Genomic DNA, 72,089 nt, shown 5'->3' with positions numbered 1-72,089 from the left:
ATGAGAAAGTCATATTAGGTGCAACGAATGTGAGCCTTGCGAGATGTGTGAATGTGAATCCAGCAACGTTGTTACCAGATGGTGAGAATGTGGAAGTGAGAGATGAAGCAGATTATGATAGTTTGTATGTGCTTGAGTATTGTACAAAACCACGACCAGACATAAAAGATGTACCTTTGGCAGAAAATGATTATGTAATGTTTGTTGATGGGTCATGTTTGAGAACAGAAGAAGGGGTGTTGAGTGCAGCATATGCAGTGTGCACGGTTTCAGCAGTGATGGAAGCATCCTATCTAAAAGGAGTAAAATCTGCCCAAGTAGCAGAATTAGTGGCTTTGACTCGAGCATGCAAAATTGGGAAAGGTGTGAGAGTGACTGTGATAACTGACAGCCAGTATGGCTTCGGAGTTGTCCATGATTTTGGCCAGTTGTGGCTACAAAGAGGTTTCCTAACCTCAAGTGGAACTCCTATAAAGAATGCTGAAGTGGTTGGAAAGTTGATTGAGGCGATACAGCTGCCTAAACAATTGGCTGTGGTGAAATGTGCTGCCCATAACCAAGGGGAGGATTATGTTACTGTCGGCAATAGATATGCCAATGACATGGCACAATATTGTGCCAGAAATCAGTATTCAGTCAATCGGGCAAAGGAGAAAGAAATGACTTCCTATTCCTTAATGTTTACTAACGTTGTAGGGACATGGGAAGAAGTGAGACAATTGCAGGAGGAAGCAGGAGATGAGGAAACAAGGCAGTGGGTAAAAGCAGGATGTGCCCCAAGGGAAAAGGATCATGTGTGGGTCTATCGAGATGGAAGACCAGTCATGCCTGATAGCATGTTGTCTACCATGGCACGGATGTATCATGGCCAGGGACACATAGGGAGAGATGCTATGATCAGGTCGTTTAAACAGACCTGGTACAATCCGAAATTCAGAATTATATCAGAAAGTCTATGTCAGAGATGTCTAATGTGTCAGCAGTACAATCCTGGGAGAAAGACAGTGGTGAGCTTGGGAACTATAGGCCGAGAAGGAGGGCCTTTTACCAGAATGCAGATAGATTTTATTGAGATGGCAACATGTAACAGATTAAGGTACGTTCTGGTCATAGTCTGCCTATTCTCCAGATGGGTAGAAGCATACCTGACAAGGAGAAATGATGGATTGACAGTAGCAAAGCTGCTTTTGAGAGAATTCATCCCCAGGTTCGGGTTCCCAGTGACCCTTGAATCAGACAGAGGAGGGCATTTCTATAATGAGATTGTGAAATTGGTCAGTGAAGCATTGAATGTACAACAGAAACTGCACTGTGCCTACCGACCAGAGGCTTCTGGTGTGGTTGAGCAAATGAATGGTACAATCAAAAACAGAATTGGGAAAATGTGTTTAGCCACAGGAATGAAATGGCCTGATGTCTTGCCTCTAGTTTTGATGACCATACGTGCAACCCCAGATAGAACTACAGGGTTAAATCCACATCAAATAATCATGGGACGTGCGATGAGGCATGCTTACATACCAGTCAACAAACTGATGACGATTTCTGATGACATGGTGTTGGAGTACTGCAAAGGCCTGGCTGACGCAGTTCATTCTGTGTTTCATCGGGTTGGAGCGGATGCCTCCACCCTTGAAAAGAAGCCAGCCCATGATCTAAGCTCAGGAGATTGGGTGAGGATAAAGGTCCATAGAAGAAGAAACTGTTTGGTTCCCAGGTGGGGAAAACCAAGACAAGTCATTCTGACCACGACAACAGCTGTGAAGTGTGCTGGACTGAAAAACTGGATCCATGCCAGCCATACCTTGAGAATACCGAATGCAGTGGATTGCAAGGAGAAAGAGTACTATGACGAATCAGAGTCAAGTACTGAATCAGACCATGAAGAACCAAAAACACGAAAAAATCCTGAAAGGGGGGAAAACGAACCAAAACAGATTCTAGTCCCCAGAAGTGTCTCTCTGAGAAGAAGACTGCAGATTTCTGACAGCTCAGATTCTGAAGACGAGCAGAGAAAGAAAGGTCCTAGAAAAGAACCTAAAAAGAAGGAAGGAAAAGACAAAGAAGAAGCAGTAAAAGAAAGTCAAAGAAAACAAATCCCAGATAAAAAATTGAGAGAAATTCCACCTGAATTAATAGATTTGAATGAAGAAGGGACAGTTACAGAGAGAGAGGGACAGATTGCGGAAGACCCCCGAGGAGGTGTAGGGAACTGCAACATCCAGCTAGGTGAAGGGACAAGTAGTCAGCAGGAAGATTGCGTGTCGGAGACCCGAGGAGGGAAAGAAGTAGGGACACCAGAACAAGTGGTGGATAAAGAGACTGGTGAAAAGGAAAAGCAAGTTGGGACAGAATCAGAAGAGAGTGAGAACGAAATACCTGAAGGTCGAGTTCTGAGAAAGAGAGCTTGGAGAGAAGAAAAGAATGAAAAGAATGTCAAAGAAAGAAAATTGAGAAGAACTGTAAAACCAGAAGTTTGGCCGAACAAAATAAAGAGACTAAGAAATCGATTGTCTCGAGTGAAATCACCAAGAGCTGAACATGTGAATGAAGTCACAAGTCAGGAAAAATCAAAAGAGGAACAAACAGTTGTAACCAAAGGGTCCGGAAGAACAAGAAAACCTAACCAGAAGTATAAGTCGCCGGAATGGACGTATGTGGCCCTGCCTGAAGAATCCCAAGAGGCAGACAGTCAAGGTAATCCAGAGGAGGCTTTACTAAAAGTGGTTAAAGAAGAAGGAGAATCTGGAATCCTGAGAGTTCTCTTGTCCGACATTGGAGAAGAAGAAGCGGAGATTCAGGAAATTCTGTATCCTGATTGGGAGATGGAGGCAAAGGACGATGAGATGCCAAACTGAATAAACAAAGAAGCTGTTGATGCGGAAAACGATAATAAAAGAGAAGAAGTAGAAAACTAGTGGAACCAAGTAGGAGCTTAGAAGCTTTGGGTTAGAAACTGGTCACAAAGTAGAAGAGGCTAAGTCAAAAGACACGGTCTATTTTAGTAAAAATGGCTAACACAGATGGTAGTAAAAGTAGATGTACATTCATGAAAAGATTGTGTAAAACATGTTGCTGTTGTACAGGATTATTAATGCTTTTATGGAGCATCGTAGCTCTTGTAATATCATTTAAAGTCACAATAGATACAATAGAAGGAAATGGTCAAAACAAAACTAACATAGGTAACATTTCAAAGGTAGTACCGACTGTGGAAACAAACATTCATTTGCATAAAGATAGGTCTATTAACGATTTCTCTAATAATGTATTTTCAAAATTATTGTATGAATATGTAAAGACTATGGATGTAAGGGACTGCTACGTCTGCATGCAGTTACCTGCTTCTGTGGCAGAGGGAATGACTTATCATCACCTTCCAGCTACCTATGGAATAACATGTAGTGTGATAGCTAGCTTATTTTATGAGATAGGGAAATTAGAGTATTATTTTTCAGATGTAGATAACATTTTTGCATTAGTGCCTGCTAATAATAAGCTAAATAAGGTGAGATCTGCTAAAGATTTAGGTGAATTTTTCCTAGAGACTAGTGAATTAACATTAGAAGCTGTGTTTAAATATCATTTGACATGCAGTTTGCAGAAGGAAGAAAAGACATTTTTGAATATGGTTGAGGAAAGAAGGCATAAGATGCACAAAAAGGCATCAGAAGGAAAGGTTGAGAAAACGGCTTGGGACATAGAAATGGAGAAACATCTGACAAAAGGAGAGTCAACACCAACAATAGCTTTAGATAGGCATCAGAAAGGAAAATTTTGTATAAGAAGGAATCAAACTGCATATGATAATCTTTTTGTAGGTAATAGTGAGTGCCATGATACATATCGAATCATGGGTGGATGGGGATTCAAAGTTGGAAGAGATCCAGTATTTCCTGGAATATATTTTATCTGTGGGAACAGGGCATATTATCGTTTGCCAGACCACTAGTATGGCACATGTTATGTAGGCCTGGTATTTCCAAAAATCTTTCACATGGACAGAGAAGAGGGTGTAAATAGTTTAAATAGTCATTTAGTGCGTAGAAAGAGAGAATCTTGGGCAGAAATTGTGGGTGACATCTTTTGTGCATTGATACCAGCAGTGGGAATAACTCTGAATGCAAATAAAATTAGAAGATTATCTACAGTAGTGGATCGCTTGTCAACAAGCACTGCTCATGGATTTTTATTAGTTAATACTGAAATGGTTGCCATACGTGCTATGGTAATGCAAAATCGACTTGCCCTTGACATTCTTTTGGCAAAAGAGGGTGGAGTCTGTGGAATGCTGAAAGTTCAACATTGTTGCACTTACATTCCAGACGAAAGTAAAGATCTAAAGGTTTACATTAAAAATATTACTGAATTGCACGATGAACTTGTACCACTGGAGGTTGAAGATGTATGGACAAGAATGGGAAAGAAAATAGCTGCTATTAAACATTTCCTAGTTAAAATAGGTAGTACTGTTATAAGGTAAAATTCTGTTTCCATTAACATGTGTGATAGTTGCAGTATTAGTGATAAGATTAGGGTGTATGTGTTGCAGGAAAAAGAAAACAAACAATAAAATAAAAAGAGATAAACTTAAGAGAAAAGGAAAAGATCCAGAAAAGGATTTTGAAGAGATAGCCTTAGATGAGTGGAAAGACAGTATGTATAAGAAAGCAAAAAGAGATGAATATGAAGAAACTGAATTTTGAGCTATGAGTAAGAAGTCATTTCGAATTTCCGTAAAAGGGTACTAAATTTGGGTGTTTTGTGGTGATAAAATCACCAAAGGGGGGATTGCTGGAGTGAGGTTTTCCCTAAGATTCGTATACCTCCTCCATTTTATCATTTTGAATTAAAATGAATAACTGATTAATATTAATAGTATTAATGGTTTGCTGTGTTTGGTTAATCAACATTACTAATTAGAAAATATACGTGGGAATCGCATTTGCATGGCCTGATTGATACGTAAACTAATTTTCGTACACATACTAATATCAGATATTTAGAATTTGCATGTTATATGTTGCTTTTGTGATGTGATTTGTGAATCGTGCTTTAAATTGTGAGTATAAACCACAATGCGTGTTGCTTTTGCTAGATAAATACACACACATAAGGGGTTTAGTAAGGGAATAACATTTTAATAGTCATTTCCATATATTAATTACGTTTTGTGTCTCTTTGCTTAAGTTGACCTTTCTGGAGTGGCCACAAAATGGCTGTCATCCCTATTTTGACGGACAGACGAGATACAGAAGTCACTGAGTGAAGTGCGCCTGCGCTAAAAGATGAGCAACAATAACCTCGTCCTGACCCCAGGCAGACTGTAATCGTGAAGGTCGCACCGGGAGGAGTGCCAATCCTCAAACAATGAACTTCCTTAAACTAAGAACTGTTATAATTGAGGACACCATGGACACAAACCCGCATGGGAATCAACATGCCCTGAATGGACTAGAAACTGTTGCAATTTATTAATAAATTGAGAACTACATCTAATGAAACATTGAACGTATGAGAATCAGGAAGAATGATCCTGGTTCCACCAATCGGATTTGTTCTAATACATGTATTGTAACATTTTGTTGTTGATTTTACTATAAAAGAAGTAGACTAGAGAGGGTCGGTAGGTTCACTTTTACCAGATTTCCTGACGTTATGCTGACGGAGAGGACGGTGACACTGCTGGACAGCTGCTTGCCAGAGACTCTGATGGACTGATCAGATGCCCAATTAATTTACGAACTGATTGATCGATTTATGGGCATAGAGACGAAAGATCTGAATTTGACATAGAGGACGCCATTTAGCCAGATTAGGTAAATATGCAAACCAAAATATTGAATGCTTTATGATTTTCTTATGATTTAATTAGATAAACATTTCAATACATTTAAGAACTGTGTCGAGTTATTATTTGAAGTGTTTTGATGTATATTGTTTAGAAGAATTAAGTGTCGCTTTTCCCAGCAACTAAGCTGATCCATGGCCTATAGTATGGGAGAAACTGCTAGGTTAGAAAGTATTGAGACCCTGGTGAGGGTAGGATGAGTAGGTGAATTTGTTGTTACTCTTTAGGTGATCGGTGCAATCTTCCTCTCATAATTTCCAGCGCATGGAATAAGAGAAAAGAATTTCCTCTCTCTCTCGAGGACCATTGATCTAAAAAGTAGAATGAATGATTGGTGTTATGAGCCCCACCAGTGAATGAGTGAATGAATGTGGTTGTTGAAGAAGATCTGTGGTCTGTGACGTAGCAAGGGGATTTTTGGTATTCAGCGCTGGAGCAGTTGCACCAATGATATTGTGCTGCATAACTAAATACTTACAAGGTCCCAAAGGCGAGACATATTGGCTATGCCAATGCTTGTTCTGTCTGTCTTGCTCCTCCTCCCTTGCTGAATGAAAACCGTGACTCCAAGAAACAGCTGGTACTCTCTCTTTACTCTCTCTTTCTGAGTGACATAACGAGGGACAGTCCGGTTTGAATATCTGAAGGAAAACGAAGTGTCTGATATTTGTAAAAGGAATGTTCTGTACTGAAATCATGTAATTTTATGATGGCTTCTTTTTGGTTCTTGCGCTATTGCAAGGTTTCCTCACAGGAAGGAAATGAATTGACCGCAATTGTTTTGGGGTATTTTGGAGAAGCGTGGTTGTTTATCTGAGGTATTAATGAGACACCAGGATTTCCTTGTAAGCAGCTCTCATAGGGAGTTTGACCCCATTGGAGTAGATACATTTCCGCTTACCACTCAAGACACTTTGCACCTGGTGTTCAGCACAGACGTTTTGCCACAATATCAACACAGTTGCATTACATGGCAAACAGTTACTCGAAGTATTTAGACTGTCGTAACTCCAATAACAATGCTTTAAGGGTGGAGACGTGAGTCGACCCTGTATTTGTCATGAGTGACCAGTATTATTGGTAATGTCAGTGCAAACCACACAAACGGCTTTTGTTGCCAGATATGGCCATGATTGTAAAGTATGAGTAGCTGACAACCCTAATATATATAGATACGTGGAGTGATTTGGGGCTTCACCTGATAGCAAGGTGTTAAAGTGAAATATTATGTGTTAACATGATATTTTACCAGTAAGCAAGCATTGTGGGTAGCTGTTAATTTCATTCTGCTGTAGTGATTTTTTTTTTCAAGACATTGTTTTTCATCATATCCTCTTGGGCATGAAAACCCCTTGTTAACTGGTCACTTATGTATCACCAGCACCCCCCTCGCAGCTGCAAACAGTCAACTGCAACCCGCCAGCAAATGCCACTTCCGCGCAGCCTGCCTGGGCAGGTCCGCAATGAAAGCACTCAGGCAAGCCCGTATAAGGCTAATAGAGAATCGTCTGACAAATACCACCCATGTCGCAAATATTGTACGAAAACCTAAGCAGAGTTTATACTAAAACAAAGTGAACACCACTTTCCAAAGGATAGATAAGGAAAATCAACAGACTGCCACACTCCGCCTCGCCTTCGATGCTTCCCCCTCTCCTTGAGAAATCCCTTCCTTCTGAGCGACCCAGCGCTTCCCGCCGCCATCGCCACTCAACACCACATTCCACAATCTAGACTACACTGTGAGGCCTCCTCACCTGGGCAATAGCGAGACGACCAGCAACTTGGCTGCGACCCACTAGGCGCCCGAGGCGAGAGGACAATAGGGCTTTGGGGGGGGGGGGGCGGCTGAACAGCGGGAGGCTTGCCCCCCCCACCCCGGGGGTTTTGGACCGGGGGGCAACCGGAGCCCAGTGGGCTGGGTGGGCTCTTTTGGGCTAGCTTTGGGCTGGCTGGGCTGGGGTTGGGCTGTTTTTGGGCTGGGGATATTTATGACCGGCTATCTCATGTCACGAGCCACCATTTTGGTGGTCGTGACACGACAGCCAGTTGCAGGGACACACTGGGTCTGGTTGCTTTGTTGTTAGTGGTTTTTGGGTGCCTTATGGCTAGTAGCATTGTTGGGCCTGTCTTCTGGGATCGCTTTGCGGTTTGCGGGATAGCGGCGAGACATTGGTGGCAGCGGGAGGCTGCAAAGGTCGCGGCTGCTCAGGATATGGCGTGCTTGGAGGATCCACGGGTGCTGGAGGCCATCCGCCTCCTGGAAGATGCGGGCTGCACCGACCTTCTGTGGCCCAATGCCAAGGTGAGGCCACAGAGACATGCAGCGAGCGGCGTCGCAGCAGCGGTACTCGCCTGCGAGCCGCCACGCACGGGGAAGAGAGTTGCGGCGGGGGCGCGGCCACATGGTGCCGGCGGCAGTGTCTTTGAAGCGTCGGCGCGGGGGGAGGCGGGGCGGGGTCCTGAGGCCTCCTTAGAAGTTTAGGGACGGCGTGGGGGGGGCCACACGGAGAGGGGACCAGCAAGAGGCACAGCAGGTGCGGGGCGGCGCACAGGAGATGAAGCGGGGCAGAGGGCGGGGCGCGGCCACAAGGCGGGGCAGGGCGATGCGGGGTACACTCCGGCACCAGGTAGCGATGGGGGGTCCTCGCCGCTGCTAATTGACAGCTCTGAGGAAGGGGACAGGGGAGGGAGCAGGAGGGGCTTGTGGGGGGTTGGATGGTCCACGCAGAGCTTTTGAGAGCACGGGGGTTCAGGCCACGGACACCGGGGGTGGGGGAGGGGCCAGGTGGGCGGGAGGCGGGGGTTTGCACGATGGTAGCAGGGGGTGGGAGATGCCGGGGGGGCAGGGGGCAGCTGGTTTGGTTTTACAGCGCTGGGGGTCCATGATGGTGCTAGGTGAGGCGGATGGGCGCGGGGGTGCAGGAGGGCCCGCGCAGGTGGTAGCCAGTTGGGGAGGCCTGGGGGGAGTCGTCGGGAACGTCGGGTGTGGGGGGGGTGTAGGGGAGCCGGGGGGCTTGGGAGGGCGGCACGATCCGCCGTGAACTGGAATCTCTGGTGTGGAGTGACGGGGAGGAGGGGACAGGTGGCTGGGGGGCAGGGGGATGGGGCCCTCGGGATGGTGGTGGGGATTTCGGGGCCTTTCACCGTACACCTTTGCACCGTGGGGGCCATTCATCCAGTACCGGGAGGGGGGATCCCGGGGGACTCTGGGGGATGGGGCAGAGCGGGGTCATTTTTAACCCCGGCATGTTGGACTCCACCTATTTCTTTCAGCAGGAAAGTGTGACGAGGTGCTCGGGAGAGCAGCATGCGGCTCCAATCCACCGAGGGGATGGGCCAGCTCTGCCTTATGTGGGCGGCCGCGCGCCCACGAGAGACCCAGCAGTGGCGTCAAACGGGAGGCGGGGCAGTAAGTCCCCGCCAGCCCCACCCCGACGGGTCGATGCGGCCACCGGGGGACAGGGGCAGAGGTCCCTCAGTTCAGATTGGGACCCAGAAGAGCAGCACACTAAGCGGAGGAGGGAGAGTAGGGATTTAGGTGAGCTGCTACGCACATGTAGGGAACAGGCTGGGCTGAGCAGGCTGGAGCCCGCGGAGGGCGGCCTATGGCAGAAACACAGGGGGGGGTTGGACACCGAGGAGGGTGGGGTGCACCTAGACTGCGATGAGGAGAGCGTGGAGGAAGGGAAAATGCTGGAGCAAAGGTGGGGGAGGGTCAGGTTGGGGGGGATAGGAGTAATGCTCTTACTAGTTTCTTGCAGGATGCGCACCAGATGCCCAAGGTGGAGAGAGTAGTGCCCCCCCTGTTCCACTGGTTAGGCGGTGGGATCCGGTGCGGACGCTGACCTTGACGCCAGGTAAGGCACGGAACGGAGCAGGGAGCGAGTCGGGCGTGGGATCCTCGGGTCGGCACGGATGCGGCGGGGGAGGGGATGGGGACTGCGTTTGAATAAAGGAACGTATGTGTGGGACACAGGGGTGGGGCCGGATGAGGCGGGGTCAGGAGGGGACGGGTTCTCGGGCACAGACATAGCTGGGGGGACTCGCAAGGACGGCAAAGAGGGGAAGGAGAGTCATGACATTCCGGTGCGCAAACTGCCGTATATAGGCATTACGAAACCCTTGGGGGCGCACTTGTCGTTGGCTACCAAGGAGAAGATATGGAAAGGGGAGTACGTGGATATCCTGAAGCTCCTGCACCGTGAGCTGACGGCGAAGGAAGGGTCTAAGGAGGAGGAGCAGGAGTTAGCCAAGCGACCGAGAGTGCCATTGAATATAGAGAATTGGTCGGCGGGTTTCTTGATTTTCAACAGTGTATACTGCGAAAAGTACCCGGATAGGTCAGTCGCCCTTTTTAATACATGGACGTGGTCTGGAGGGCACAGGTCATGTATGGGGGTTACTCGTGGTCGCACTATGACGAGAAGTTTAGGGCGCGTTTGGCTTGGGACACGGAGGCGAAATGGGGGGAAATCAATTCGGATTTGTACCAACAGACAATGGGAGGGGCGAAGTTTGGCAAGACGATTTACACGGCCAGCGGGCTGCCGCTCGCACCCCGCCCCTTTACCACCCGCCCCACCCATGGGGGGGGGGGGGCAGGGAGAGAATACCATTGGTGCCCCGGTGGGAACGTGTTGGACTACACCAAGGACCTTTGTGCTTGACAATATTGCAAATTTCGGTACGAATGCTCCAAATGCGGGAAGCGTCACCCGGTGGTGCAATGCTGGGGAACAGGAGGCAATCAAGGTCAGCAGTCCGCATCAATGGGGCAACATTCAGGGGGCAGGGGAGGTAGGGGGGGATAGGGGACTCTGTGCAAGGGCGCTTACGCCAGTTAAACAGGCACGGTGGAACCCCTCTTGGTGTCTTATCCACAGACCGAAGACGTGGGGCTGCTATGGCAGGGTTTTCGGGAGGGTTTCCGGCTGGGGTAGGAGGGTCCGAGAATCGCCAGGTGGGCCGAAAATCTGAAATCAGCCAATACACATAAGACGGTGGTGCGAGAAAAACTGGGCAGGGAGGTACGGGTGGGGCGGATGGCAGGCCCTTTTCGTGAGACCCCTATTCGGGACCTGATAATCTCGCCCATAGAAGTGGTGCCGAAGAAGGATCCGGGCCAGTTTCGCCTGATTCAGCATCTGTCATGGCCGGAGGGGGCATTGGTCAATGATTACATAGCGGCGGAACTGTCGTCGGTATCTTACTCCTCAGTGGATGTGGCGTGGCGGTTGGTGGCGACGGTGGGGACGGGCGCCCTTATGGCGAAATGTGACATCAAGTCGGCGTTCCGGTTATTACCGGTGCACCAGGAGGACTACCAACTGTTGGGTATACAGTTTGACGGCGCCATATTTGTGGACAAGGCGTTGCCCATGGGGTGTTCGATCTTGTGCGCGTTGTTTGAGCGCTTAAGTACTTTTTTGCAGTGGGCGTTTACGTGGCGCACAGGCAAAGAGACGGTGACGCACTACCTGGATGACTTTTTCCTGGTGGGACTGCCCGGTTCGGCGGACTGCCAGCAACAGCTGGACAGTTTTACAGAGCTCATGGGCTACCTGGGTGTGCCCCTGGTGCCAGAGAAGACACAAGGTCCCAGCAAGGTGCTGTCATTTCTGAGCATAGAGCTAGACTCGGTGGCCATGGAGGCCCGCTTGCCGGGAGACAAAAAGGTGCACATGCTGGGATTGGTGGACAACATGCTGGTGAAACGGAAAGTGACGGTGCGGGAGGTACAGGTTCTTTTGGGACATTTGAATTTTGCATGCCGGGTGTTGCGGGCGGGACGTACCTTTTGCAGACGGCTGGGTCGGGCCCTGTCCGGTTTGACACTACCACACCATCATATGCGTTTGTCGGCAGGAACGAAGGAGGACCTGCGCATGTGGCGGGCCTTCTTGGAGCGCTTTAATGGTATCCCGATGGCTCCCCCGGAAGATTGGGAATGGGACGTGACCATCTCCTCGGACGCAGCGGGAGTGGGCGGTTTTGGTTTGTACTGGCAGGGGGGGTGCGCGGAGGTCTGGCCGCCACATTGGCAGGACGGTTGGAGGAGCATCGCTTTCTTGGAACTGTTCCTGTTGGTGGTAGCAGTGACGGTGTGGGCGTGGGAGTTAGCACACAAAAGGGTGATTTTCAAAGTGGACAACATGTCAGTAGTCCATGTCGTCAATAGGCAGTCAGCTAGGGACCCACAGGTGCTCAAGTTGTTGAGGGTGTTTGTGCTGCGATGTTTGGAACATGACATCTTGTTTCAAGCCCGGCATGTGCCAGGGGTGGACAATGACATTGCGGATGCTTTGTCTCGTTCACAGTGGCAGAGGTTCCATGGGCTAGTCACGGAGGTGGACGAATGCAAGACGCCAGTGCCAGCGGGACTGTGGTTGATAGGAGAGAAAGGGTCGTACAACTGGTAAGAGGGTCAGTGGCCATTTCCACGTGGAAGGCGTACGAGCAGGCATGGTGGGAATTTTTGGACAGTGGGGCGGGGCGACATGACGATCGAGGGGTGAGGAGTGAGCAGGTAGTGCAGTTTATCCTGGTGATGATGGACAAGGGGATGTCGAAAGCGACGATCGCAGGCAAGTTGTCAGCCATAGCATTTATGGGGAAATTGTGGTGGGGCTATGCGCCGTCGGTGGGGGAATTGGGCGCACGTCTATTAGAAGGTTGGGTGCGAGGAAGGGGTGCCAAGGCCCGTCAGCGTCATCCCATCACAGCGAGTATTCTTGTCGTCTTGAGACAGCTCTTGCCGAGCGTTTGCCGCAACCGGGAAGAGACCACGTTGTTTTCCACCCTCATGTCATGGATGTATTTTGGGGCCTTTCGGGTGTCCGAGGTGGTGGGGCAGAGGGGAAAACCAGGGATCCGATGGGGGAGGTGGAATTGCGGTCCAGGGAGGTGGCAGTTCTGTTGCAGCGCTCGAAGACCGTTCAACGGAGGGCAGGGAAATGGGTTGTCATGGGACCCTTGGCGGATTGGGCGGTGTGCCCAGCGGGGTGGGGGAGATTTTGGCGTCCAGGGTGACGGCGGCAGCGGGGGAGGTCTTTCGCCGGGTCAACGGGGAAGGGTGACAGCAGCTCAGCTGCTTTGGGTTCTGCGGCACGCCCTGCATGTCATGGGTGAGGACCCCAGATTTTTTGGGGTGCATTCTTTTTGCATAGGTGCGGCAACGGATGCAGCCAGAAAAGGGTGGGGGAGGGAGGAACTTATGCGCTTGGGGAGGTGGAAATCGGACTGCTACAAGACATACGTCAGGTTGCGGGGTGTCGGATTGGAGGAGGAGGCATGAAGTGCTGTTCCCTTGTATGATATGTGTGTCTTTTCAGGTGCGGTGGCGGGGCCGGACGTGGCCGGTTTGTCCATCCTCATCTTAGGACACTCTTTTGTGAAGCGAGCGGAGCGTTCTGAATGGGACAAGAACAGGAACCTTAATTTAGAGTTGTATCCTAGGCTTTTTCGTTGTCACTGGCAGGGAAAGGAGGGCATGAGGTGGCATGAGCTATTTCCGGTTTTGAACAAGGTGGTCAGGGGAGGAGTTTGTCCAGATGTTGCAGTCATACACTTAGGAGAAAACGATCTGGTGCACTGCAAGGGCCTGGCATTGTTGAAGCAAATGAAGCGGGACTTGCTAGAGATGCGGAAACAGTGGTCAGGTTGCCATATCATATGGTCTGAGTTTATCCCTAGGAGAATTTGGAGAGGGGCTGAGTGGCCGGCGGCCATAGATAGCGCGCGCAGGAAGATCAATAGGGACATGAGGATTTTCTGCACTAGGGAAGGGATAGGTAGGATGGAACACCCGGAGCTGCACTATGCAGCGATGTATTTCTTTAGAGAGGATGGGGTTAATCTGTCTCGATATGGCATGGAATTATACATCATACAGCTGAAGGAGGCTTTGGACAGGGCCATAGGTGTGTGCAGATATCAGGAGGCCTAAGGGGGGGGTCGAAAGCCAGCAGTTCCGACTTTCAAGTGGCATTTTTTCCTAGGTCATTGGGGATATGAGGTATGGTTACAGTGTGATAGAACATAAGAAGTTACCTAGTTAGGTAGGTGTAGAAAAGTTAGGAATTGTAAGTTTGTGTTATGATCGTTGCGGGGGGAAACATGTTTAGGGGAGGGGGTGGGGGTAAGATAGGAAGGCTATATTTAGTGAGGATTAGTTTTGTACGGCACAGGCCAAGGGTTGTTGTTTGTAAGGTGCACATGTTTCCAATAAAGCGGCCTTTTTCACACCAACAAGCTAGTCTGTGGTCTGTGCTGCCCCCCTGTTTGGCCCAATAGGACTTTGGGGGGGGGGCAGCCGACCAGCGGGAGGCTTGACCCCCCCCTGGGGGGTTTTGGTCCGGGGGGCAGCTGGTTGGGCTCTTTTGGGCTAGCTTTGGGCTGGCTGGGCTGGGGTTGGGCTGTTTTTGGGCTGGGGATATTTATAACCGGACATCTCATGTCACGAGCCACCATTTTGGTGGTCGTGACCCGACAGCCGGTTGCAGGGACACACTGGGGCTGGTTGCTTTGTCCCGCCCTCCCTCCCTAGGGGTTTTTTGTTTTTTCGATGGTTCCCTCTCTTCTGGTTGTCCCTGTTTTAGCCTATTCAGTTTGCGGTTGGGTGGTTTTCTTGGGAGCAGGTGCATCGGGGGGGGACAAAATTTGTAAGGGGTTGTTGCTGGAACAGGTGCTGGTGTGGTGCGCTATGCTTCTGGGGGGCGTTTTTTCCTAGGTCATTGGGGATATAATGAGGTATGGTTACAGTGTGATAGAACATAAGAAGTTACCTAGTTAGGTAGGAGTAGAAAAGTTAGGAATTGTAAGTTTGTGTTATAAATTTGTTGCAGGGGGGAAATATGTTTAGGGGAGTCGGTGGGGGTTAAGATAGGAAGGCTATATTTAGTGAGGATTAGTTTTGTACGGCACAGGCCAAGGGTTGTTGTTTGTAAGGTGCACCTGTTTCCAATAAAGCGGCCTTTTCCACACCAACAAGCTAGTCTGTGGTCTGTGCTGCCCCCCTGTTTGGCCCAAAGAGGGCCGTGCTCTTATATCCCTTTCCATGGAGGGGTGGCCTGCGCACCTAGCTGACGCACTAATAGCTTGCCCCACCTCCTCATATTTCCTGGAGGCCCCTCCCACTCCCCTTGACCAGATGTGCACTGGCCCAGCCTCTTTCTCGCCTCTACCCCGAAATGCTACTAAAGGCAGGGGGGGGGGCCTCTAATTTTTGCAAGACATTGTTTTGCATCATATCCTCTTGGGCATGAAAACCCCTTGTTAACTGGTCACTTATGTATCAGTTCGGAGGCGACGTAACATCGGAATCGTTTTTGAAAAATATTTTGGCTATATGTTATTTTTTTTCAAAGTGAGATGCGGCCAAGGATTGTTGTTAGCTGGAACTAAGAATTATCAGTTCAATAATATTTTTTTCAAATCTTGTATTTTCAGTCATATGACCACCGAAGGCCCTGCTTTTATATTAAAAACAGAGCTTTGGACAATACCATTCCCCGCTGAAAGGCAATATTTCTCTCATGTGTTCCCATACCTGGTGTGTCACGCAGTTTGGTGCTTACTTTCCCTCCATATTAAAGAACAGTAGATGTTTCAGCACCCAGGCTAATGTGCTGCATTGCTAAATACATATAAGGTCCCAAAGGCGAAACCGATGCATTGCAAATGCAAATGCTTGGTTTAATGTTTATTGCTGTTTCTTCTGTCGAGCCTGTGAGGCGCGGAAGAACACCTTTTTATCTAGGTGTCAATAAATACCTCTTACAATCATAGAAGGCATGGGACCCTGGCGGCTGCTTTCTCATCTTGGAGGTCCACTTTCCATATTTTAGTCCTATGGTCCTTGGCTACCTTTCATTCTTTCATGCCACAGAGAACAGACCCTTTTACGTCTGAGACCTGCAGCGAGTGTAGATTTACACCCCAGCCCCTCCTCACTACCCTGCCAAAAGAACCATGCAACAAAAAATACGGGCCCCGTCTGTTTCTTCTTTATTCTGAAATGCCAATAGGACAGTTTCAGTTGAGCCATATTCAATTCTGAATGCGTTGGCTAAACATTAACGTGACTTTCTCAAATCCCAATCCTTCACATAACCTTGCACCCATTATTCCCTCTTCCACTAACAAAGCCATCCTGCAACAATGGCAAATGGTGAGTGGGGCTGGGCGTGCGTTGCCAGTGCCAGAAAGATCTGCAACTCGATCTCCAGGAGAATGCATGTAATCTTTTGAAATAGCAAAGAGGGGTTGACCTCCAGCGCGCTGGAATGCGATCTGATCCGCAGTTCTGGCAGGAGTTGATGTGGCTCAGATTGAAAGTCCTAAATTCATCCACATCAACGCCATGATTTATAAAGACAAGAAGCATTCAACTCCACATAATTCAACGCCACACAATTATATATCACACAGTTCCACAACACACAAATGCACACCAAATAATTCCACTACACAAACCATTTCAACATCTCATAATTCGGCACCACACAATTCAAATCTACATCATTCCACTTCATACCACATAATAACAATGAATCAAATTTAACTCCACAAATTTCCACTCCGCTCAATGCCACATAATTTCCACTTCACATAAAACCACTCAATGCAACATAATTCCATTACACTCCACGCAACACATTTCAAATCAAGATAACTCCGCTGCACATATTTACACTCCAAACTACATAATTACCCTTCATGCCGCATAGTTACAATCCATACACAGTCACTCAGCTCTAAAACACATATTTACACTCAACAAAATTCAACTCTGCAGCTTGACCCAAATTTACACTCCACATAATTTCACACCATGCAAAACAATTCCAGACAATGCCACAGCACACAATTCAACACCACACAATTCCATATCACAAAACATAATTAAACTCCACTCCATACCACATAATTAAACTCCACATAAATCTACTCCATGCCACATAAACTCCACATAAATGCACTCCACACCATGGCACATAATTCCACTCTACATATTTTCACTCAGTGCATCACAATTCCACACAACTTCACACAATTCCATTCCACCCCAGAAATTTTCACTCCACAACACACAAATCCACTGCACACCATAAAAATCCAATCCACACCAAATAATTAGGCACCACACCACGTTGTTCCACACAATAAATGCCACTCCACAACACACAATACCACTACACATAAGTCCAATAAACTTAATACCACATAATTACGATCCACATAATTCCATTGCACACACTTATCCAGCATTTCTTATATTAGTTCACTTCAGGTCTTTCAGCACAGTTTCTTTACCGTAACTTTCCAAAAATCCAAACCGCAAACACACGCTCTCCTCCTCTTCTTTCTGTGTCTTCTGTGTACACAAGCGCAGCCTCTTTATGCGTCTATAACCTTCTCTCAACCTTCATTCTCTCTTTCTCACACTCTTTCTACTACTATATCTAGAGGTTATTCACCACTTTATATACAAACTACGTATCATTCTCAATCTTACTTTCTATTTTATACAGCTCTCATCCTTATCTATTCACCACGTCACATATTTCCAATACACAAATACACTACACACCACATAATTCCACCCCACACAATTTCACAACTAAAAATTCCAATTCAAACCACATAATTCTACACAAACAACATACATCCACTCCACTACATACAAAAAACATAAGTAAAAAACAATATCATTTATAACGCAAATAGCTCAATTGTTCCCAAATGCCAGACCGATTGTATTGCAAATGCTTGTTTATTTTCTCAAGTCTGTGAAACACCTGGATTATTTGACATCTTGTTCCTTTATTCAGGAGGATCTACCTATCCTGAGTTGCCATTCACCACAGCCTGAGTTTATTGTACACCGTTGAGTTCTGGGGTGCTTTCATTTCGACAGCCAGAAATAGGAAATGGCCTGCTGCAGTCGAGGGTTATTCCACAGCTCCAAGCTGCCTTCCCTGTCATCCGGGTGGGTACATAGGAAGTAGCCCGAATGCAGCACGGACTCAAAGTTGCTCTTTCCGCTTTCTATACGGTGCCAGAAGAGGATGCGTTTTCCGGAATCGTCATCCACTTTGTCCGGAGCTTCTTCACGCGGCTGACGAGGAGGGTGGAGAGCAAGAGAGAGGGAGATAGAAAGAGACTTAACTGCACAGAATTTGTATGCCTAAGACAAATTTTTCGCAAGAAAAAGTCGCATTTTAACCTTATTACCCAACCCCCATTGTACTCGCGTACCCTTAACTCCCATCCCCACCATCCCTGTACGAAGGAGCATAATGTATGTGAATGAGATATAGAGGGTCCATGTTGATGAATGCTCAGGAGTTTCTATCACTGGGCAGCTAAGTATCCATAATTGGAGTAAATTTAAATAGTGATGCCACGATTGTTTCTTTGTGTGAAAAATATAGTCATTGCTAGCTTTGAGGACATTATTGATCGGCTGTTGTTATGGTCACGAGGTCTTATTGAAGGTTTTGAGCTTCTTTTATGCCAGTATTTGATGTATACACTCTGATGGCGTTAGGTGTTTTTTTGCAGAAAACGTCAATTTTCAATGATATGCATGTTTAAGTATATATTTTTATATTCTATATTGTGTAATGTGGTGCTGTGACAGTGCCTTTACTCTTTTGAAATTCATTTCATTCTAAATTATGCCGCAGTCACTATTGACACTCTCTTTAATTTCTCTTTAACTTTAGATAATTCAGAGAATGTCATTGTTTTTCTAGAGATGTACGGCTTGAAGATCAGCATGAGAATGCAGACAACTACCTCAGCAAAATTGTGCCAGGGCAGCAGTGTGCAGTTCTGGGCATCCTTCACCTTATATTTTGGAGAATGAAGGGGGCCTTGGAAAGCTAAAAGCTGGACCTGTGTCCCCTTAGTGATTGCAGACAGGGCACTGGGGCAGCTATCCGCAGTCTGAAGAAGGCCTAGGGAGCTGAGATCTTCCTCCACATCAACTGTAACACAGAGAAAGTGACCTACTTTATCACTTCGCCTTCTGGCCTATGATATGTAAACATGCCAACCAGAAAGGTTAAAATCCGATGAAGGAGAATACAAAAGTATAATAAGCCGCCACAGCTCAACTAGCAAAAACCTGGACACTGTCTTGAAATGGGACATAATGAGAATGACCTCAAATGGATCATACTATAAAAGCTTCATCTCACTCCTGATCCAAGCTCCACCAGCGAGAGAGGATTCACCAGAGAATAACAATGGATTTTCAAACTCAGATCACATCTTACTGGGTTGAAAGATGACATTCCATGGATTGAGTAAACATCCTTCTGAAGTAGGTCCACTTCTATACACACCTGAAATGAGCTGATCCCGCTTTAAATGTGTAAATCTTCTTCACTTGACTACAATGATGTGACATTTTCCACACATTACTTAAAATTATGATTTTAAAATCCAAGCATACATACAGCATTTACATTTATCTGAAAAGACAAGAGGTTGACCAATCATTTCATTCCAGTTCTTCAAACAATATATCTTTTTTTAGAAATATCCATTTGGATAATATGTATAGTATAGCATAATAGTATAGTACTCCGATGACCACAAAACCTGGTTTGTTCACTGCGAACACTATGCAAAAAATAAAAATAAATGTAAGTCGTAATGCACACCTCACCCTCCGCAGGACATCTCTGTCTGGAGGGTTTAAACCCAAGATTGCCTCATCGATTCTAGAACCGCTCCACATTTCTTCAGGACTGAGGTACCATTAGCTCCTGACACCTCGCGAGTTAAACATCAACCCTCACCCTTCGTCCAATGAGCTGACACTATCCACATGTTCACGATAGCATTTGAGCGCCACATTGTCAAACTCCAAGAGTCATATTGTCAACATATTCCACATGGGCGACATCTCTCTTGAATGTAAAAGGGTCAGCGTAAATGAGGTCCCTGCCTTGTATCTGTGGCTAATCACAATTTACAGTCCTTTTGATAAATTGGCGATACATGACATGGGATTAAGGAGGTACATATGGACATGAGCTCATGAGCTGCAGCGTGACTACATATAGAAACGTTGAAGATACTGTGATGATCAAAGAGAAACATAGGTTGAAGCATTAAAAAACATAGAAATACCAGACAGCGTGGAGATGTTCATGTTCACACCCTGTGGTCTCTGGACAGCTCATGCTGCTGTGTTTTACGCGGTGGCTGGTGGTGCCATGGGCCATGATGAGCCGGGCTTCCATCAGACAGTTTCTGAGTGTAATAAGGCGAGTTTAAAGGGCTCACGTGAGATCTAGACGGCAGTTGTTGTCTCTGATTTGAATGAGATTATCGAGCCACAGGAGAGGACTGTGCAGTTTGAAGGACCTGAACGTTGTGGAGGCCCATGGTGGTTTAGGCGCTGGTAGTAGGTGGAGGTTTGCATGGCATAAGGTGTGGGATGCGGTGCGGTGAGTAACCAGTTGTCCTGCTAAGTCTGACAGTGTTGTGCTCGGCCTCCCCAGTGCTCATGAGTCACATAGCTGAGGATTGCAGTACTTTGTGTCCTGAGGCTAAAGGTAGCTGATCACCCGCACCCAGGCCCGGCTCAAATACCAAGGCAAAGCGCAGGCAGGGGCAGCCGACCACAAGAGACGGGAATGGTGAGGACAGGAACAAGTGCGGGCAGCAGTGCCTGACAACCTTGCAAAGTATCACTCCGATCAAGGACTCCTACACCCATTAGATCACCCTCTATAATGCTCAGCCAATGAGAGGAAGACACGTGGACCTGGAGGATTGGTAGAGCTTCCGTCAGAGCTCAGGGGACGACTGTACATCAGCATGAGCCATGGAAATTAGTTGTGGCAGAAGTTGTCTGACACCCTCACTTTTGACACACACACAATACAACATTTAACACTGTACAAGCAAGTCGAGGGCACTATGGAAGGAACTCTGAATGCACAATGTATGTGCAACTGTATGGCACACCTACTGTCAGACACAACAGGAGGGTAGCAGAGCAGACTGCTGAGGTCCTCTTCCTTTCTCCCTCTGAGCTGGTGGAAATCTGCCCCATATGGCCCAGCACTCCCTGGGGCCAATCAGTGCTGGATAGCTGCAAGGAAATCCTATATTTGCTACTGAAGGAAGGGAATAACCTTAGGGGAAAGAAAAAAAAGCTGAGCACTGCCGGCATATAAATGGGGTACAAGTCAAATGAGGAGTTAAGAGGCCAGATGTACAAAGCCATTTTGCAACTGCAAACCCTGCTATTTGCAAAATCACAGGGCTTGCGACTGCAAAAAGGCGTTTTTCTATTTACTCAACTAATTTTGCAAGTTGGAAAAGCCTTGCAGACACACAAAATGGGTTTGTTATTCACTCTGAATTGCAATTAGCAGAGGGCGTGAAGGGGTGGCCCCCCCTATCTGCAAGTCACAATGGAATGTATCAATGGCTTGTGATTGCAAATGGAGTCACAAATAATTGATGAGTTACTGACATCTCAAAGGAGCTGGTGTCTCCTTGTATCACCTTTCTCTTTGTGAATGCTGTTGGCAGACTTGGGAGAAGAAGGTAGTACTCAAGGGAGCCCCAGTTCCTTTCAGGAACAAGAGCTGCCTTGAAGAATCCTGATGCATTTTCGCTCCTAGAATATTGTGTCCCTGCTTCCAAACTCTATTGTTCCCGCTGCTGGTGAACTGCTAAATTATATGGTGTATATCACAATTTTTTGTTTTTATGGATACATTGGTGACAATATGATATCACTTTACTGCAGGCTTAAGAGGGTGGAGCCTTTAATTTACCGCACAGAATAATAATGCTTCTCTCCACTCTTGCTCTGCACTAGAAATAGAACCCCCTCCACCATCACTCACCTCCAAAGTCAACGAGGGTGGGGTCCCGCATGCCAGGTAGAGGTTTGTCCCTGGCAAATTCAGAGCAACTGGAATCCTGTTCACCCTACCCAGGACCTGAATTGCTCTGAGGACTTGTGGCCTCAGTGAGGTGGAGGCTTCTGAAAACCCCTCAATCCTGGAGAATGACTCTGAGTCAAGTACAAGGTTCTTCAGCTCAGAGAGTGACTCTGAATCCCCAAGAATGTCCTCCAGGACAGAGCTTAACATGTCATCATCTAGAAACTCCTTCAGGATGGAGGATTCGAAGGTGCGGAGAAACTTATCTCGACGGTCTCCAACAAATGCGTACACGTGGATGTCGAGGGTATCTGTGAAAAAAGAGATTAACACAGAGAGTCACTACTCCGGCTCTTGGAGTCTATAGGATAGCATACAGGAACCCTCTTTTGGGGTGTGGATCTGGCAGGTGGAAGTTAGGGGGAAACAAATTGCCTGTGGGGTAATATGAGTGTGGGACTTTCAGACAAGCCTCTAATTGGGCCATTATACTGTGACGTTAAACTCTGGAGAACACCGTGCTCTTGGTACCCCTGGGTCTACTGAGAGACCATTTCCATCCCAAGGGAGGTGAAATTCCCTATCCTCCTGAAGGATGCTATCCCACACCCTCTCACGAGCAGTGGTGGAAGGAAGAGGCATTCATGCCCTGCATTAGCATGTCTCAGACATTATTTCCCAGTACGTGTATCACATTTAAAATGTTCCGTCATGCAATATGACCCTAATGGTGACAAAAATGATGTTTTAAGAAATATTATGCTTTTCTCTCTTTTCCTTTATCTGTGTGTGCTGCAAATACCTGACATCATGTCAGTCTTGGCCGGTGGAGAGTAAGAATTTCTGGACTAGTCTTCTAGGTGCCTAACTATTGAGACAAAGGTATTTGCGTTTGGAACGGTTTGCAATGCACATTTTAACCTGGTCTTATTTTCAGCACCTTGAAATCTGACACTTATTTTCTGGTGTACATTTCAGGGGGCATCGACCCAAACAATAATGCAAGTACCCACGTAGACCCCCTAGGAACCCAATAGGATCCTTTGCTCCTGAAGAAGCTCCCTGCACATTCAGGCAGCAAAACGTATCGACCCAACTTTAAAGCAAAATCCACACCTACCACGTTTTTAACATATGTTAGCCTACACATTATTAAAGTAGTATAGTGTTTCCTGGACACTTTCTTAAGTGTTTACTTTATTCCTGATCTTTAATGAAGGCTCCCTCAGAAACATTCATTGAGTGCACTGCCCACACACAGCTGGCAGGCTCCCAGTACAGACAGGAGGCCCACCTTACCCAGCATAGAAACACACACCACCGGCACGACCAGCTGGGACCATTCGAACGAGTTCCAACTTAATAGTATATCAGGCCCCAGTAAAACGGGAATACACCAATGACGAGAAGCTGTGGCAAAGTAGAACGGATCTGTGCACCCACCGGTCACTCCAGGATGCAGCAGTTACCCTTACCACCTACCTGAACCATGTATTTTGCGAGCACACAACTGCTATGATCTGGGTGACTGAAATGGGAAAACATTTTTCTCCCTTCTGCCAGCAGTGAGAGATACTTGAACTTCTGATAACTCACTTAGAAGCATACGGGATATATAGCTTTCATTTGTCTTTAGGGCCACATATGTTCTGATACTTTAGGGAGAGGGTGCATTAGTTCTCTGTTCCTCGCACTCCTTTGAATATAGAGAATTCTTACTACCCCAGGACTCGACAAGCGGCATCCCAAAATGACTTTTTACTTATGATGAAAAACAGTGAAACTGGGAACTTAAATATGGCATTGGTGGTCCTGCCCCAAAACAAAACTATATTTTCATCCGCAGCAGTAACAGTCAGCTTAGATCTCTTGTGCTGGACGGTTGTATCCACCGCGGGGCGGGTCTTCTGCACCAAGGTGGCATCACTAAGCCAGACATCAGTCTGCCTGGCAGAGCCATCTCTATTGAGCCCTGACATTTACTCTTTTAGTGACCCTTATCAGAAAGAGATTCAAACATTCTGAACCTTTCTGACACTTGTGTACGTGGGCAGGAAGCTAGCAGTGTTTGCTCAATCTTCCCCTGTACCAAGTGAACTCTCAAACCCTCCATCTTATCCAAGACCTACAGTAAGAACACATTCGAGGGGCCCCATGACAGACAGTGGCTAGGGGCCAATAAATGGTGGTTGAGGGTGTTTGCCACCGCTATCCTGGTGTCTGTTCTGGTTCTGGTATGTATCTGCAAACTGGGCAAAATCCACCCTTTCCGAGCTTGACCCGGCCGAGCAGTCAAGATGTCTCAGGGAAGTAGTGGGGATGGGGGGGAGAGAAGAGACTCAGAACTCAAACATTCCTACAATAGGTGCATTATTGTAATTGAAAGCTCAGTGTTTGTCTTTTAAAAAAGAGGTAAGTATCGTAAACGCAACAAAACTTACTATGGTACATACAGAGGGGCAGATTTACAAGTCACTTTTGCGTCACTTCTACATGTTAAAAGGGATGCAAAGTGGCGCAAGCGGCTTGAAAATCAGCCCCAGAATACTTAAATATACAGGGATGCCATCGAGTCTCAGGGTTCTCTACAGAAAGAAAACATTTTAAGAAATAACAAACAAAGTTCAAGTGCGGGCTTGCTGTGTGCAGCAGGACAGCTTCCTGGCATTCTGTGACCCACAGATCAATCTATGCCAAATAACTTTTCTGTTCTGGTGAAGGGATAGCAATGTCCGATAAAGAGCTCCACCAAACTCTGTTTTTACAGCCTGTTTCTCTCAGGCATGTGGAATAACCAAATATGGTGCACACTTAGAATTACCAAAGGTGGCTGTGCTGATCGACAATGCTAGGGTGAGCTGCCTCACTCACCAGGGCTCCTTCAGGCAACCCTGCCTCCTAAAGTTGGCCATCAATCACAGCAGTAACCAGCGGAATGGCTGAATGATATGTAAAAGGCAATAAAGTTAAAAAAAAAACCATCAGTCACAGCCGCAACTTCCCAAGGAGACCTACAGGATTTCCTTTTTCGGACCAGGGCACTAGTGTGATCGCTGAAGTCAGTATTAGATATCTGCGTCTTTTTCAATGGCTTTCTCTACATCAGGCAGCCTTAACTTTGCAGTTGACACTGGTAAGTTAGACACAATGGCCCAGATTTAGTAAGACTTTGCATAGGGTTTGCATTACTTTTGCAAAGAAAACCTGATACAAAGTGTGAAGTCCGACACAAATTTGGATTTACATTGGGTAGTATTCGAAAGTAACGCAAAGTTGCACAGTGCACAGCTTCAAAACACTAAATATCATTTGGGCCTTCCATGGGTGGTACATGGGTGTTCTCATGCAACCACCCATTGTTAAAGTTTGCAGGAATCGCTGTTAGCCTGAGCTAAAGCCATTTTGTTTTGTGGCAGCCATTTTAGTTAGCTATGTGCTTTCTCCCTCTTCACTGTTGACTGCCCTTGTAATCTGCTTGTGTCATCAACTACAGTTAACTCCTCCAGTACTGAGCCAGAGCCTTGCACATGCTCAGAAAGACCTATAGCTGCCAATACCCCTGTCCTAGGATGTAACTGCCAGGCTATTCTTACTGATGTAAGCAGTTTAGTCTCTCCTCCCACTCTGTTGACTAAGCGATTCTTATGTATCCATCTATGTACTTATGTGCACACTTGTACTGCCTCTTTTTGAGTCTTCCTGCATACTCAGCGGTAAATGGGGTAAAATAAGGCCCCTGTTTTTTGTGACCCTGAGACTGTCTCATAAAGTGGCCTGAGGGTACTGTGTGACGCAGTCTCCCTCATGTGAGGTTAATAAACTTGTTATTTTGATATTAGCTTCCGTGCCAATCTCTTCTTTGTTGGTTTAAAGGACCAGGTGTATCAGTGAACCCCTAGAAAGGTTTTTATTTCTTCAAATGGCGCCCGGACGTGGGGCTCATCGGAGAAGCGGCTATCCAAGGGAGTCGTCTTGATGGGAGACAGGAATTTACTCAGGACAGGACAGAAATCTACTGAGGAGGTACCCTGCGCACAGAGATTGTTTGTCTTTGCAGCCCAGTATATTTCTGGTCTCCCTGATTTGATCCTCCAAGTGTTTGCCGATCCCGAATGAGAACTTTTTGGCGTGAGTATTCTAAAAACGAGCGTTAGGTCTTGCAGAACTTGGCAGAGGTAGGCTGGAGATATGTGCTTGGTAAGGTTTGTTTGCTTGGTTGGCCAACATCTTGGACTTGTTTGGAAATATATGAATTGCAATTTGTGTAGGCAGCTAATGAGGAGATTTTTCTCAAAATTGTGAAAACTTGAAAGGCACACATTAAGTTAAGTGCCACTTGGTGTATAATATTGTATTTGCTACAATATTCTTGGCATGCCTGTTTCAAGCGCACTTCGTAGAATGTGATGCTTTCTTGGAGGTACCATTGTGAATCTTGAAAGTACTCAGCCTACTCCCCTCAGAGGGGATGCCTAAATAGGTTTAGGTATAGTAAAAAGATATTTTCTTCCTTGGTGACTAGCACACCATGGAACCAAATATATCTACAAAGAATCCGGATATGTACACTTAGTAACATTCATAAGTGGTGATATGCAGAGCACTTTTGAGTGTTCTGCCAGCCAAACTAGTAATTTGGTGTATTTTTGAAAAAGGTCTGAGGTTTGCGCATGTTTTTTTGAATATGGCAGTCGTTTGGCTGTCTATTTTCTCTTGGTGTAATCTCTGTACTTTTTTTTGAGAGCTCTCTTTTTGTAAATATAATTTACAATTAGTATTTACAAGGTTTGGTTAAGTACAGTCTGTGGGCTGTCTTTTGTTTCTGTCCTAAGTGTTGATTTGTGGGTTAATTGTGTGTTTGAATGTCTATGTGGTTTGTGGTTTGACACCGGTGGTACTTGTGTGAGTAAGTAGCGATTGCGCTCTTTGTGTAAGAATGGCTAGCCTTAAGCGCGCTGTGTTGTGTGTTATGAATGTGTGGCCCCCTTGTTGAAAAAGTCTGGAATGAGCTAAATTTGGTTGTTTTTGTTGTTGTTGTCATTCTGTTATGCAAATGTAATTTACAGAATAAAATTCAGGGAATTAATTATATAACACATGCTAAATAGCTGCACGCTACCATTAGAAGTAAAACTAGTAACAGAGTATGGATGTATTAACCTTTCATTATTATATCGCTACAGTGGGTAAGCACAAAATTAGAATTAAAACCCAATAGAGGGAAAAGGCCTCACAGAAAAACAAAAAAACAAATTTGTGTGCTTTGAAAATAACTAGGAATAAAACATAGAATGTTACAGCATTCTCCTTCGATACATTGCATTAGATATTAAAAGGCATTCACGCCATCTGAGTAAATTGGTTGTTGCTGAAATAATCACGACATTAAAAGACTATAGGTTTTGATCTGGCTTGAAATGCCTGACTTTGAAATAGACTGAACTCTGCTAAAATTTCCTGCACTAAAAAGGGAGCCCTTCTTTTTGCAGCTGTTCCAATCTGTCTCACTGGGAGGGAGCGTTCTGTCACAACAAACAGAGATTAAACTTTTACAGGACATTACAATATAGCAAAGGGTTTTTTTTTCCTGAGAAAGGCGTCGAAATTGATGCCTACTGGTCAGACAACAGCTGAGTAAATAGCACATGGCTATTCCTGCTCAGCAGCCGCAATGAAATATGCTGGGTCAACTAGATCTTAAGATTAGTGCAAACATGGTTTAAAAGCATGCATTTAAAACTGGTGATTTTAAAAGTCAGAAAAGACAGTTTTATTATTTTGGATAAAATAGAAAGGATTAAAATTATAGGACTTTCCTTCTTGTTGCCTTTTTAATAATCATTTCTGTGGATCTGATAGTAAAATAATTAATGGCCTTTAAAAAGTGGCGCAGGCAATTTCATGTTTCTGTAAACTTTCTGTGCTTAAGAGTTAAATACATAAATGCATTTAAAGGCGAAAGGAAAGAAAAAGGGGGTTGCTTTTCATATGTGAAAATATCAAAAGGGTTGGTGATCATTATTAAGAAAAATATTCACCATATGAGAAAAAAAATGTTTTATTAAAAATATTTGCACTAAAATCATTTCTTTATAATGTCTAAATAATCATACTGTGAACTCCTAGCATCAAAGTCGAATTTAAGCAGCGCTTTCCCGCAATGGAGGGGGACTAAAATGTGAAAATGTCACTTTACCCAGGCGTACAAAACACATTTCTGATCCCCCATTCCTAGGATATCTAGAGGACACTCTGGGGATCCCTAATATGCCAAAACATTGTAAGTTATCCATTTCTAAGTGCCCCTACCATCAAAGTCGAATTTGGGCTAAATTTACTGTTTAAAAGCAGTTCTGCCACTTAGGGCAGTGTTCAAACTGATTTCAGGCTTCAGTAATGCACACATGCAAGTATGGAACAAGCAGCTGACCTCTAAACTGCTAAGAATGCACACCACACACTGCACACAAATAAAACTAAGTATAAAAAAAATTGCAGAAGTTAGATCCTACCTTTAAAATTATTAGACGGAACAGGACTGTCTTTCAGCTGTGAGTCTCCAGAGTTGCTTTGCATTGTAAAGTCCGCATGGCATAGCCCTTCTCAGACAGGGGACAACAGGTTTAAGGGTGAAAGGCTAAAGTCTGTTTTTAGAACTAATCAACCCTATTGAACGTGCAATTTCCACGTAGGGAGCCACTGTGACAGTATGTGATTTTTACATTACGCTATGGAAGTTTGTAATGCTGAAGAGAAGTTTAATCAACTGATTTCTTTGTATTACTTACATTTCCCGATTCTCACACTGTAGGGTAAAGCACTATAAGTAATGTTTTAGGTAACATTAGCTAAAGGAAATATTGCATATTTTGTTAGGAGCACATGGGGATATCACTGTTTTCTTGAGATATAATACAAGTATAGGAAATGTGCAGGTGGGGTTATCCTATTGAATAACATTATTAAGGGATAGCAGCATTTGTAGATCATATGCAGAGAATAGCTCTGCCAAGTATATAGCACTAATGCTTTTAGTTTAAAGATTACTGTGCAAGATCTAAGATAAGGAGGAAATGGGATTTAGTTTGCATTAATTCGCCCTCATGTTACACTAGTACAATTGCTAAAGGAATTGGTAGTTGGTTATTAATGTTTTCTAGCTAGCTCAATGTGCTTTTTACCTCCTACAAGTTTTTCTTGCCCAGTTGCCACAAATAGGGGTAGATAGTGTCGACAGAAGGTAAACCTGTTTCAGGGTTTCCTGCTGTCGAAATAGGGGAAGTAGGTTAGCTCCTCTGCAAATTAAGGGTAGGCAAATTTATGTTTTCTCTCTCTTTTTCTCACTCTCTTTTGAGCCTGTTTAAATTGTCATGGAAATAGCCATGAGACATTTTAATTGGCTATTCAGTAATACTGTTTTAAAAAGTGTTAGCATTAATAAAATAAAAAATATGCCATGTTACTGCCCAACCTGTATGAAAGAATGAGTAGAACAGATTGATGTTCCCTTATTTGACCTTTAAGGGGAACTAGATGTGGGTAGTTTTTTTCTAAAAATCTTAGGTGACAACACCATTATTGTTTATGTTATTCTCATGCTACATACAGTTATGCATTACTAGTCTCTTATTAGTTAGTTTGTTTAATTCAGCTGACAGCCCTTATTAGAGCTGGCAAATAGTTTTATTTCGCCCATGTGATCCTTAGCAAACGAAAAGAAAATATTGTTTTATAGGAGTTTGTTTGTCACAACATGTTCAGCTGGAGAAATTTATGTACCCACTATGTTGAAGTTTTTTTTAGTTATTTATGTAATAAGAATCCCTGTTAAATTAGTAGTTTTAGATTTTCCTGCTGCACCTATAACATGCGAGCATGACCCTAAGCGTACAATGTAGGTGTCTTTATGAAAGAGAAATCATTTTAGAAGTGCCTGCAGTCCTGTACAAGTAATGTAAAGTCTATGAGTAAAAGTGTAGAACATTTCCCTTTCTTGAGGTTTTGTCAGATGAATAGTATAGGAATACACAAATGTAAGGATTTAGAGTATGTCTGTATTGTTTTTCTCTTTTCCTCAGAATTTAGTAAATGAACACAGACTTCCTTAGCTGCTTCAAATAGTGTAATAGGTTCAGGGTTTTTCTATTCTCAGATAGATGAAGTGGTTCTTGGGTGCTTTGCTAATATAAGGGGCATCCCAAGACTAGAAAGTATTCTGAGACTATCCTCTCTGTTGATAGATTACTTATGTGCCTTGTCTAAAGACCTTTTGTTCTGTCCACCAATAGATATTTGCTGCCCTACAACCACTGCCAGAGGGGCCCGGACATCAGATCCAGCCTGGGGAGTCAGCACCAGTCCAGTTTGAAGCCAAGGTGAAGGTAACCAGCACAGGCATTGCTGGCAACTAGGACCTCAGTGAAGGTAGAAGGCCGGAAGCACTGGGATGTGAAGTGTGTACCCCTGCCACTGTCTTGGGCGAAAGACGGGGGTCACAAATCAGAATGGAAGAGTGATCCTTTGTGTATCCAGTTTTTGATGCCCAGCTGAGAGTCACAGACCGACCATGACGTCAAGGAGGCTTTTTCTGAATCCTGGCGGTAAACTAAAATGATAGTTTACAACTTTGTTTGTTGATCAAAAGATGCCTGGGCATACTGGGTACAAACTGTGGCCCCAACAAAAGAGCAGTGCGCCAGTGGAGCAACACAGGAGTTAGGGAAGGACTTGAGTTTAGGGTACAGGTGCTGTGTCTCTGGTGCCTGTTAGATTAAAGTGAAGAAAACTGGTGCACTGCCTGAAACACTGGACAGGATCGCTGAGGGTATTTGCCCCGGAAGGTGATTGCCCTATCCTGAAAAAAGAAAACGTTTCCCTTGAAACTGGGCCGTGATTCCTGAGTTGAGAGTTGTGCAGCTCCACCGTGGGGACAAGAGCCTGTCTGTGAGGCTCAAACGGACACAGGGAGAAGACTCCCCTCTGGCTGGTTGTAGAGCGGCTTCAATTTCCCAAGGACTTCTTTTTGTTAGTAATGTACCCTTTTGGTCATCCCATTTTTGAGGAGGAGCAGCCCTTTGCGGCTCCTTGTCCTAGTTCCCATGGCCCCGTTTGGTCCTCCTAGTCCCCTGCGGCCTGGATAGTTTTTGTAATGATCCTTGTATTTTCTTTAATATTTGCATTAGTAATGATTATTCTGCAACACAAATATGCATCTGAACAGTTGACAAATGTTACTTTGCCCTTTCCTTGAGTATATTAATTGATAATCTAGCCCCCATAAAAACAACACTGAAAAAGTCTATTGAAAATGTTTTTTATTAGATATGTGATCTCCTGATATCTGAATATTAATTATGACCCAATGCTCTGTTCCCTTTGTGTTTCTGTCTATACCTTATATATACCCCTTAAAATGAAATGTTCAGGTCTTTAAACATGGCTACAAGGTCTGCCTTTGTGAGAGCCATGGTGGTCGCTTCGTCCGTGCATAGGACTGGATGCCTGTCCGAGACCGAGAAGAAACCAGAGACCTTAGTGGTTGTTCTGGTTGTCCCCTTCTTAGGCGGCATACGGGCCGACCTTAGGGGGCCCCCCCTTGGTTGCGATCACGGTGGTCCCGGGAACCGTGTAGTAGGGAGTGGGGCCGGGGTGGCCAAGGTGCGGCGCACGTGGTTGTGATTGTGAGGCCCGGAGCATAAATCCGGGGGTGAGGGTCCCCTAGGAATGAGAGAAGAGGCACGTGTGGGGCGAATAGTCGCAGGTGAGGGTGGTGCCAGACACTCAGGGAACAGCAGGTCTATCCCAGAGGCCGCGGGTGCTATGCATGTAAGATCATCGACTAACCTCACTGTTTATAGGTCTCGTCAGGGGCGGGCAGTTGCTGTTAGAATCTCCTCATCGAGGCATAATCTGGAGCTCCTCCATGGATGAAAAACTGAGCCAGCATGCGGCAGAATGGTGCATGAAGCGCAGGAAGTCCTAAGCCGGGGAAAGACCCTGAGGCTTGCTCCGCCCTCAGGCCTATCGCCTTGCTCAACCTCGATGTGAAACTATACTCCTCCATCTTAGCTAGACGGTTGAGCGATCTTATGCACGACCTTATACACCCGGACCAATCAGGTTTTATCAAGGGACGCCAAACACACAACAACACCCGTCGCATTGTACATCTAATCGAGAAGGCCAATAGACGTCAGATTCCCGCGGTCCTTGTCGGGTTGGACGCGGAGAAAGCTTTTGATAGGGTGGACTGGGAGTTCCTGTTCCATACCCTAGCGGCTTTAGGTTTTGCACCCAAATATCTCACTATGATACGGGCTAACTACCTTCAACCCCACTCTAAGGTGATGGTCAACGGTGCGCAATCGCCCTCATTCTTCCATTCCAGAGGTACCAGACAGGGGTGCCTCCTCTCCCCCCTACTTTTCGCCCTTAGTATCGAACCCCTTGCAGCAGCAATTAGAGCAAACCCTACAATCCAAGGGATCCCCTTCACGGGAGAACAACATAAAATTTCCCTATTCGCTGATGATGGCCTGTTATCCCTCGCAGATCCAGCGGCATCACTCCCACCCTTACAATCGGAATTAGCCTGTTTTGAAACAGTAGCAGGCTTCAAAGTAAATTTAGGTAAGTCATTTATTCTCAACCTCACGCTCCTGCCAGTAGAAATGCATGGTCTCCAACCTCTCACCCCCCTCCAGTGGACCACCTCCTCTATTCAGTAGTTGGGCGTCCAGATTACACCAAAAGTGGGAGGACTTTATTCTGCTAACTTCCCCCCTATGCTAGCGCGTATCTAAGTAGAGCTCGATAAATGGAAACCACTTTTCCTAGCTTGCCATAAAAATTACTCTTCTCCTTAAGCTTCTTTACCTATTTCAAGCCTTACCCATTTAACTGAGAGAGACTTCTTTCGGCGTGTCAAAGCTATGATCTTGAATTTCATATGGCAAGGAAGGCGGGCGCGCTTCTCTTTTACGATACTTCGTCGCTCCAGAGGGGAGGGTGGAGTCGGACTTCCAGATATACACTTATATTATAAGGCTGCCCAATTACGTGTACTGACGGAATGGTCAAAAGACGAATCAGATAAACACTGGCTACATATGGATCAAAGTGTGACAGGACAGACCATATGGGATCTGATCTGGCGCCCCAAACATGATGACCTAAGAACACCTATATTAGCACTCCTACACGCACAACACTTAAGGTATGGGACTCTGTGTCGAGTGACAAGAGATGGACCTTCTTTCCCTCCCCCTTCACACCATTGCACTTTAATCCTGCATTTCCCCCAGGCCTACAGACAGGATCCTTCGATGCTTGGCGAGAGGGGGGATGCCTAGCCCTAACGCACCTTTTCCATAACTTTGACCCCCTTACCTTTGACCGCTGCAAAAGGGAATACAACCTACAGAACACAGAAAGATACCACTACAACCAGTTACTACACTGGGCCCTCACACCACAAGTCCGGGAGGCAGCTACCTGTCCCCTGACAAAATTTGAATCCTTTCTCACTAAGGCAAACTCCATGAAAGGCACGATATCCTTTATATACAAGTTTCTCCTCACCACTACACTCTCTCCACGGCCACACTATATGTTAATGTGGGAGGGTATCCTACAACAAGCCATCACAGATGAGGAATGATCCCATTTATGGTCTGACATCACGGAGTTCAACCACTCCGCCGATCTCAGGGAGGCACACCTTTAGACCATGATGGACTGGTACCTTCATCCCTCCAAACTCCGACAGATTTTTACCGGTTCTTCTGATAGATGCTGGTCTTCTGGGGGACTTCCGGCATATCTGGTGGGATTGCCCACACATATGACCTTTCTGGGAAGAAATCCTGGCCCAAACCAAGGGCATGCTGGGATACCATATCCCAACCAATATGGCGGAGGTCCTTTTGGGACTTTGTGAACCATCCTTAGAACACCAGACCCGGGCGGACAAAAAGATCATGTGGCTCTGTAAAGGGGCAGCGAAGATTACATTAGCAGAGGCCTGAAAAAGGAGAGAAGCTCCGGCAATTTCCCTCTGGCACTCTAGGTTATGGAAGCTCCTTAGCCTGGAGCGAATGTCTGACATTTTCAGGGATAATTTTAAAAACTTTGAATTTAAATGGGGCCCCCTGGTCACCTTTCTTTCCCACGGTCTTCCATCCGCTGTCTGTCCTTCCTCCATTAGGGCGCTCCACCTCTTCCAGATATGAAGTGCAAGCTGTCCAGCAATCTGCAGTGTGCGTTTTTTCTTTTTTTTTATGTGCCGTCACCATGTTACCGGTGGGGGGTGGAAAAGGGTTGGTTACTTATTTTCTGTTCATTGCTCCACATTTAGGAGCCATTTTGATTACACTGTAGTACTTTCTATAGGAACCCAGAGAGAGCAACCACAAAGAACAATGGGAAATATCTAGCATTACTTGCCGCACTGTGCAGAACGCGGGGACTTACCCTAAGCCCTGTTATTTTAGAATCTGTACCCCTTAAATGTGCATTCCACTATGTTTGGGCTGGGGACTAGCCCTGGCGGTATGTATGATTCTTCACAGTGTCAACTTTTGTAAACATTCTTTAACATCCCACATGTGAAGAACGCAATGGTAATGTTATACGATGTACTCTGTCAAAAACCTCAATAAAAATATGTTTGATAAAAAAATGAAATGTTCAAATGTAAATGCCCACCTAGCAATGGATCAGAATATTAATGAATTTATGAAAATAAATGTGCAAAATATTTTCTATGTTCCTTCTAGATCATAGGGATGTCTTTAGCTCACGATAAAAGGACCGTTTGTTAAAGTTTGCAGGAATCGCTATTTGCCTGAGCTAAAGCCATTTTGTTTTGTGGCAGCCATCTTAGTTAGCCATGTGCTTTCTCCCTCTTCACTGTTGACTGCCCTTGTATTCTGCTTGTGTCATCAACTATAGTTAACTCTTTCAGTACTGAGCCAGAGCCTTCCACATGCTCAGAAAGACCTATAACTGCCAATACCCCTGTCCTAGGATGTAACTGTCAGGCTATTCTTACTGATGTAAGCAGTTTAGTCTCTCCTCCCACTCTGTTGACTAAGCGATTCTTATGTATCCATCTATGTACTTATGTGAAAACTTGTACTGCCTTTTTTTTTAGTCTTCCTGCATACTCAGCGGTAAATGGGGTATAAAAGGCCCCTGTTTTTTGTGACCCTGAGACTGTCTCATACAGTGGCCTGAGGGTACTGTGTGAAGCAGTCTCCCTCATGTGAGGTTAATAAACTTTTTATTTTGATATTACAGCTTTCGTGGCAATCTCTTCTTTGTTGGTTTAAAGGACCAGGTGTATCAGTGAACCCCTAGAAAGGCTTTTATTTCTTCACCATGGGTTTGATGCACATTCCTATCTAAAATGGATCGTAGACAGGGATTTGCGCACTCAATTCAGGGATATGCCTCCTCGAAGCAGGTGTAAAGAGAGGAAATATTTTAATTTCTTCTAATTTTTCTAACTTTGCATGTGTGAAAAAAAAATCATCTTTACTTTTCCCCCACCTACTGGGCTTCTTTGAGGAGGACATTCAAGGGACAGCAATAGTCACCATCTTTAAGCCATAAGGAAGATAAGAAGAATGTGGGTAGTAAAGACCTTTTTCCTTGCTTACTGTTGAGAATATGTTGTTGGAAAAGATTCTAGCTACGAGACTGGCTTAGGTGATCCTCATTTTGGTATATGAGGACCAAAACTACTTCATGCCCGAGCACCCGGCAGTACCTGTGCAGGATTCAGGTGGTATTAACCAGGCTACCCCAACAGCAGGGTACGGCAAACATGCTATTGGTAAACTAGGAGAAGTTGCCTTAACCCACATGCTGACTTGCTGTTCTATGAGCTTTCATTTCCTTGTGGCTGGAGTAAGTAAGTAATTCAATGTACAGTTAATTAAAACTTACAATTTAAAACCATCAAGACATTAAAAGTACATAAAACAATCCTTGTCTCAATTTATACATTAAAATTTAAAATAAAGTCTTCCAACTTAGCATTTTGATGTTATGCTATAAGTGAAAGTCATATCAGTCTCAGTTTTAGTGTCTATTCAACCCTTTTGAGGTAGGTAAAGCATGATCAAAGTGCTTGTGTATCAGAATGCCTACTCAATCCTTTTGAAGTGGGCAAAAACATGGATAAAGTGGTTGTACTTCAAGGTGCCAACATGGGATCGACTAGGCGGGCCCTCGTGAAGGTTGGCTGGTAAAATGTTCTATGGGAGTAAACTAGCTGCTTGCTATCCTGCTGTCGCCTGTTGCTGGGGCTTAAGTCTTTCAGCCACTATGTCAAAGTACTTTGTAAGTCGGCAGTTTATCTGAATCTCTTCTGGGTTAAAACACAATTTTACAACCTACCACCAGGTCCTGATGCCCTTCTAATTAAATGTTGGTCGAAGTAAGGCACGCCTTATGTCCATCAAGCCTGGGCAGATACAAATGATATGTATTAGGTTCTCACAATGACGACAGGACTGTTCTTCTGGTCTCCTTTTCCAATGTGGCAGATGAGGGAGGATTGGTGAAATGCCAAAGCGCAACTTAAAAAAAAAAATCTTTTGTCTTCTCTTTGACTTCCATTTTCAGGTAAGCTTGTGGCGTAAGAGCTTTATAGCCATTAAGCACTATCCATCAGTGAGCCCTCTTGGCCAAAGTTTCCTTGTCTTCTGTTTTGGATATAATTTTTGTTACTTTGGTTACAACCTTTTTAAAGCTCTTATGATCTATGGAGGATTCCCAGAGGTTGGTCAATTTAAGCATTTCCAAGGATTCGACCAGGTACTCTCTGGCAAGTTATTTCTCATGATCTGACAGCTCGGTCCAAAGATGCGCATTTAGAGATCCTTGCTCAGCGCCTCTGATCTTATGCCAGCTTTTTATATAACCTCTCCTTCTTTCCACTGTTTGCTTCTGAAGACCGAATTCCAGGCATATTTGGCCAGGTGACACATAGTTTGGTAGCTGAAAAATTGCTCTGTATGTGCTACGAATTATTTTGTCAATTACTATCGTATCTTTCCCTTGTGTTGGTTCACTCCCATATGTGAGCATTGGCTACAATTGTGCTTGAATCACCTATACTAAGGGCTCTAGTGTTCGGTCTGGTAGAACTTTCTTCAGTGGCTTCATTGCGTGGTAACTCGTGGTGCCCCTCTGACGCAGGGCCTCCAATTGGGGTTTATACGAACCTCTGCTATCAAGTTATACTCCGAGGTACTTGTAGTTGGTTACCCGGTCTAGGCTGCACCCATCCAGGTACCACGTGATTTTCTTGGTTTTATTGTAATTCACAGTCATAATTTTTGTTTTCTTTAAGTTAATGCGTAATGCATTGCGTTGCGAGAATTTATTAGTGGTGTCCAGCAAGTGTCAAAGGCCAATTGGGGTTCGGCTTATTAAAACCAAATCATCCGCATATAGGAGGTTGGACAACAAGGCTTTTCCCAAACGTGGGGAGCGTGATGTACTGTTGTCCAATTCCCCTGGAAGGTCTGCTAAAAATAGGTTGAACAGCATGGGGGCTAGTTCGCACCCTTGTTTGAAGCCTTTGGATGTGTTGATTCACCTATAGAGGTGTGTCCCAGCTCCCAGCTTGATCTTGACCCAGGTATCAGTGTGTAATAGGATCAGCTGTTTTAGGAGAGGCTTATGTATCCCCCACTTTTCCAACTTCTGCCATAGTGTGGCGTGATCTACGTGGTCAAATGCTGTGCTGTAATATATGAAGCATAAAAATAGTGAGCTCTTTGCTGCTTCGGCCCCATCTATCAGCAGGGTTAGCGCCGTGATGTTAGTCGTGGTACCCTGTCCTCTGCAGAACCCTGTTTGATTTGCATGGATGAGGCATTTTGACGATGCCCAGGATATTAATTCCTTCAGGACTAGCCCCGCATAATACTTTTCCTCTATATCAATTAGGGAGACGAGTTGATAATTGTTAGGGATGCTCCTGTCACCCTGCTGGTAAAATGGGCTGATTATTGATCCTTTCCAATATGCCGGGCTTGTTTCTGTTTCCTGTATTCCCTTGAAGACTGGTACCAATATTTTGCTCCAGAATTCTGCATCATGCTTATACAATATTGGGGGTATTCCATTTGGGCCTGGGGCTCCTTCCAGCTTCCCTTATGATACTTGTGCCTTAATCCAGGCTGCTGTTATTTCACTACTAAATTCTTTACTGTTTGATGATGGTTTAGAGCCAGTTGTACATTCCACCCCGCGGTCCTTTTGTTTACACGGATTCTCATCGTGTTTGGTGCCCTCGCTTATCCTTTGTCTAGTACTGTCACTCATATTACTTTCGGTGGTACGCTTTTTATCTTTAGTTCAATCCCCCTCTTGGTTCTTGTCATTAAAGTGATTGTACAGATGATGTGCCCAATCAGCTTCTGTTATAGTTGAGTTTATTCCTTGGTGGGCTGGCCGCTGAAGGCTGTTGATTGTCTGCCAGAACCTAGCACTGTTTTTAAGTTTCGAGTCGTGCAGTATCTTTGCCCAGAGTTCTTCGTTCGCTTGCCTTTTCTTTTCCCATATCAATTTTTTAAACTTTGGCTTTAGTTTCCGTAGCTCGCTTTGCAGGGCTACCTTTGCCAAGCTGTCTTAAAGCTTGATTTATTTTCCATTTGAGGTTTTTTATCTTGGGTGAGATTCCCTTTCCTAGTAAAGGATACAGTGGCTTCCCCATGAAGGTCCTCGGTTTCGTGGCAAACTTTGTCCCGAGATCCTTTGTGAAAGCTTCCCAAGCCTCTATTAAGTTCGCTACCAGGTTGTTATATCGTGAATGAGTGTCTTCGCATTAATGGATCTTATCAGGCTTACACCTTATTCTTCTAAAATCCGAGGTGAATTCGGTGCCAGCACTTATTCGTGCTTCCATGTGGTTCCCTCTGATTACACTTGGGTGCCGATTACGATCCGGTAAAAACCGGGTACGAACCGTCGGTCGGAGCGTTTTCCCCGTCCGACTCGTACCCGGTCGTAAAACTTTACAAAAATGGAATTACGATTCGCGCGGAAACACCATTTCCGTACGAATCGTAAAAAACACCGACCGACGAAAATATACATACGAATGTGATCCGGGAATGCTGCGACGTGACGTCGGGACGCTTTCAGGCAGCGTTTCACGACCCAGGAATTACGATTCAAACCGACAGCAGTCCGGATGGCAATATTTTCACGGCACCCAAAAAGTGCCGCAAAAGCGAAGTACGGCGCGAATCGACCAGAGTAGGTGGCCCGGTACGCACCGTACCCCCCTGCCCCCGTAGGTACGCGCTGACCCCCCCCAGCCCCCTACGTGCTGGGGGTACGCACCGTACATACACGGGTGGGGGTACGACTCGAACGTACACGGGGGGGTTCGACTCGAACGTACACGGGGGGGTTCGACTCGAACGTACACGGGGGGGTTCGACTCGAACGTACACGGGGGGGTTCGACTCGAACGTACACGGGGGGTACGAACCGTACATACACGGGTGTACATACAGGGGGGGTCGGCGCGTACCTGCGGGGGCTGGGGGGGGTCGGCGCGTACCTACGGGGGCTGGGGGGGGGTCGGCGCGTATGCGGGCACGTCTCCATGGTTGCTATGGGAGTTCGGTGCGGACGGTGATTTTTCCATCCGGTTGTAACCTCGGACGCACGGGATGGATCGTGATTCCTCGGTCGGACTTCACCTTTCACGTTTGTACGGTAATTCGTACGAGGACGTGTTGGACACATTTTCCGACCCGAGGACGTGTGGGGAATGATTCCCAATGCGGTTCGTATGGACTTTTTACCATGCGAATCGTGATTGCCAGTTCGTACGGCACTTGTACGATTCGTACGGTAAAAAGACCGGATACGAGTCGCACGGGGATATTTTTTACCGGATCGTGATCGGCACCTTAGCGTCACTTCTTGCGGTAGGCAGTCGCTTTGTCTATTTTCGCCCATTCTAAATGAGTCTATGGTGTCGAACAAGGGAAGAGTTGCCAGGTGAAATCTAAGTAAGAGGAAATGGTTGCTGAGTGATAAGTTGGTGCTGGCGGGTTGCCCTCTTTAAATCGGCCATTCAGAGCCCTCAGGTTTGATTGTTCCAGATCTCTAAGTAATTGGATTGAGCATCTTGTTTGTTTATTTGAAAGTGTTGAGGCTTGGTTTAGTAGTCCCCGTGCTATAGTAAGTTCCTGTACTAGCTCGTCTTCTAAGGCTGTTACGAAGAGGTAGAGATTGAAGTGGCCTGCCAGGATTATGTTCTCCTCATCCCACTCTTCTATGATTTTTGCCAGTTCGTTAACCAATTCTTTAGCCCCTTTGAGCCTGTGCATCGGATGTATGTACATGTTGATTATGATAAGTGGCTGGTCTACCTTGTTGATTTTGATTGTTACGGCTGTTGCCTGTATGGTGCTTGGGGCTGCAATTTTTACCTTGATCTCTTCTGTTGTTCCTATTGTAAGTATTGAGGCGTATGTCATCGGGCCACCTCAACGATGGCCGAAGGTTGACCCTTTGATAGCTGGGACAATTTGTGACGTGTATCCTTGTAGAGCTATCTCGTGCTCTTCCCAGATTTCTTAAAATAGGCTGTTACGAAGAGGTAGAGATTGAAGTGGCCTGCCAGGATTATGTTCTCCTCATCCCACTCTTCTATGATTTTTGCCAGTTCGTTAACCAATTCTTTAGCCCCTTTGAGCCTGTGCATCGGATGTATGTACATGTTGATTACGATAAGTGGCTGGTCTACCTTGTTGATTTTGATTGTTACGGCTGTTGCCTGTATGGTGCTTGGGGCTTCAATTTGTACCTTGATCTCTTCTGTTGTTCCTATTGTAAGTATTGAGGTGTATGTCATCAGGCTACCTGAACGATGGCCGAAGGTTGACCCTTTGATAGCTGGGACAATTTGTGACGTGTATCCTTGTAGAGCTATCTCGTGCTCTTCCCAGGATTCTTGAAATATGACCTTCAGTAATTTAGTGTTCCAGGATCCTCCAGGTTGTTCGCCAGACCGTTAATATTCCAGATGCATATTCTGGTTTTTGTTGGATGGACTTGTGTTGAGGTTGAACCGGGTACCCCTTATCACTTCGTACCGGCCGTCGTTATTGTTTGCCGTATTTTTGCTAGGGGTAGGCGGAATTTGCGTAGCTGCCGTACGCAAATTATCACAAAATTGCTCTTAATCTCCGCGAGCACGCGGAACTTTCGCGAAGACACGGAGATTGCTTATCCTGCCCGTTCACGATGTGTTTTTGCGTGCTCACGGGGAAATATACCTCTAACTTGCCCATGCGGTCACTAATGGGCGCGGCCATCTTGCTTGCGATGCTTATTTCCTGTTCCGGGTCGAATTACGTGTTCGCGATCGCGATAGGCTTTTGGTATTTAGGAGACTCCTTTGGGTCCCAGGAGGGTGGCTGTGTGCTCCTTTTAGAATTGATGTGACTGTATGCAGTGGTTCCTTGTTACTTTCTTCTAAGAGGGGAGTGGCATAGGCTAGTCTCTTTCCTGGTTCTAGCCTTATCCCCCACTGAGATTATGTGTTATTTTCCATCAGGATTAGGTCAACTATCTTGTCTGATTTCCATGTTGTCTTTGTTGATTCTTGGCATTGTTGATTTGATGTAGGTTGGAATTCGATTGCAAGCAAGTCTGTTGTGCTAATATTTTCCAGATCTTTGATTGAGTGGAGGAGTCTCAAAATGTTACCCCTATTTGGGGTATCCACTCTTCCTCTGGATTTATATTCTGGGACAAATAGGATAATGTCTGTCTCTTTTGATGTGAAGGTCTGGGTGTCCTGGAGTGAAGTTACTTTGTGATGTTTAGACCTGTGTGAGTAATGGTTGTCATTTGTGGTATCGAGGGTGGCGATGCTAGCTCCGTGGGATTCCTCTGACACTTGCTCTATAGCCGGCGTGTTCGTACTTTGTATGTCTTCCCTTGGCAGGTTTTCTGATGGTCCCCTTGCACTTTTCTGTGTGTTACTTTCAGGCACGGGGCTTTTCCATTGTTGCGTGCACGTTGGCGTGCTACTTTCCTTCAGCATTGACTGTTCACTTGTAATCTCAAGAAGTTTTGTTGCCTTTGGAAGTTCCAACATATTTGGATTCCTTATGGCTTTCAATCCCTTATTTAAGGGTGGTGTCTTCTTGGCCAGTGTAAAGATCAGAGAATTCTTAGTTGCTCTTTTTCTCCAGGGGATGCGGCAAGCTGATTCTCCTCGGTGTGACTTACTGCCATTATTTCCCCAGTAAGCAGTTGGCAAAATATCACCAGCAGAGACCCAGCATATTTCTCTATATAGGTTCTTCATCTTCTAGGTAACCTAGGTAATGGGTGTTATCTTTGTACTGAAAAGTAGCCACTTCTGGACCAGTCCAAATCCACAGGTATTGGGACCCGTGCAAGTGCTATGTTACTGATTCTCAATCCACGGACTCGCTCTGGTTCTTGTCAACACGGTGCAGAGACAGAATATCGAGTAAAAAATTTAGAGGTGCACAAATATTGAGTCATTAATATCGTGGGTCAGGAATATCGACAGCAAGAATATGGTGGTCAAGAATATAGACTTAAGGTAAGTAATATCGCTTTTAAAAATATCAAAGTGTTTCATATTGTTTGCAAAAATATAGTTGTTACAACTATCTTTTTTTAAATTAATGTATAGTATATATTTTATATATATGTGATGTATGTTTTTTGTTTAAGAATTGTTTGTATTATTAATATATGTATTACATTTTTAGTAGTTATGATTTTTTTAATTTTAAATAAGTATTTTTAGTTCCGTAGCGGGTTGTGAGTTTATAGGGTGTAGAGTGGGAAGTTATTTATCAATATTTGTTTAATTGAGAAGTTATAGTGTTAAATGTGTAAAGTAATGTTTTATTAATTAATTGATAATTGGTGGTTAATTCATTTTAATTGATTAATTGGTCAATAATTATGGTAATTGTGTAATTAATTTTAGGCGTGTGTTGTGGTGTTTATTGGTGTTTAGGGTGGGAAGTAATTTCTTTTTAATGTATGAATTAATAATTGGATGTTAATTAATTTTAATTAATTGGTAAATAATTATGGTAGCTGTGTAATTAATTGTAGGTGTGTGTTGTGGTGTTTATAGGTGTATAGGTGGGAAGTAATTTATTTTTAATTATGGAATTAATAATTGCATGTTAATTAATTTAATTTAATTAATTGGTAATTAATGTTGGTTATTGTGTAATTAATTTTAGGAGTGTGTTGTGTTGTGGTGTTTATAGGTGTAAAGGCTGGGAAGTAATTTATTTTTAATTGATGGATTAGTTGGTTGTTAATTTTAATTAATTGATAATTAATTATGGTAATTGTATAATTAATTTTAGGTGTGTGTTGTGATGTTTATAGTAGCAAAGGGTGGGATATAATTTGTGTTTAATTAATTAATATATAGTTGTTAATTAAATATAATGTTTTGATTTTTTTTTGGCTAATTGTTTATTTTTGTGTATGTTGTTTTTACTTTTAAAGGGGTAAAGGGTGGGTATTAAATACATTTTAATTATTCAATTATTAGTTGTTAATAGTAATAGTTTTTAATTTGAAAATAAGTTTTAAATATGTTTTATTTCATAGTTTAATTTAGGTGTGTGCTGTAGATATTATAGTGTTAAAGTTTGTGTAGTCAATTAGTGTTTATTAGTTTTGTTTATTAATATTATTTCTTTAATTGCTTATTAATCATGTTAATTATGTAAATACATGTAATTAAAAATGTAGAAGAGTTTTGTTATTGGTGTGGTGTTAATCGGGTAGGGAAAAAATAAAACATTTATGTTTTATTTAATTTTTCTGTTCATAAATATTTTCTAGTTTAAAAGAATTTTTTTTTTAATGTATTTATTATTATCTTTATATAATATTTGTAGGTTTTTATTATATGTCATTAATTCTATATTATGTATTCTTTTTATATGTTAAATATTTCTTTATTTTTTAAAAATATTGTTTATTTATTTTTATGATTAAAAAAAAACCATTTTACTGTTTGAGTGTGAATAGTAATTTTTGTTTCTCGGCTATCGAACACTTTCCCAATGTTGCACTCACTGGAGTGGGAATAATAATTTTTACCTCTCCGCTATCCAGCACTTTCCCTACTGTTGCATTCACTAGAGTAGCAATAGTAATTTTTACCCCTCAGGTATCCAACACTTATCCTACAGATACATTCAGTGGAGTGGTAATAGTAATATTTACCTTTCCGCTATCCAACACTTTCCCTACTGTTGCACTCTTTTGAGTGGGAATAGTAATTTTTGCCCCTCCGCTATCCAACACTTTCCCTACTGTTGCTCTCACTGGAGTTGGAATAGTAAATTTTACCCCTCCGCTTCCCAACACTTTCCCTACTGTTGCACTCACTGGAGTTGGAATAATATTTTTTACCCCTCCGCTATCCAGCACTTTCCCTATTGTGCACTCACTAGAGTGGGTATAGTAATTTTTACCCCTACACTATCCAGCACCTTCCCTACTGTTGCACTCACTGGAGTGGGAATAGCAATTTCCATCTCTCCGCTATCCAACACTTATCCTACAGTTGCACTCAGTGGAGTGGGAATAGTAATTTATTCCCCTCCTCTATCCAACTCTTACCCTACTTTTGCACTGATTGTGAAATTTATGTTTCAATATTTTTCTAATAGTTTAATGTTTTCATTTATTATAGATGTTTGTTTTTTTATATTTTAAACCATTAATATATATTTGTATTTTTTATATTATTTTAAACTTTTAACATAAATTAAAAATAATAGTTTATTAATTGTTTTAAATTAAATATATATGTATAAATTAATATGTTTGTGTGTTTATTTTTTTATTACGTTTATTTGTTATATTTTATTAAAAAGTATATTAAATTTATTTTATTTTCATAATATATTTAATACTTAATTTATTTATTGTATATTATTTTATTTTATATTTATATAAAAGTCGATATTTTATAAATTTTTATTTTTTACATCAACATTTTTTAGCTTTAATTTTTGTACTTACCTTTTTAAGTATAGGAGTCAATATTTTTGTTGTCTATATTTTTTAGTCGTTTTTTTAACATCAATGTTTTTTTACATCGATGTTGTGTCAGTGAACCTGTCAACACAAATCCAGAACCCGTTGGCTTGGTCTTCACCCAATAAACTCACACTCGCTGCTTACTGACAAACATACCCCTTCGGTCACTCCAACCTTCTTCCTCCTGATGCTAAAGAATTTCATTGTTAGCCTGTTTGTGTAGTCTACGCCATGGCATAGCACACACCAGCCCCTCTTTTACTCTTTCCCCACATCCATTCACCTTGTAAAGGAAACTTCTGCAATAGAATTCCACTTGATCATTTTGCATTCCAATAGCCCATTCATATTTTCCAGTTAGGTCTTTTGAGACACCTAACATGCAGCTGACACTGCTCCACCCCACCAACCTTTTAAATCAAACTTGCTACTATTCTCTGACTTACCTCCCCAGCTTGTGTCTATGTATACAGTTGAAAACAAGTTTTCCCTTCATTTTCAACCACACCTTATGTTAATTTCTTAGGAAATGATTAAGGTTATACCTTGACAAATTGGTGAGAATTACAGCAGAGCGCAGATTCCAGCTGGTGCTACAAGGGGCACTGACATTGCAGAATTGGGATGTGTCCAATAGTGGTCCTCAGATAGCAGCGCCACCCACTTGTGTGACCTCTAAAAGGTCAAAGAATGACGGCGTTCTAGCATTCAAGCCCTCATTTCTGTTCAACTGTGGACCACTATTGAATGGAAATGCAGGCTTGAAGTTTCAGGGAGCCAGACCATCCCAAGGCAATGGAAAGCAGGGAGTCCTGCTTGTTTCTGTCCCACCCTGTGATTTTTCATGCAGTGAACTTCACAATCCATAGCATTTTGGAGGAGTTCCATGTTCTGCTGACATGATGTGGCAAAGCACTAGGCTCTGGTATCCTGGGGATGCCCCATAAGTGAGCACTGCCCCCTCATATAAGGGTACAAAGAGTTTGGTAGTTAGTGGATGCTGATTCTAGGTTCAGGAGTACCTGTAGCCCTGGAGGAGGGAAGACCCGCTCCATTCAGTCCTGACTTGCCCCGGTGTATTGTGTCGGTGTTTGTTTCTGTGTGTCTATGTGTAATGTTACACGTGTGCTGGGTGGATTGTAGGCCATGTGCAGTGTAAAATGTTCCCTACAAAAGATAATGTGATTGTTGCACAAAATGGTGGTTCCACTTCAGGTTGTCTTTGCACCCCAGACGCCTCATGATTTCCGGGTATAATGGGGAACATGCATCTACATCCTTTGAAGCTCATGAAGTCTGCCCAGCAACAGCACATGATCTGCCCTTGCCTGGTGTGTTGTGATGGGTGTCGCTTTGCAATAGTGGAAACGGCTCTTTAAAATTTAACTGAACTTGTGATTATCAGACATGCTTTATCAGTTTGGTCTGCTTCCTCCCCTTAATACACTTTTATTCAAAACACTGCATTGAACTGGCCCTGACTTTTTAAAAAAGCGATGTGCTTGGTACTTACCAACCCATTCCCTGTGATCTGCATCAGCCAAACTGGTGTCTGTTCCTAGATTCAACTGGTGAGGAAGAAGCTTCGAGTAGGAGCCCCCAAGGCCTGGAATGATCTCCGTTTGCATATCAAAGCCCAACCTAATCTTTTGGCCTTGAGGAAGGCCCTCAAAACTTGTCTTTTTTTTCACTCTAACTGTTTGATCTATTTGGTCTCCTTTCCTCAGCTAGCACCAAGATGTCCTTGGGGGCAAGTGATGGCTCTATAAAAATATCTAATATAAAAATACAAAAGGATCAAATGCAAGCATTCGAAGATTCGATCTGCTCAGAGTGGTAAAAGGGTTTAAATTTAAAAGTAAGCCTGTTTGGTTTGTCTTGGCTTCTCGTTGGTGCTTCCAACTTAGAAAAAATACTTTCTGGAATGAACAAATAGTTATAACTTGTCTAGAACTAAAGGAGAAGCTCTGCCGAAGCAGTACAGGGGGCATTTTCCAGGAACAGAGCTATCTATACCCTTGTTTCCTTCAGGTCTAAGAAAATGCTGAGGACTATATCTGCTGATTGACCTATCCAAGTAGATGAAGAGAATGCTGTATTGCCCAAAGTGTGGAGATGATGCTAGCCTCTGGCAAAGATGACACGAGCAAAGCCCACCAGACTGAATCATTCATGGAGATCATTTTATGGACATGAGAGGACCACAAGCCTCGAGGATCTTGTAGATCACTTGCTACAACCAAAGGCACTGAATTTAATGCAAGAGGGTCGCAGACATTTCAGGGCCTTGAGTGTGATGAGCCTCCATGTGCACCGACCTGCCCTGCTACTATTATCTTTGTGGAAGTTGGTATTTTCCCACTGCACCCTGGATATTAGAAGAGCATCATGATGACTGAGGCTGGTGGCCTTGATTCTGTAACCAATGGTTCTTGGACTACAGCCCTTTTGGTTTTAAAGATATCATGGTTCATGTGTGCGAATGGATCCCAACATTAAACGTCAGTATCCAAGCTACGACTATAAACAAGCAGGTCCAGTGGTGCTGCCACCAACCAAAAATCACAACCAATGCTCGCCATATTTTACAACTATGCCCATGCACTTTGGTATTTCCTAGACAACTGCTTTGTGCGCTAATTCCAGTTCCAGCATTACTAAAGTATATTTTGATGACACTGGCTTTGTAACCTGTTAGGATATCCGATTAGTCTCTCCTGAACTGCTTTGGTAACTCTGAAAACCCTCAAATGGACCCCAGCGATAGAGATAATTGGGCGCTTCAAGAACATTGACCCTGTGGCACTTCAGAAGAAGCTCCAGTAGCAAAATCCAAGTTGTTTGAGAGTTCCATGTCACCTGGAGCAGCTGTTTAGGCATTTTTGGTACATGCTGGGATGAATCCATCTTAATCGCCATCGAGAAAGTGGGGTAAAGGACGGGCCAACCAATCAAAACAACAGGGATGCTTTGTATCATCCTTTCATGCTCTTTTAGACCACTGACTTAGCACTGTAAACAAATTGTACAATACCAGAGACCCCGAAAGTGTTTGAGACTTTCTAATATTCCACAAAATCCTACTAACCTCAGAGAATAACATAGGCAACAGGAATCTACATTATATCTGCAATGCTGCGCCTTGCTGTGTGACCTCTAAGTTTATATATGGGGGTCGCAATCGCATCTTGGGCCCAGAACACCGAAGGATCTTCTAGTTTTCTATTTGTAGCCGCTCTTATTTCCAGTGTATAAATGAAAGACCTTTTCCTTTAAAAAAATGTTTCTCTTAAAGGACGCTGAATAGTTGTGGCCCATCAACAAGATTACCCACCACGGATAGTGCACACCAACCCTGATGATCCAGGACCCAGAGAAAATGTCCCATAGTGCTGCTATGCTGTTGATGTGAATGTATAACGTTACTACGCCATCTATTACCCCGCAGTAGGTTACAACGCGGATGTTACATGTATGTCCACGTTGTTACAACGCATGGCTTTACATCCCAAGTTGTTTCTACGACTTACACTAGATGGCGCGCTGGACTTAGGAATAGTATAAATTACTATTCCTACTCCAGTTACCACAAATGAGGGAATGTGTTGGATTTAAAATCCAACACATTCCCTGGTGTTGCGCTTCAGCTAGCGCAAGTGATTGAAACGACTTGCGATGTAATACCATGCGTGGTGACAACGCAGACGATGTAACGTCCGCGTTGTAACCTACCCGCATGTTATTACCAGCGTTGTAAACGCAGTTTCGCTGTTGATGTCACCAGTATGGTGGCTCTTACTTTGATTGATAGCTGGTCTCACAAGAGGCATGATCATCCCTACTTCAATTGGAGGATTTGAGGTAGAACCTGACAGTCTTCTTACCTTTGTTAGAGTTCGACGGCTTAGCTATAATCATAGACTGTCCTTTGCAGAGCCGTCTGCCCATCTGGTCGGTCACTTTGGCTTCATAGTTTTTATAATGTTCGAATGTCCGTGTGGCTCCTTTAGTCCTTGAGGACTCCTCGTCGTTGTCTTCTGTATTTCTCACGCGCTCTATAAAAATGCGGGAGAGAACAGGCTACTGTGAGTGAGGATAGGTTGCACAAACGATAAGCTACCCTGGGGCCCCTGTCATTGTTTAGTAAGGGAATAAAGGCATGGAACTGGGCAAAAGGGGGTGCGGAGGGAGCCAGAGGCAATCTGGAGCTTCAGAAACCCAGGCAGAACTGGACAAGGGCGCAAAGGGGAGAGACAGGTGAGTGCAGACGACGGTCGGAAGGGAATGAGTCGTCACAGATCACATGGAGAGTCTGTGCAGGAGTAGTGGTTTAAGCCTACAGGCCAATTATTTCAAGACTGTCCCAGAAGTACAAGGTCCTTACTTCCACAACTGTGTTACACAGTGCACATAGCCCGAACATTAGCAGTCAGTCCTTTGTTTGCTCTTCAAAAAGCCCAGGAAGAAAAGGCCATTCATTTTCACTAAATGCAGGTTGGGTGAGAGTTGTAAGTTTTAAGAAACTGACGACTTCTGTTGGATACACAAGGGTGACATGGACCCTAATCCAAGCAGGGAAAATAAACTGTGGCACACCCAGTGGGGTGTAAACAAGCACTGGCAAAGCCAATAGGCTTCTGCAATGCGAGAGCTATTGGCTTTGGCAATTTCTTTTAACCATGCTGTATAGTAGCCCTGCTGCTGTACAGCATGCCTAAAAGTCATGGGAAAAAGCACTATGACGCGGTCAGTGCTACTGCATCATAGCGCTTTATTGTTGTTGCACGAGGGGTAGGATATGCAACACATATTGGGGATAAGCAACACAACATTGGCGGGATGGAGGGCGATTGGGGTGAAGGTAAAAAAGTGTTATGACGTGGCCAGCGGTATCCGCATCATAGTGCTTTGTTTTGTTATGGTGGTTGGGACAATGGTAGTGAGGGCCAGCAGATGGAATACAGGTGGGAGGGAAGAACCCAACATGACAACGGAGGGAGGGAGCAGACAGACAGGGTAGAGGCCAAACCAGCACCAGCTCCTCCGCTATGGCAGATGAGTGTCGCCCCCGTTCCAGCAGCGTAAAAAAAAAGAACAAAGAAAACGATAATAAACTGTGGTTGTTATAATTTTATTTTGTTTCCCAGAGTCTTGGAGCGGGACCAGGGGCATAACAGGCAGCCACAGGGAGTGGTATGCACAGTTATCACTTTTGGTCGGCCGCCTCAGGCAGGCCAAACAGTCATGCGCACTGAAGCTCTCTCCAACCCAGCTGCGTTGCCAGGTAGGAGACAGCAAGCACAGACTTCCAGTCTCCCTGGGAGCACAAATCATCGGCGCTCAGGCCAATCCTGAAGCTGCTCTCATGTGTGAGCGCAACCTCAGGATTGGCCGCAGGGGAGTCTGGGAGCCTGTGCCTGCAGTGGAGCCACAAAAGGAGCAGAAGACCGCCGATGGGGCAGGCGGCAGGTACGTTCTTTTTTCTGTTAACCTTTTTTGTTGTCGTGTCCCCCACCCTCCCGCCCCGCCGCTCTCCTCTGACACCGGCCACTACTGGTGGGCAGAGGGTGGAAAAGAAACAGACAGGGGCAGGGTGGTAGGATGGGAGAGAATCAACACGTGTGGGGTGTGAGTGGAAGGCAAAAGAAGCAACAAGGATGGGGGAGCGTGTGGGAGGAAAAAGGAGCTACATTGATGGGGATATGGAGGACGGCTTGAAATCACAAACACTCATATGGAGTGCTTGAACCACAAAAAAGATGAGGACATGACACATGCATGCCATGACGAATGTGAGCGATGCAAATGAGAGCGATACTGAAGGTAAGTAAGTTATGGAGGGGCTGTAAGCCCACTGTGCATAAAGAAAATGTCTCCAAGAGACAGCGCATGCGCTCTCTAGCTGAGACCTAATAATGGAAAAGGTTCCACCAATGTGGTTTTTGTGGGCAGGGGAGTGATGAGGTGAGGTGTGAGTCCAGAACATTGAGTTGTGTTCTGGGAATATCTTTGGAGTTTTACTAGGATGAGTAATGTGCTCTTGCCATGGGTGGACCGTGGGCATTGGGTGGACCATTGGCATTGGCTGGTTGGCTTCCATAAGGGCACTGATGAGCCATAAAGAAGGGAATGGGATGCTTTCCAGAGGACTTCCCAGTGTCTAGGAAGTGTTAGAGAAAGTATTCATATCCATCATTTTAGGGTCTCTCACAAAAGGCTTGGTGGTACCTGCCACCCCGTGATGCAATAGGGGAGACCAGGAGGATCAGAAGAAAGGGGCAGAGGGGCAAATTATGAATATTAGGTGAAAACAAAACAAAAATCCATCATTTTAACTTGCAGCAGAATTTCACTGTTACTTAGTGTAGTAACTGTGCCAGCGTTGTTGCCTCGCAACAGGGTTCATTTCTGTCAACTGTGGACCTCGTTGGCTCCAAGTCACCCTACAGCCATGCAGGTGCAGTGGATCACAATCATCGGAAACGGCAACAGGTCTCCTTTTGAGACTATTGCCTCTGTAAGTGCCTTTTGTTCCAGCTGTATAGCATGGGCATTGTAAACTTTGGCAATAATTTGCAGCCATGCTGTATAGCAACATGACTAAGAATAATGATAAAAACGAACTATGATGCAGCCAGCGCTAATGCACTTTTGATTTTGGAGTGGAGTGGCATTGTGTGTAGTGGAGTAGAGTGACCTGTGTCATGGAGTGGAGTCGAAATGTGGGGTGAAGTTTCAAATTATGTGGAATGACATGGAATTACGTGGTGTGGATACAAATTATGTGATGTAGTGTGGAATTGTGTGGCATGGAATTATGTGACATGGAATTGTGCAGTGTTAAGTGGAGTGGAATGAAATGGAATGGAATAGAATTATGTGGCATGGAGTAGAATTATTTGGCATGGGATGGAATTATGTGGTGTGGAATTTTGTTGCATGGCTTGAAATTGTGTGGCCTGGTATTGTGAGATTGTGTGGTATGGAATACAATTCTGTGGGGTTGAATTATGTGGTGTAGGGTGGAATTATGTTAGGCAGGCAGGAATTGTATGGTGTGGCGTGGAATTGTGCTATGTTCATTAGAGTGGAATTATGTGGCATGCAGTGGAGTTGAAATATGTGGTGTGGAGTGGAATTATGTGATGAGTTGAATTATGTATTGTGAAATTGTGTGGTGTTGAGTAAAGTGGAATTAGCTGTTGTGGAGTGGAAGTATGTGGAATATAGTGGAATTATGTGGCATGTAGTGGAATTATGTAACAGAGCAAAATTAAGTGTCACAGAGTGAAACTATGTGGAGTGGATTTTGTGTAGTGGATTCAAATAATGCAGTATTGGATTACGTGCCATGTATTGGAAGTATGTGGCAGGATGTTGAATTATTTGGCATTGAATTGTGTGGTATTTAAATGTGCGGTGTGTTGTAGAATTGTGTGATGTGGAATGCAATTGTGTGGAGTGGAATTATGAGACATGGATTGCAATTGTGTGAAGTGGTTTGGAATCAGTAGTGTGGTGTGGAATTATGTGGTATGGTAAGTAATTATGTGAGATAGAGTAGAATTATTTGGTGTAGAATTGTGTAGCTGGACGTGAAATTGTGCGGTAGGACGTGGGTGGTATGGAATTATGCTAGGTTGAAAGGAGAGGAATAATGTTGAGTGGAATTATGTGGCATGGAGTGGAATTATGTAGTTTGGAATTTTATGGCATGGAATTATGTGGGGTGGCGCTGAGTGGAATTATGTAGCGTGGAGTGGAATTATGTGATGTGGAATTGTGTGGCATGGCATTGTGTTTTTTATTGGAGTGGAATTATATGGCATGAAATAATGCAGCATGGAATTGTGTCGTGTGGAATAGTGTGGCATGGAATTGTGTGGCATTGAGTGGAATTATGTGTCATGGAGAGGAATTGCGTAGTGTGGAGTGGATTGGAAATATGTGGAGTGGAATTATGTGGCGTGGAATTATGTTATGTGGAATTATGTGGCATGGAGTTGAATTATGTGATGTTGAATTATTATTATTATTATTAACATTTGTTAGGCGCAAGACGAATCATCCCCAAGGGGATCTCTCAGCGCCACAATATCAGACGAGCAGAGGGGAGGCAACTGATTAGTGACTGAACAGCCCGGTTTTAAGGTGTTTTTTAAACTTCCCTAAGGTGGGGCAAGCGCAAATGTCGTCTGACAACTTGTTCCAGTGAGAGGGAGCAAGATACGAAAATTAACAGCCTCCCATTCTGATTTTATTGATCCTACTAGGGCGCAACAGAATTGTGTGGCATGGAGTGGAATTGTATGTGGAGGAGTGCAATTGGGTGGAGATTAATTGTGTGGTGTGGAGTGGAATTATATGGTGTGAAGTGGAATTATGTGGTGTGGCATGGAATTGTGTGGCATTGAGTGGACTTGTGTGGAGTGCAGTGGAGTGTCAATATATGGCATAGAGTGGAATTATGTGGTGTTGACTGGATTAGAAATATGTGGAGTTGAAATATGTGGCATGCAGTTGAATTATGCGGCGTGGAATGCTATGACTCAGAATTTAATTATGTGTCACAGAATTGTGTAGTGTGGCATGCACGTACAGTGCAATTGTGGGACATTGAGTGCAATTGTGTAATGTAGAGAGGAGTCAAATTGTGTGACATGGAATTGTGGCATTGAGTGGCATGGAATTATGTGGTGTGGAGTATATTAGACATATGTGAAGTGGAATTATGTGGCGTAGATTGGAATTATGTAGTGTGGGTTTATGCAGCATGGAATTTTGGTGTATTGTGTGGAATTGTGTGGTGTGGAAGTGGGACTGTGAGACATAGAATTCTGTGGGACTGCACTTGTTTGATATGGAGTGCAGTTGTGTGCTGTGGAATGACATTTTATGGAGTGGAATTATGAGGTATGGAGTGAAATTATGTGACGTGGTGTGGAACTATATGGCATGGTGTAGAATTATGTGGCATGAAATTGAGTGGCATGCTGTGCAGTTGTGTGGCATGGAGTGGAATAGTATTGCATTGAGTGGAGAGGAATTATGTGGTTTGGACTGGAGTGGAATTATGTGGATTGGAATTATGTGGCATGGGTTGGAGTGGAATTATGTGGCATTTAGTTTAATTAAGTGACAGAGTGGAATTATGTGCCGTGGACGGAATTGTGTGATGATGGATTGTGAAATGTGGAATTGTGAGATGTGGAATTCTTTGTGTAGTGGAATTGTGTGATGTGGTTTGGAATTGCTTGAAGTGAAATTGTGTGGAGTGGAATTGTGGGGCATGGAATTGTGTGGAGTGGAATGGTGTGTGTGAAATTGTGTACAGATGGAACAATGGAAAGCAAAGAACACACGCATGGTTTTGGAAACACTCAGGAAGCGAGGACAAAGGCAATAAATATCAGTAGTCAAATTAAACAGCATGTGGTGAAAAGAAGAGTGTTTATAAAGAAAATGTGTTTGTAGAAACTTGCTCAGACTTGAGGCATGGGCGTAGGACTTCTGAAATTTGCAACCGTTGCTAATGATCTGAAGTCAATGTGTATGCTTGAAATGTGGCTTTGACATCTTGGAAACACACAACACAGACAGTGGCAGGTGATGTGTGAAATATGCTTGTGTGCGTTAAGTGAAAGAAGGCATGGATTTAAATAAAGGTTGTCTGGCTATCACAAATGAGATGAGAGGAATATAAAAATGTTTGTGCTTTCAAAATACGTGCATTGTAAATAGCCGTGCAGGTACATGGTTTTTAAAATAGGGCAACATGTTGGATTTTTAAGCCAAAGTGGCAGTGTAAGGACCTTTCTTACAATTGGGTAACAGCTAGAAAAATCACATAGCAAGTTGAAGGTGTGTGTGCTAATGTTTAAAGACTGAGAGGGGTGGGGAGGACGGACGGGGCAGACACACGGAAAAGTGGTGGGTGGGGGAAGGGGGAAGAAATAGTACCTGAATAGCTTGAGTGGTGGACGCACTGTAATTAAAATGAATCAAACTGTGCTTGGTGATCAGGGCCGGCTTTGGGGCAGTGCGACAGGTGCGACCGCACGGGGCGCTGACCTGGGGAGGAGGCGCTCAAACTCAGGGGGAGGTGCTGTGCTTAGCAATAATTTACGATTTCAAAACACCTTCTGAAGAGTTCCTTGTGCACCCAGATTTCTGGCAGCAATAAAAATTGTCAGTATAACTCTTGGGATTAATGTTCCTGTTAGCGAGAGAGATCAGTGTTTTGTCCAGTGGCATAAAATAGCACAGAGGGTTAAAATGCCTGCTGCTAAGAACACGTGCTGTGCAGATCCCAAATCTGTATTTTGTATGTATAGCAGAGTGGATTCTTGGTTTTGTCACAGAGATCCTTGTGTTACCGCAGTACATAAGATACATCACTAATGTAGAACAGTGACTGCCACAAACTGTCATCAAAGAGCAGAAAGTGCACAGTACATGAGATAAATCACTAATGTAGAACAGTGACTGCCACAAACTGTCATCAAAGAGCAGAAAGTGCACAGTACATGAGATAAATCACTAATGTAGAACAGTGACTGCCACAAACTGTCATCAAAGAGCAGAAAGTGCACAGTACATGAGATAAATCACTAATGTAGAACAGTGACTGCCACAAACTGTCATCAAAGAGCAGAAAGTGCACAGTACATGAGATAAATCACTAATGTAGAACAGTGACTGCCACAAACTGTCATCAAAGAGCAGAAAGTGCACAGTACATGAGATAAATCACTAATGTAGAACAGTGACTGCCACAAACTGTCATCAAAGAGCAGAAAGTGCACAGTACATGAGATAAATCACTAATGTAGAACAGTGACTGCCACAAACTGTCATCAAAGAGCAGAAAGTGCACAGTACATGAGATAAATCACTAATATAGAACAGTGACTGTCACAAACTGTCATCAAAGAGCAGAAAGTGGGAGGTGTCTCACTGGGGTTTTTCATCTATACCTCAGTGTGTTATTCTCTTGGCTGTAACATGTCTCATTCAATTACAGCCTCTATGGTTGTGTTCATACTGCAGACTCAAAGGGGCTTATTTATAAGCCCCTTGTGCCGTCAGTCCATCACTTTTAAACTCCGATGTACCGGTGATGCAAGGGGCTTGTAAATAAGCCCCAAAGTGTGGTTTGGTGGAAGAGTCTTCTGGAAACTTACCTTCCTCTCCAGGACCATGTTTCTTGAGTTGCTTTTGAGCAAACCCAGAAGACGTTCTTTCCTTACTGGACACCATGACTTTTTGGTCCCAACCAGGCGAATGTGCATCTGGTATATTATTTCGTGCCGCGGACCTTGAAGAGCTTACATACCATGTACGCTTTCCGACAAGATCTGAAAATGAGGATATGGTATGATATTTAAAGCATGAAATGTACAAAACAGACAAGTTATAAAGGGCCATGGTAAAGTTTATTCTTTTCAGTCCATGGGTGTATGGTGGTGAATAACCAAGGTGTGGGGACCCAATATGAAAGAAATTCACTGGAAGAAACTCACCTCTCAACTCGAACCTCTTAAGCATGTCCATGAGGGTCCTCGCTCTCAGCGTGAAGACTATCTCCTTCCCCACAATCATCCTCAGGTACATGTAGGGTGGCACTGGGTAGGAGAAGCTGAGATGGGTTCTGCTCACTTGGGTAGAGTTGACTCCACTCTGGTGGTACATGCACGACCACTGGTGCAAAGGTTCCTATAGTGGGTGAAGAGATGAGATTACCAGCTAGAGTCTATGAGTGTAACTAATGGTTGGGTGGTCCTTTACTACAGATTTTGACTCTCATAAACTGATAGTGGTCGGGCAGAACCAGTCACACTGTAATCATTTTATCATATGTGAAAGGATGAAAAGCTGAGTTGAAGCTGCCAGAATTCTAACTTGTGACCTGCAGATTCTATCTATATCATGGTAGCATATCAGAGGCGACTAGCACGTATGTGCACCGGTGGGGCGAGCGAGCAACTAAGTGGTGGGTGCATGCATGCAGGTAAGGCGAGTGGCAAATAATAAAAACGAAAGTAACTTACCTTGCCTGCTGCACGTCCGACGTCCTCTTCGCTCCCTCCTCCCTCAGATCCACGGGCTCCAGACTCCAGGAAGTTCCACTAACCAGTCCTGGTGTTGCTCTCACCAGCATGAGAGCAGCGCCAGGATTGGATGGAGTTTCCTGGCTGGACACTCCTTCAGTCCCTTTACGCCTGTGCTTGGTCTCCACCAGCTGAGTGGAGAGCCGCAAAGTGCACATGTCACTTTGGCCAGCTCAAGAGAGCCGGCCAAAGTGACATGACACTTTGGAGGGTCCATCTTGCTCCTACATTGGCAGCAGAGAAGGACACCCCCCCACTAATCCAAGCTGCAGGCTGCTGGGCTCCTAAACGTGAAAAAGAAAATGGCAATTAAATCATTTCATTGTGATTTTATTTTTCACGTTTATCGCCGCAGCGGGGGGGGGGGGGGGCTGATGCGGCTCCCTCACTCTCATGAAGAAACCGCCACTGTAGCAGATACATTAACCAACTGATATATCTTATTGACCTGAAAAGGGTTCTACACCAGTCACAAATGATTGGCAGCAGGAGTGCTTTTTAACTTTTCTGCATTCAAAAGGGTGCAGAAAACTCAATGTAATTTGTTTGTGAAATGCATTGCAATATTGCATAACAAAATTAAAAGATGTGCTAAATTATTTTACATATTTTACACACACCACATACACACGTCACACTGTAGCAGTAGCCACTATGCAGTTATGTGTGACAGAGTTTCCGCAGGAAAAAGGCTTTTTGTTTTGCTAATATCTTTGGCACCGTTTGATGAATCTTCACAAAACATTTCCCCAAAAAATGTTTGCTCACCTCAGCACCTTCCTGGAAAGGTTCAGGGTGCTCAAAGGCTTTTCTACCAGACAGGGGCAAAGAACCAAGGGCCCTTTTGCCAGTCAGGGGCCCAGAACCAATGGCTCTTTTGCCAGACAGGGGCACATAACCAAGGGCTCTTTTGCCAGACAGGGGCACATAATGGAAGGCTTTTCTACCAGACAGGGGCACAGAACCAAGGGCCCTTCTGCCTTACAATGGGTCAGAACCAAGGGCTCTTTTCCCAGACAGGGGCACAGAACCAAGGGCTCCTTTGCTAGACAGGGGCACATAATGGAAGGCTTTTCTGCCAGACAGGGGCACAGAACCAAGGGCCCTTCTGCCAGACAATGGCTCAGAACCAAGTGCCCTTCTGCTAGACAGGGTCACAGAACCAAGGGTGCTTCTATCAGACAGGGGCACAGAACCAAGGACTCTTCTGCCAGACAAGGGCACAGAACTAAGGGTGCTCCTGTCAGGCAGGGGCACAGAGCCAAGGGCTCTTCTACTAGACAAGGACACAAAATCAAAGGCTTTTCTAACAGACAGGGGCACAGAACCAAGGGCCCTTCTGCCAGTCCTGTAGTGGTGGGCGGGCAGTGCTGCGGTAGTGTTATGGCATACCTATGGCTAAAGAGAGCCGTAAGACAGACTGCCGCTGTGATACCGCCACAGCATATTCCTGCATGGTATGGAATGCACTACATGGTGCATTCCATACCATGCAGGAAATGGGGTGCAATTCCAGGGGGGCACAACATATGCCACCTGTATGCACCCCCAGGACCACGAGCGGCAGAAGAGAAATGCACAGATGTATGTGGTGGTACAACCAGGATCCAGTGGTTTAGGGGTTTGTGCCCCTGTCTGGCAGAAGGGCCCTTGGTTCTGAGCCCTTGTCTGGCAGAAGTGCCTTTGGTTCTGAGCCCCTGTCTGGCAGAAGGTCCCTTGGTTCTGTGCCCCTGTCTGGCAGAAGAGCCCTTGGTTTCGAGCCCTTGTCTGGCAGAAGGGCCCTTGGTTCTGTGCCTCTGTCTGGTAGAAAAGCCTTACATTATGTGCCCCCATCTGGCAAATGAGCCCTTGGTTTTGAGCCCCTGTCTGGCAGAAGAGCCCTTGGTTTTGAGCCCATGTCTGGCAGAGGTGCCCTTGGCTCTGAGCCCTTGTCTGGATAAAGCACCCTTGGTTCTGAGCCCCTGTCTGGCAGAAGAGCCCTTGGATCTGTGCCCCTGTCTGGTAGAAGCACCCTTGGTTCTGTGCCCCTGTCTGGCAGAAGAGCCCTTGGTTCTGCGTCACTGTTTGGCAGAAGCGCCTGGGCTCTTGTGCCCTTACCTGGTGGAAGATCCCTTGGTTCTGGCCCAGTGTAATCCACCCACCCACCCAAAGTGCTAAGAGTAAGTATCAAGTCTGTAATGCTGCAAATGTAAGGAACCCTCGGGAATCTGCATATGGCCATCTTACCTTTCCTCTTGTTTGGCTCATTCCATCACCCGTCATGGTGATTTCACTGTTAGTAAAAACAAAAACACAAAAGTAAATGGTTACTCTATCCAATTGAAGGGTTCTTCTGTGATCATAAATCATAAGAAAACGAGTTTATCATGCCTGGTTGTGTGGGACTCTTGTGCTCTGTGTGTGCTAAATCACATGGTTTTGAACCCAACCCCCTTGCTGATATTAAGATGCAATATACACTCAAGTATGGGTAACAAGTAGATTTCTTTAACATAAGTCCAGGTGATGTTGCTTGAGCGAATCTAGAACTCTGGTCTGAGAGTAGGAAGTAGTTACCAATGGAGGAGTCCAATGCCGAGTGGCATGTTGTGTATATAGGGCAAACCTCAGCCCAAGAAGGCTGCTTTTAAGCGCTCGGAGAATGAGCTTTAAGCTGTCCATATATTCAGGGGTTTGCATCTCATGATAATGACTTAAACAATACATTACCATTATTTTTATAATAATTATGCGAGATCCTCTCTGTACCTTTTGGCATTATTGGTGGAATCTGTTCCAAGGTCACAGTAGTTCTATATATTTTTTATCACTAAATAAACAAGACAGAATAAAAGAACTCCTCAATAGATTAGCCTTTGTGCAGTGTGCAGTAAAGGATGCAATAGATATTGTAGGTGGATTCAAAAATCACACAGCGCTCCTGCATTCTTGGGCACCTGGCAAGCTAAACGCTGAGAAAGGCTCTTCTGTGATCAGGTCCTTTAGCCCAGTCCAAATGAGGCTTCGATTTCTTGGGTCAGACTGAATTCCTGTTTCTGTGCTTTAAGAATTCTAGAGTTTGCCTCAGAATCCTTTCTACCATATACTTGAATTGTGATATTACAGACTCAAAGAAGCACACTAAATTAATTGGTCCGAAACTTCCACTTGCCACTCCTTGCTCTGCTCATGATATCTTTACTTTGGGAAAGCTATGGCGGAATACACCCACCCATTACAACAGAATCCCCAAGGAGGAAAGCAGAGTCCGCTGGGTTCTCCTCCACACCTGGGAACATGTGAGGAATTCAATCATCATTTTTTTATTAATGATAATATTGGAATATCGGGAGCTCCATTGAAGACAATGAAGTGGCCCGGGGCTTATAATAGTTGGTATAAGCCTTCTGCTCATACATTCCAATGTTTGTCTTTCTGTTTCTCTCTTTTTAATTTAGAACATTCTGTCATCAGTGGGTGGAATGTTCTAATAGCCATAAAGCTCTTCTGCATCGGGCTATAGCAGTTGTTAAAGTCCCTCTCCCCAGTTATAGGACCTCTCTTGCGACTCAGGCCTGTAACGCAGGTAAGGGTCTTTAATAACCAGCAAATCCCTCGGCAGTGGACTTTAAGGCCATATTAGTATGGAGTTACCAGAAATTCTATGAATTGGTTTTAGTGTTTCCCTCAATACAAGCAATATTTCCTGCCAAACCTCTACCTGATTCTGTAACTGAAACAAGCTTAACTTGGGGCAGTTACCAGATAAACCAAAAAAGAGGCCAGTATCCGTAATAAACACTGCTAAGTGAGCGAACTAAAATGTGTTTACAACCACTGACATCTTCTTATTGTGATATGCGTTTTTATGTGGTACCTGCATTTTATCACTTCCCTCCTTTTCTTGCAATGTATATCCAGGCCCACTGAAATAATGCGATATTTTGGCTGTAGCGTTTTCCGCATAATGATGGATTTGACACATTTGTCACATAATCCTTCATCTAAGGCATAATCTGCAGATTTTCACCAAAAACAATTCTAGTTCAAACAGATCAAACCTGTATGAGAAACTCAGTGACACATGTTGCCAGTGCAGTGAAAGGCCCTTCCTTCCCAAAGGCTGACTGGTCGCGTTTCTGTTGTTTACTGCTATATTCGTGTGTTAAACTGGTACTAAGGACGTGAAACCTTTGGTCACACAGTGTTAACCTGAGTAAAAATGACAAAATAAGGAAATAATACTATCGCAAAATGTGCTGCATTATGCTGCATAAATTGACTTTTCCTTCCCCATAATTTGGTCAACCCTGTCACATAATTTGGTCCTCCCTTGCAGCATAATTCCAATGGTCCTAAAAATAGCCCACTTACTTTTCCAGAGCCAAAGTCTACCAGACAGCCAGATTTATTGTGTTAATACTAGAGCTATAAACCCACATATCTCTCTCACTCACTTTCGGTCATCAGTCATCGGACAATCCCCAAAATCTTTGTGCTCAATGAAAACCTGACACCTTTCTTAAGTGAATGGGGTACAACAAAGAGTTATTTCATGGTAACACAGCATGAACTGATCGCCTGGAGGTGGGAAAGAGGCAATGGAGCAGGAGTAAAACGTACCTCTCTTTCCTGGGGCAAACCAGAGACATGGCCGAGACGGTGCACATTCTGCCCCGGTACCTCTGCACCTGTATACAGGCGCGCAACGACCATAGGGCTAAAAGGGCTTCACTCCCCGCCCCCGTTGTGTGTTTCAGCCCGGGCTGCTACAGCTCGAGCTGCTGTGAGCTTGGCTGGGCAGTGTCTGGAGTCTTATCTCCAACACGCCTGAGTTTTTCACAGGTCTTTAAAAACTATTTGCATATTATTTACATACCTTTGTAAACTGGTTACCGAGGCTTAGTTTTTTTTTTCTTGTTCCAGTACCCCCCGGGCCACCACTGTGCCTATTCCTTACATTTGTATTTTACATTTACTGCTATAGTGTGAGAATGCGTTTCATGAAAAGGGATATAAAGTAGGGCTGTCAAAAGAAAAATGCTACCCTCTCAGACGAGCAACACACCGCTTACATATCGCTCCACAGAATCACTCACAGCTCTGTGAATTTTCCCCGTATTTCAGAACTCCGTCACATTGAAGTATCAGGACCGCGCTATCATCCACATTACTTGGACCACCACCCGATCCAGATCGGATATTACGACGACCGCTCTGCGGTACACGCAACTCCCTTTAAATCCCGTAGGAGGTGCCCATCCTCCCTTCATGCATTCCAAGTGACCTCAATTAGGTAAGCACCCCTGCTACCTTTGCAAGCGTCCATCCAACAGGAGCCCACAACTGTGTCCTAACCCGATCAATTCTTATCTTTAGGTCCACCGACTGCCGCCTGTGGTCATTGTACCACTCGGTGTCACTTCCTTGTCCCAAGCACTGCTCTCCAGCCTGACTCGAGGTATTTAGTCCTCCGACCTTTGATATCTTCACTTTCAGCTTTAATAGTCGATAAATCATCCCTCACTCACTGTTGGTAGTTTCTATTTTACGCGCCGCGTTGTATTCTTGTCTATGTTCGTTTTTTTAATAGTAGAAACAATGGGGCGAAGTGACGCCCCAATCCGGATGCACAGCATTAATTCACGGGTAGCATTGATGCCAAAGTTAATCCATTTAATCAAGAGTTTTATTCCAATTTTATTCATTCTTTCTGCAGTTCAATCCTGTTATCCAGTCACATTTTAGACTCTTATGAATACATTATATCCTTAAGTGCTGTAGGCATGCACATTTTGCCTTATCCTAGAGCACGGAATGTAGCATAAGTGTTCCTCCAAAGATAATCTTTTTTCACCCAATGCATTTCGGGGCCTTCCCGGCCCTTCGTCAGGGGTTTATCTACCAGTTTACAACATTACTGTTAGACTGGGTTTTCAATCATTATTACCAGTTAATCATTACGCACAGATGCAACAAATGTAACGTGGCATAGCGCTGCCTTGTAAATAAGACCCCCTTTTACTCTATGGTTAGCATGAAAAGGGTGGGCAGTGGGTGTTGTGGTATACGTTCCACCGCAAAACCCATTGATATTGACGCTGCCACCTATGTACAAGGGTGGCGTACGTAGGAGGCAGCGCCGAAATTAAGACCAGCTAAAACCTGGTCTTAAGTTGGCAAAATGAGGAAAAATGCATCATTTCTGCTCGTTTTTGCTTTTTCCATGTGTGCAGCCTTGTGCAACACACATGGAAAAAGCAAAATGCCATGTATTGTTTATGTACAGGAAGGTGTCCCTTCCGATACATAAACTATCCTTTAAAAAAAAAGCAATTTTGTGACTATCATGTGTGCTGCATGAAGCAGCACACATGACAGTGACAGAATGGCATTTTAGGATTGTTTATGTGCAGGAAGGGACACCTTTCTACACATGAACAATCCTCCCCTGCACGCAGACACCCTAGCGCCATTGCAGGGGGAAACGCAAGCCTGCACCACATTCTTGTAAATATGGTGCAGCCTTGCGTTTCAGAAGTGGAGGAGAGAGGCGTTAAGCCAGGAAGGCTAACGCCTCTCTCCTCCACTTCCTTGTACACATCCCCCTGGGAGTAAACTATGAGTAGCGCTATCAAAAAATTAAATATTTGTCAGAAAGGTGCTATAGAGAGATGAGGTGCATTGTTGGTGAGTGGTAGTGAGCGAATTCATGGAGGAGGAAATGGGGGAGCGGGTGCCAAAAAAGACTGTTTCACCGTGTGCGGCCAGTGCTAGGGCTAGCCCTGGCTGGGAGTGTTAGAACACCCCCCACACACGTTCGGGTCTAGTTGCGCCCCTGCCTGTATATATGCACCACACCACTCACACAGATGCTTTGGCGTCGTAATGTTCTCATTAAAATTGATATATAAATACAAAAGTTCCAAATACACTCACCCTGCTTTGTTTTGAGTGAGAGATACGAGGTAATGTTCAAGGTACAAGCAGCAGCCTCCGTAGTGCTCACCTCTGATGCCTCTGGAACCGAACCCTGAGTGCGTCACTTCCCGTCCTCTCTTTATAAGAAGCTGAGCCTCTCACCCAAGAGATGGAATTTTTCCAAGTGCGGATTTCAGAGATGATTCGGGAAGTGCCTTTAAGCTGACAGGTAAACAAGGCGAGTATATTTAGGAGTTTTGATTGAATCTCTGGGCGGGGCTTCTTGGTTTACAAGTCTTGAGCAATTTGTCGAAGTGTTTTCTAGAAAGTAATGGCGTCACCCTTATCCTTTCGGAGAGGCGTCCCGTGCAAGTGGTGAACAGTAAGGATTGCGTATATACATGCAGAGTTAACCCCACGTCAAACGGGATTGCTAAGTATTTCTGCCCGAGACCTGCCTTGATGTTTTGTGGAGAGCTGGTAAGCCCCTGCCCTACCAGCCTTTCAAAGGCAAGACTTAAACATGGCTGACTCTTACCCGGCCCTATTGGCTTTTCAGGGAATCTCTGGCCGGACATGTGGTTAACTTTGCACCAGCTTTATTTGCCCTTCAGACGTACTTGGCCTTCTTAAAATCTACCCTTTCTTTCTGGGGAACCCGCTTCTGATGCACCAGTCAGTGGCCAGCAGGTTTGATATCCCCTTCCATCTGTGCCAGTACCAGTGAATGAAGAGGCGGCATTCAGAGCGGTACAGTAACTGGACTTCACTTGTCTTCCCAATTAACCATGACACGAGGCACCTGCCCACCACCAGAGCCCCTCAACAGTCATTTCCACTCATCACTGTCAGAATTTAACCAGCACTCCTGACCAGGCGTCTTACACACACATCACAACACATGAAAAATAATCACGTTGCAGGCCCGGGTTACCAAATAGGCAACTTAGGCGCCGGCCTATGGGCCTCACTTGATGTAGAGGTCTCGCGGCAACGGATCAACATAATATTGGCTTGATCTTCAAAGAAAATTAGAATTAAGCTTTCTTAAATTGTTTCCAAAAGAAAGCAACAAATGAATCACCTCAAAGAAACACAAACTTTACATTAAAGGCTCTATAGAGAAAATACTGTATTAATATAAGTACCCATTCACAACTGAAAAGTACATAAACCAGAGACATCAAATTCACATAACAGTTTGGCTCTTAAATGCTCATCTTCTGGCAGCTGTCAGTTAGCAAACTATGTATGTGTAATGTACAGAAATGATTGTTGGTCAAATAAAAAACATATTAGGAGCTAATTTGTGAGGGGGCCCCTGAAATTTCGACCCCCACAGGGTTTAATCCGGCACTGTCATGTTTCACCAAGGCTACGTGGTCAGTTAGGTATGGTGGAAGATGCAGAATCCTTCATGAAGAGCATCAGGCTCTCGAGGCTTCAGCCATCTGTACCTCTCCTGTACCCTCTGTCCACTGCTTGATTGGCCATAATACATTCAGTGTCTGAACCTTCAGCTTGGGAGAGTTTTCACCCCATTAATCACAGACTACACCAATGCACCGACACGTTTCAACATTACCTGACCTACAGACCTTGACATTGATACTTATACTTATCCGAAGTTGATTGGCTCCCAACACCTTCACGCTAAGCCAGGCTCGGTAGGGTGTATCCCATGCATTATATTGCATGACAAAACTAGGGCATCCGTCATATCGGCCTAACCACTACATCACAAGGTAAACATTGCAAAGTCTAATAGATTATTACATTACTTATTAGGAGTAGATGGACGATGTGAATTAAATATAGTAATAAAATACTTGGCTGCACTTCCATCTAGTACTCCGTTACTCCCCTTAAGGCTCGATATGGGACTGAGACCAATAAGGGAGGAACTAGGTGTAAAGCCTCTAACTTTTTGGAGGCGCCTTTGGACAACCCCTGAACTCTTGAGTTATCGTTCCGAACTTATGGAACTCTACCTTCATCCAGCTCTAGGCAATATTCCATGGCTTAAGTACGTCAAGTCTGAACTTTTTAGGTTGGGCCTTCCGACCCTTTGGACAAAACCTTTAGAGGCCTGTGCAACTATATCCCGCAAAGAACTCGCTGCACTTTATCATAACTCTAATCTTTCGGTATCTTTTGCAAGCGATACTCTGGGATCAATGACCACTACTTTTTTAACTATGAAGGACCACTATAAATTGGAAACTGGGTTAAATGATATAAACCCCATCGCCCTGAGAAAATTATTTTTACAATGGCGATACAATGCGCTTCCAATTAGAGCCCTCACTAGTAAATGGCACCCGCCTACTTCTAAAAATTGTCCTGCTTGCTCCTGCGAGCTGGAGGACGATATTCATTTAATGTTTTTTTGTCCCTCCTACATTAAATCTAGGAAGAAGTGGATCGTTCCAATTTGCAGGAACTGGGGCTTTAGGCACCACTTAGATGCCTATAGGCTGCTGAAAAGTGATCTATCTCCTCCTACCGTATTTGCTATCTGCAAATATCTAGCAGCAGCCTGGTATATTAGAAGAACTCATTTGCTGAAATGAAATGTAAAACTGTTACCATGTGGTTTGGATTATGTTGAAGTATTCCTGTCAATTGCATCTGTATCCATCCTAGATTACAGTTGTCTTATTATTTTAAAATTGCTTTCTCAGATAATCTGTTTTTTCAAAATTGTATTGTATGACTTCTTTTATGACTCTTCTGAGTCGAAATAAAGATTTAAGAAAGAAAGAATAAAATACTTAATCTGATAATACAGTGAGAGGAAATGCATTACATATTATAGATTGATGTTTCCAACCTTGAAATAGTGTGGCAAGCCCCACCAACAGATCACCCATTATGGCCATTGTCCTCTCTTTGCCTCTGTCTTTACTGCTTAATCTTTTCAATACAAGAATCAGTGCATATGTCACCTCAATGTATGTGCAAAAGTTATCAATTTTCCCTAGTCATCAATAAATTCTTGAGCCTTAATTACGAGTAGCCCAAAATAACTCCTTTTATTTCCTCGCCCTGCAATTACCGTTCCTGGGATTTCGGTAAGTGGTGGAAGCAAATAACAGGAATTGCAGGTGTTTCAGGGCTGACATGCATTCTGTTCCCCAGCATTCCGCTCAGAGACCTCACCTGCTGGGTGGAGTGCAGCTCACCAGTGGTATTCACACTGTGCTTATAATTCCAGTGGGCGGGGTAACTGCATTTACAGGAACCATCCTGATTAACAAGCCGCTCTGAACAAGGACCTTGAGGGTAAAGTTCTGAAAAGTTTTCTGATGTGTTTTTTTGCTTTTGGCACAATCTTAAAATTCCTAAGGTCTCCTTCTATAATCTAGATGGGGTCTTCACAGCAAACAAGGCCTTTCTAAGACTCATCCCACCCTCAAAACTGCATCACTTCTTGGAAACGGCCCATGGTGTGGAGCTCAAGGCTGTCACGGCCACCAAGCATGATGCCACTCTTCCTTATTGCCTCTGTCCTATAACACTCATCCAAATACCTCACAGTCAGTTATATTACATGATGAACCGGAAAGCACTAATATGCCCACCTCCTTCCCAGGAACCACACCATACACCCTGGAGGGCTCAACTTACCACTGTCAATATACAGCATCTCATTGATGGACCTCACCTTTGCCTAAGTGTGAGAAAGTAAATCAAAAGGAAACTGGAAGGAAGGTCGAATATCAAGTTTACTCTTTGATAGGCGCCCCATCCGCCTGTGATTGGCCAGTCAGATACAATGCAATATAATCGCATTTGTAGAGCGCACAGATACCTCCGAAGAGGCGTCCCAGCGCTAGCGGTAAAGATCACCTGAGGAAGGGAGCAGAAAGATACTGACTTTAATCTGAAGAATCACAGACAACACGTTCCAAATTATACCTCAACATTGTAGAGTCTCACATCTCCATTTAGCATATTAATTAGTACTTTAATTGGTCCCGCCAGGGCGATTTGAAGCTGGTACTCGGCCATAGTTCAGGTTGTTTTGAAAAACATTGTAAAGGTCAACAGTGGAACCCAGTGAACAAGAGTGAGGTCTTGTTTGAGAGAGATGTACCTGGAGACTTTCAAGAGAAATGATATTGATTAGAGGGATTTGCTCACGAAATCAGATCTAAATGGATGCAACCAGAAGTGTGCATGATGAGGAATGAGTGACAGTTTATATCTGTGGCCTGGAGGTGCTTAGTGTCTCAGCCGTCATCTCACTCAACTCATCTGCACTGTTAAAAAGTAAATAAAATAAAACTGGAAGAAAGGTTCAATTGCACGTTTACTCTGATGGGCACCCCATTTATCTGCAACTTGCCCTTCAGTGATAGATGTGAGTTTGATGAACCACAGACAGGATGTTCCAAATGACGTCAACATTATAGAATTACAACACATTTTATAAAACAGTAAAAGCAATTGGTATTTCCATCACATGTTTGATTTCGAGGCCTGTCGGTGCAGTTGCCTTTACTTTTACAGTCATCTTGCTGCTTGTGTATTTTCGCTGCAACAGGTTGACTCAGCAGAATGTTCATACAGTTAGTTAGCAGTTAATTCCGCTCACTGAATCCAGTGCTTCCTCAAGTGTTGAATCAGGAAGTGTTTACTGTGCGAGAGAGAAGGCAGAGGTGGTGGGGCCATTGACGAAGGTGTTGGGCTTACATTGACCACTGCCTGATGGCAACTCCTACACTTCAACAAAAAGAGAAACACATTTTCTGAGACTGCCTCTGATATCCTGGAGAGGCTGCAGAACTCCCGATTGACATGGATGTGCAGAGCCGGTACACATGGGCTGGAATCTCATCTGCCAGGGTTTTCAGCTCACCTTTTGCTGTCCATGTCATATCACTTTTTCAGCAGGGCCTCGTTGCAGCTCCCCTGCGACAGTTCTCCTGTCCAGCTTGCCTGCAGTCCGCTACCCTCTCTTGCCTAAGATTTTTGCCTCCTCTGCTTGTTTTCTGCCTTGTTTTCTGCTCGCTTTCTGCTAGTTTTTCTGCCTTTTTCTGCCCTCTAATTTTGCCTCTCCCTGCTCATTCTGTCCTTTATTTTATCTCTTTCTGCTTGCTTCTGACCTCATTTTGCCTCTTTCTGCTCATTTCTACCTTTATTTTGCCTCTTTCTGCATGTTTCTGACCTTTATCTTTCCTCTTTCTGCTCATTTCCTCCTTTTATTTGACCACTTGCTGCTTGTTTCTGACCTTCATTGTTCCACTTTCTTCTTGTTGCTGACCTTTATTTTCCCTCTTTCTGCCAATTTCCTGACCTGGCTCTTCGACTGACAGTCGCATACACAGCGCCCAGATACCCCCGAGGTGACAGTGTAGCCTGCCCTTTACAAATGCTGACTGATTGGTAATGTGAAACGAGACAGACGATATTGTGTTACACACTGTGTTCCTGCATAAGTTGGCACACCTAGGACCTCAGAACACCTATTCGCCACTTTTAGTTGCCTCTATTCCAAGTTCATTTGAAAATCTTATTGTGCCTTACAGTGCAAGCTCAGCATTCCCCACTAGTGTGCAATGCACATAGAGGTGTTTTACACTGACGTGCCCGTGTGTGATTGCTCCCTCAATTCGTTTGATGTACCCACCATCTAGTGGGTGCCATGATTCTTGATGGTCCTCATCCAGAATTGTTAGGTTGCTGTGGCAGCAGGTCCAGATACACAGCGCCCTGCTTATGTAGCTATTTAATGCAATGTGTGTCAGGACACATGAGCAACAAGCTAGGTTTCAGGGTATCTCCTGGATGACTGTAAGTTGATAGGAAAAATGAGCAGCCACTGCACAAACAGACACATAAAGATGGCATTAACAAAAACTGTAAGCAGACTTGCCACAAGTAGAATACTTCAAATGTAGAAAGCGAACATCTGCCACCGGACCAGGTTCCCTCACCTCCAGGACTGCTTGTATGCCAACCTGGCCAAAGCACAAGTGGGCATATTTACAAGGGCTTATTGCCAGTAGAACATCACTTTTTATGACGTTCTGGTGGCAATAAGCCCTTTGCCTTATTTACAAGGTGGCGTTAAGCCACTTAACAGGCTTAATGCCGCCTTATAAATAAGGCCCCTTTTCATGTAGCACTTAGCATGAAAGGGGCGGGCAATGGGTGTTGCAGTGGATGTGCCGCCACAACACCCATTGCTTTTCACGCTGCCCTCTATTTACAAGGGTGGCGTAAATATTGGGCAGTGCCAAAAATAAAACTAGGGAAAACCTGGTCTTAACATGGCAAAACGGGGAGAGATTATTAATATCTCCTCGATCTTGCTGTTTCTATGTGTGCAAAAGAGCAAAATGCCACTAGTGATTGTTCATTTGCAGGAAGGTGTTCCTTCCTGCACATAAACAATCATTGAAAAATGACAAGTTGCAGCTTCGATGTGTGCTGCACAAAGCAGCACACATAGAAGTTAGAAATCACCATTATGGTTTGTTTATGTCACAGAAAGAGACACCTTCCTGCACATGAACAATCATTCCCTGCAACGCAGACACCCTTGCACTCTGGTGCAAGGGTGCCTGCGTTGGCCATAGGCAGCTAGATTTAGTGCCAGTGCTGGGAGAAACACAGGGGTGCGCTGCATTCTTGTGCATATGACGCTTCCCTGCGTTTTTAAACTGGCTTTAGCAATTTTGGAGCTATTCCGCGTTCCGCCAGTTTTTTGTACATATGCCCAAGGTGTGCAACATCAAAGCCGATTTACTTGCACACAGGCTTCGAAAGTTCACAACTTGGATATTAGCCCATTCCTTCTTCATGCCACACCAGGTGTGGTTCTCACCTGTTTTTATCCTCGTCGCCACTAAAGCAATATGTATGTGTGGCGGGCCTGATCACCAGTAAGAATTCCTTGGACTGTTCCGCGGCACACCCACTTGACATTTCAGAACTAAACTACAATTCAGGACCTGGCATCGACAGCAGCGAATCACAGCTATCATCTTAGACCCCCCTTGTGCTCTGCTGTCACTTCTGCACCGGCTACGCCTCCCACCTTTTGTAATGATTTACTTAATCAACCCCAAATGAACATGTAAACCCCAGTCCCTAACTGCTGAGTGTTAAAGACAGACTTGTTTGCCCGAAAAAGAACACAGCATGTGAATTAGCTGAACGGGCTTCACGATTATCTAGCAATCCGTGCCCAACCTTATATCGCACTAATAGTTTGAAAACGTCCCATGTGTAGGGATCTCCAGGTAACCTACCAGTAATCATTATTCCGAATCCTCCATTCCACGTCAAAGACCTTACATACAAGGTTAGTGCTCCTAAATAGAGTGGTCAGGCTAGCAACCCCCCAACATTTCCTTAGTTTTTTTCTTTCATCAGCTCCTCTCCCATCTGGAGGACAGCAGCCCCACAGAGAGGACCAGAAACATCAAAACATTATTTGGAAACACCTCATTCAGAGAACTGCAAGGAGCCAGTCCACAATATCCATCATGGAATCCCTACACACTTAACCAGGAGAGGGCACCCCCATAGTGTTGCGGGGAGTCTGCTCATGCACAGAACTATGCACAGGAAACCAGGACCTCAGTGAATTGTGGTGTACCAAAAAACTCACCTCAGTACCCAGAACCCCTTATCCGACTAGCATCAGTGTCTCATTTGTTCTCCGTATCATCTCTAAGCTACCAATGATTAGACAACTCAGAACAAGCGACTTAGAGTACTCTCAGGAATGGTGGGAATCAGAAACACTTTTTCGTTATTATTCTCATATCAGTCCACAACAAGAGTAATCAGAGACACGGAAAAGTTTAAAATGTTTGTTTTTAACTACGTGCTCTAAGGAGCAGTACTTTGGCTAATATAAGCAGACAAATGATTAAAAATAAAACCATAAGCATTGTTACAATACCATAGAAAATGAAGGGAGAAATCATATTAAAAATGATAGTGGAAAACAAGTCCTATAATACTTTGTGAACCACCCTCCCTTGGTTAGTAAACTAGTTTTATAAACTAATAGAAAGTCTCTAGGTTTGAATGGGGAACCCCATACCTCAAAGATCAGCTTAGGTGAATCACATCACAGGATCAGCTCTGCTCTCTGTGTCTGGAAAGGTTTTCTACAAGTGTCCTAATTATGCATGCAAATGCAATATTAAAGGCACCCTAGTTTCAGATATTTGCAGC

At 44.5% G+C, this 72,089-nt stretch overlaps 1 protein-coding gene across 2 annotated transcripts; it reads right to left on the bottom strand.

Annotated features, from left to right (window-relative positions):
• Positions 1–17,608: 17,608 nt before the first annotated feature.
• LOC146784292 (uncharacterized) lies at positions 17,609–64,070 on the bottom strand. 2 transcript variants are annotated; one of them, XM_085635525.1, is made up of 7 exons: positions 63,979–64,070; positions 59,217–59,262; positions 56,403–56,595; positions 56,064–56,237; positions 48,765–48,935; positions 21,736–22,085; positions 17,609–17,972 (listed from the first exon to the last, which is right to left on the bottom strand). In XM_085635525.1, exons 2-7 carry the CDS (start codon positions 59,250–59,252, stop codon positions 17,760–17,762), a joined length of 1,137 nt encoding a protein of 378 aa, XP_085491651.1. In that variant the 5' UTR covers positions 59,253–59,262; positions 63,979–64,070; the 3' UTR covers positions 17,609–17,759. The 2 variants fall into 2 exon arrangements, with proteins under 2 accessions (XP_085491651.1, XP_085491650.1); XM_085635524.1 differs by having other exon boundaries at positions 63,909–64,017.
• Between the last annotated feature and the right edge of the window lie 8,019 nt (positions 64,071–72,089).

The sequence above is a fragment of the Triturus cristatus genome, chromosome 11 (genome assembly GCF_964204655.1).
Source record: "Triturus cristatus chromosome 11, aTriCri1.1, whole genome shotgun sequence".
NCBI classification, from domain to species: domain Eukaryota; kingdom Metazoa; phylum Chordata; class Amphibia; order Caudata; family Salamandridae; genus Triturus; species Triturus cristatus.
The sequence above is the reverse complement of the archived record's forward strand: the minus strand, read 5'-3'. Positions and strand labels throughout refer to the sequence as shown.

Coding starts and splice junctions, on each gene's coding strand:
- LOC146784292 (XM_085635525.1), bottom strand. CDS start 59,252: ATGACGGGTGATGGAATGAGCCAAACAAGAGGAAAG. Junction 48,936..56,063: donor ACATGGTCCTGGAGAGGAAG/GTAAGTTTCCAG, acceptor GCATTTTTATAG/AGCGCGTGAGAAATACAGAA. Junction 17,973..21,735: donor CACCCTCGTTGACTTTGGAG/GTGAGTGATGGT, acceptor CCTCCTCGTCAG/CCGCGTGAAGAAGCTCCGGA.